Consider the following 66718-nt stretch of genomic DNA (forward strand, 5'->3'; position numbering starts at 1 on the left):
GTTCAGAATGGAGGCTTCTCTGCCTGTCCTCAGTGCATCCTAATGCCAGCGGAGCTCAGCAGTAAAGTTTACACAGACTCTGACAGTGAAGAATCATGGGCATCTTCTTTCATCTGGACCATGCCATCCCTAACTGTTCCCTCACATGACTAAGGCTCACAGTGTCACTGTGCAGGGAAAAGGTGCTTATTTAAAGGATTCTTCTGGTATTTCAAAAAGGCAAAATGACAGAGAGACAAAGACAGAAAGAGAGAATGAGGATGGAGATAGGGAGAAAGAGGAAGAGGGATGGGGCAAGGGAGATGAGCACAGAGGCCCAAATCACCTAAACCGTGTTGGGACAACTATGGGCTTTTGAAGGTCTTGGAGACGAAAATTTCCTGGATGTTGAAGATGATGACCAATCTATATGTAACATTAATGATGCTTTTACTGTTATGCTCTGGCTGTAATGATAGAAATACCATCATTATTCAGACTGGTATCTATAACTGGGGAGGTATAGAGGAATGACACATAAAGCAACACTTTCATCATACCTATTCATGTGCTGTGTACCATTTTCCCATGATATGTTTGTTCTCATAAACTCTGAGTACCTGTGCACTCACATTCACTAGTGTTGCTGTTTGTTATACAGCTCTAAATGAACAGATGTCCTCTAATGCACTGATTAAAAGTCATTCATTCAAAAGTGATCTGGGTATGTTTTGACTCTCAGTATTCACTAAAAATATAGCAGTGTACAAGAACTCCGAAGTAAATTCTCTATCTTTCACGTGTCTTCCATACCCCAATGACAATGTAAATCATCAGCTGGACAGGGCTGTATGTACACTCTGGGCACTGCACCAACAAATTCACACACCAAAAATGACAATGGTCATCACTGTTCTTTTTTCACTTGATCTTAACAAAAAGATGAAGAAGGGATTTGTAGATTCTTGCAAAGACAAGTGTAAGTGTCAATAGCATGGTGTGCTATTACACTGAATGCACACATTTGTATCACATAATTGATTCATTATATTTGTGACAAAATGTGAGATGAGCCGTGATAGTCTCCCTACTGTAACTGCTTGGGTGCTTGGGGAAGTCTGTCTTTACAGGAATCCACCTCCCCAGGTCTGAACTACAACTGTTCAGCTCTGTTGAACATGCCATGACGACTCTCCAAGACTCCCTCCACTGACTCTGCTCGTCTCCTTGAGCAGCTGGCCCTGCCTGGAGGCTCTCACATCCATGCATGATCTTGGAGCATCCATGGAACTGCCTGTTATTCAACCGGCTGCATTAGACAAGAGTCCAGTGAGCAGTGCCCAAGGCCCAGTGACCAGTCAACAATGGCCAGTGACCTCCATACTGGATACATGTGCTCTTTGGCACTAGCTACAAGACATCCTCTGGTATCATCTCCTCGTTATCCTTGGCTGCAGTTGATATTTGCTCTTCTCTACCGTGACAGGTAAGGGACAAAACCCTGAATGTTTTCCAGTCGATTTTTGCGGCCTGAAGTGAGCACTACGGGAGCAGCTCTGTACATAATTGGGACAAAGTACTGCACCAGGAGTCTGGAGACTTCATCTCACCTTTGGCTTTGCCATCAAGGGGCTATGTGACTTTGCCAAAATCATTACTCTCATGTAACATCTGTGGCTTCCTTAGAAACCTTAGGAGAATACATTGGCTGTTGTCTCTGATCCCTTTCCATTCTCACAGTGGACCTCAGAGGCTATTAACATAGGGAATAACATCAGACTCCTTGAGAGAGTTTCCTCATCATAAGAGAGAAAAAGCAAGGACCTGGCATTGAGCTACCCCATTCTGCAACCAGCTCAAGGCCATGGCATTTGCAACACTTCGGGGAGCAAATAAAAGGATAGAAGTGACTCACTGTCTCTTCCCACTGTTACACTCTTTGTCGCATTATCTTGCATAAATAAAATAAATATATATTTGAAAGGAGTTTAAAAAGGCTGATATGTGTTGTAGCCTGGAAACTGAAGACAAATGAAGCAAGAAACTAAAAAGGCAAAGTAAAAAAAATAGCACTTTGAGTAACAATCTACACACCACAAACTCACTCGTAGGCGACAGAAATGATGCTGGAAAACACACTAAAGTCATGCTCCTCGTGGAAAAGAACACATGACAGCTTCTAAACAGCCACTTTTTTCTTATTTTTAAAGGTGAGTTTCACAGGGAAACTAGTCATACACTATCAACTGTCTAAGGCTAACTACATTCTCCTTTCATTTAAAGGCATAGCAACACGCACATAGAGACATAGGGAGACAGGCAGAGAGGCAGAGGAAAAGAGAGAGACATGGAGAAGAATACAAGGGAGCTTCCATACACTGGTTTTCTCCACAAATGACAGCAAAGGCCATGAGTGGGCTAGGCTGACGCCAGGAGCACAAAATTCCTTCCAGGTCAGGTGTCCCATACGGGTGGCAGTGCACAGGTACTGTCATCATTACCTGCTGCATTACAGGAAGCAGAGGTGCTAGAACTTAAACCAATCCTCTGAGACGGAGGCACATCTTGTAGTCAGTGTCTTAACATACTCTATGACAGCCCTCCACTTGCAACATTATTTTTAAATGGTTGACTTCTCTGTTCTCCTAACACATCACACAACCAAGGTACATAAATGTACCACTTGCCACAAAAGAAAACAACAAACATGCCTAGATATCTTTTCCTCTTACTCTCTGAAGTGTGTGCTAATGCCATGAATATGGTGCTTCGCTAATAGTCTGCTATTCACGTTGTCTGGCTCTAACCCCTAGCACGGCTGATGTAGAGAATCTCAGAGTGCCACAAACTACAGAGACTGTTTACAAGAGGCAGAGACTAAAGTAACTGCCACACTGCACGAACCTGATGAGGGGAGGGAGAGTAGCCTAAATAACTCTATCACCGAAGAAGGATGGTGGCACGTCTGTACATCCCAGCATGTCAGCATTGACAAATGATGGGCAAAGGATCACCACCAACGGCTGGGAGAAGCTCGGCTGGCGGCCACCTGGATCTCTTTCCTCTCCACTGTGTACTTCCCAAAGAATATGTCTGCTTCCAGAAGGGGACAGCAGGGAACACCCTAGCGCAAGAAAGCAAGAGGAAGTGTTGTCCCCAAAGAAATGGCTAAGAGCAAAGGGACAGGGAGAGCAGAACAACAATGCCCCACCAGTTGGGCCCACCCAGCCCAAGCAAGCTAGGACTCAGGCAGAGAAACTACAACACAAGAGTGCCAGACCACATCACTCCGTACAAGGTGTACCCATCACACTTCACTCCTCGTTTCAACCACACGACAACAAGAATTCTTGGAGTCTTTCCTTTGGTCTTTACAAGCTGCACAGATTTCACTAGTCAGACAAACAAAATGATTGCTGAAGAGCTCCAATTGCTCCCTGTGCATGTCCACTTCCTCATTCCTCAGCTCTACCCACCTCCCTCCAGCCAATCTTCTCCTCTCCTGGGAATTTTGCCTTCCTATTGGCTATCTCTGACCTTTCACCTGCCTCTCCAGTGACATCATTCTACAGGCTAAACTGCCCCCCCCACCTCATGGAATCTTGGGGTTTCCATGGAGTTGTTGGTAAACAACTTTGGATCATCACCAGTGGCAAGTGACCAGTGGTCAGTTGCCAGTGACCAGTGACCCTCGTACTGGACACATGCGCTCTTCAGCACCTGCTACCCAGACGTCCTCTGGTATCGCCTCCTCAGCGGTTTTACCTACAGTCAACGTATCCTCTTCTCTGACCATGTCAGGTAAGGAAAGAAACTGCCAAGGATCTCACCAACATTTTTGGGTATTTTTGATAATTGGTCAAACTGAGTAGTAGAGTCAAAACAGGTTGGAATAATGAGGAATGTATCACAGTAAGGAATCAGGAGACTGGATCTCAGACTTGGTTTTGACATTGAATGGCTACCATGTGACTGAATATAGCCATACTCTTATGTGAATCCTCGGTCCCCATATGACACATTACAAGAGTAGACTGGTCATTCTCTGTGATGCCGTTATTCTCTGACATTGAATCCCAGAGGCTATTCACATTTAAAGGAACAGGAGAGACTCCTTGAGAAATAGCTTTTACAAACCCAGGCATTTACTCATGTGCCAGACATCATAGTTGTGATTAAATGCTATCTTAGCAGATCATGTAACCCAGGATCAGAAGTCAGGCTTGAAGAGGACACAGAAGGACCCTTGGACTGAGCAGCAGGGCTACTTTCTAGGTAGAATTCAAGCAAATATTGCCACGAGACCTGCACAAACAAGCTCACACACTAAAGATGAACTTGGTCAGTGCTGTGCTATTTTATAAGGGACTAAATGTAAAGGGACACAAGGATGCCAGATCCACCGTTGGACCTCTCTCTGCCTCTAGTGTCCATAGAGACCAGGGTCCTGGGAAGGGAGAATGCGCTGTCACCTGGTGGTGATGATCACAGCATCAAGTCCTTGAGCTAGTCAGCCTGACCTCTCTGAGACTCGTTTCCCTCACCTCTGTACTGAGAATGTCAGAAGCTCTGTAGAGCCCTTCCAGTTGTATAAGGCTTCAGCACCAGCAATCTTTATGAGCCAAGAGAAAGGCAGGCTCCAAGGAAAAACAAGGAAGGACCAGGTTTGCTTCTAGTCTACACGGTAAGGTGTGACTTGAGTGTCTTCCAAATTGTGTACAAGTCAAGCATCAAGCAAGCTCATCAGAAAGGTACCAAACAGCTGGCACACTTACAGCCAAACACAAACTGATTCTTGCAGCCTCAGGGAGTACTGGGCTTAGATGCTTTCCAATTGCAATACTGTGTGGATCATGGTAAGACTTCCTCCAGCTCATCCATGTTTTCTCTTCTGCCTCTTGCTTCCTACAGAGAATCCCCCAAATCCACCTTTCCTTGGGACTGCAACTGCCCTGCCGCTCTCCATCCCCTCAGGGAGCAGTGCAGCTCCCCTAACAGGAAGCCTCACCAACTTCTCCACAGTCTCTGCCCCAACGGTCGGCTCAGCATGGCTGCTGTCATCAGCTGCTGCCACCTCTTTCCAGCCACTCATGGGCAGTGCCTACCTCTACCAACAACATTCAGCCACAACAATGCCCTCTGCAGTGTCTGCCCAGAGCCAGACCTCCATGTCTGCTGCCTCCTACCCAGCTGCTCTACAATGGCAGCTCACAGCAGGCACTGCACAGAACCCCTCAGCACTCGGGGACTTCACTCAGGGCACTCGCACCAACCACAACACAGCTGGTCCTTGCACAATGATGACAGCCCCATATCACCAAAACGCAGGGGCCAATGCCCCGGTCCCTCTCTTTCCATCATTCATTCCGGGCACAGCAGCCCAGATTCCTAGTCAGGGACATGGCTTGTCACTTCCATACCTGCAAGCAAGCCAGATCCACGACCATCATCAAGCCACAGTAGGCTCTCTACTCTCGGCACAACCTGGCCCCTGCCTGCAAACCTATGGCCCTGTCACACACACAGCAACTGTGGCCTCTGCACCTTACCCAGAAATGGTGATGGTGCTAAGGCAGATTCAGCCAACTCATGACACACCACCAGCCTCAACCTCTGCAAGCTACTACTCTGGCTCTTCACAACCCATCACAGGAACAACATTTCAAGGTGAGTGGAAACAAAATGGTAGCAAAGGAAGAACATCCCAAGAGGATCAAATCTGCATTTCAGAGGGACAGCTCAGCAACCATCACCTAGCTCAGGCTCTGCTTTCTCTTTTTCTGTTGCTTTAAAACATGTACTTACTTTTAGTAGCAGCAGAACCACAGAGAGAAGGAGAGAGGGAGAGAGGGAGAGAGGGAGAGACAGAGAGAGAACAGAGAGAGAGAGAACAGAGAGAGAGAGAGAGATTTGTGATGCACTGCTTTATCACATTAAAAGGACATGACAGTTGGAGCTAGTTCAGTCCTTGAAATCAGGAGTCTGGGACTTCTTCTGAGGCTCACTTCAGAGTGTGGAGTCCAAGGACTGGGGACACTGGTGGCTGCTTTCCCAGGGCATTAGCAGGGAGCTGGATCCTCAGGGGAGCACATCCTGATGCTCATGTTGCCAGAGACCAGCCTTCAGGGCTCTCCAGTTCAACCTCTACAGAATAACACCTAATAGAAATGGGACTGATAACAAATAGCTACAAATAAATCCAAACAGGGCATTTTGACAGAACAAATTTCCACGGTCACAGCTCATCAACCTCCCAAATCATCCCAGGCCTTCCCAATCTGCCTTGCTTCAGCAAATCTTGTCAAGAACTTCAGAGTTCTTCATGTGGTAGTGACCATTTGTGTGTCCTTAACGGGAACCTGATGTAAGAGCTTGAGTTCAGAGAGCCTGTCCAAACAACACAGGTCCACACTCTGCCCTTGTTTAGGTAGTTCATGAGGAATAGCTCCAGCCTCTCTTAGCCAAAGTCAGGAGGTGTTCTACCCTCAGGAGGGAGGTGAGAAATGAAAACATACTTATGAGAATGGTAGATTCTAGAAAACATTTCAACCTTTGGCAAACATTTTCCAGGTACTTGTTATTAACCACAGTGTGGGGAGAACAATCAAGCCCACAATCACAACAGGGACAAATACAACACTGAATGCCCAGAGCTCAGTCCATGGTCCTTAGACAAGGTGAGCTGAAAAGCTTGACCTGTTTCTGGACGTTACCTGAATGCTGCATGGATGTCGGGTGGGAGCATGTCACATACCACACATTGATTTCTTGGTTCCCTTGCAGTGATACAAAACTCCCTGGGGACGCAGACTTCTCGGGGAGTGCAACCTTCAAGGCAAACCCTTTGTGTGCCCCAAACGGCAGAAGCTTCCAGGTCCTGCAGGAGCAGAAAGATCCACTTAGTGGACACTGACCCACCACCTGAGCTAGGACACATTTCCAACACAGCTCCCAGGCATAGCCCCACTCAGTTTTTGACGTTGACACCAGGCCTAAGCAAGGAGCAAACAGACAATGCTAATCTGCCACAGACTGAAACTCAGCTTCCACAGCCTCTGCATACTGTCCAGAGCCCAGGACCAATCCAAGCTCCTCCACTGCTGCCTTGGGAAATCCCACACAGTCATCATCTTCTGGCTTGCACTGATGCTCCTCCTGGCCGAGAGCAGCAGCCTGGCCCCACCATTGCTGACCTCCCACACAGCAGCCCAACTTGTGATGGCCAACACGGATCACAAGGTGACACTCCAGCTAGCAATGGCTTTGCAGACATTCCTGCGCTGCTGCTGAAGAACATCTGCCTGCCCAAAATCTTCAGTCCCTTGATAGATCTGGACCAACCCAAAGGTGAAATGGAAATCAATTCCACGGAGCCTGCTGCCACCAAAGCGAATGAGGTGCAGGACAGTATCACAGACATACAGGCTCCTTCCAATCAGCGCAGCAGGAAGAATAAGCACAAAGACACAGAGCCTGTCCACGGTGCACCCAGGGCCAAGATCCCGCCAAAGACCCCAGAGCACCTCATAGAGGAGGGAGAAGTGGTCGATTGCGGCAATGAAGCCAGTCACAGCAGTCCTGTCAAAGAGGCCCAGCAAGCTACCAACAAGCCTCAGAAACCTGCATCCAGCAGATCCAGGACAACCAAGAGCCAGCGGCACGTAAAGGACACGACCAACAAAGAACATAACACCAAAAGACCTGAGCACAGCAAGCACTCAGGCGACAAAGGCAAGGCTCAAGACAAACCAGCCATCCCCAAGACATCGAGGAAGAGAAACCCACCAGCACTTCCACAAGAGACCTTCCAAAAACCTCGCAGCCGCCTCGGCATGCACATGATGGAGTCTGTGCAGGTGTTTCACGCACTGGGCAAGAAGACAGAGAAGAAAACGGGCCACTCTCCAACCAGGATGCTGGCAAGTTCCAGCCACAACAAAGACCCCCGTAAATCCACAGCTACAAAGCCTTGGCTGAAAACTGCCCAGGAGGGCAAAGGTCCTGAGAAAGCTCCAGCCAAAGACCAGAACCTGGACGATGACGCTGAGAAAGGCCACACGTCCCCATCTGTCTATGAGCTGCCACCACCAGGAAAGGTCAAGTTGATTCCTCTGCCTTTCCCCACCATCGTCGAGAAGCCTCGGCCTAAGCCTAGGCCTCGACCCATTCAGCAAAAGCCACAGTCTCTTGACTCCCATAAGCCCACAGAGGCTACACATGACCATGCCCAGCCTGAGTCCACTAACCCAGCTCAACAGACTCCTGTCACTCAGGCGCCACCAACTGCTGCTGGCGCATCATCCGTAGCTTCTGTTACACCAGCTCAGCCCACTTCAACCAATGCAACCCAACCAGCTTTGAGAAACCCTTCCCAGCCTACTATCCTTCCATCAGTGGTGTCTAGGCCCGTGCCTCACCACGCAGCATCTTACACTTCAGTCAGGCAGCAGCCTAGTTCCACGGCTCTATTCAAGCCACCACCCATGCCTCAAAACCCTTTTCTCATCCACGATTTCAGCCAACAACCAAGACCATGGAGGAAACCTGAGCTGATTGGCCCTTTAGTGTCCACTCCAATCACTGCAGAGCAGAGGCCAGAGCGTGAAGCTATGAAGAGGAGGGCTCAACTAGAGCGTGAGGAAGCTGCCAAATACACCTCTTGTGGAAAGTTCCAATACTTCATTGAGAGGGAAAAAGAGATGGATATCTCTCTTTACTATGGTTATGTAACCAAGAGCTGTTTCGAATCCTAGGGCCACTTTGGTTCCACACACATGCATACCTATAGGTAGATACCAATTTCTCTATTTCTTTCTAACAGTTCAGTCATTCAACATTATTAAGGTAATACAATTAACTGAAAATAGAGTTGGCAGCATTTAGCATGACAGGATTAGACAATGGGACTAGGCAATGAGTAAGTGTTTTGCATTTTGTGATGCTGTTAATTGTGGGGTTTTTGTTTAGCTTTGGGTGGCTGTTGTTGTTTAGGTGGATGTCTTGGTGGCTAAACATCTGCATTAGAATGAACCAACTCAAAATTCACTGGACAAATAGGAGAAAACAGCTTGAGAACTGAGGAAGGAGCAGGGGTGGGGAACCTAATGAGAAATGCTAAGGGAGAGAGACTTTCTGGGCTTAAAGTTCAGCTATGAGGAAATGGCAGTAGTAAGAAACTGAATCCAATGCTAAGACTAAAAAGGGAAAAGTACAATCTGTGTTAACTTGACAATGGCAGAAGAAAGGTCAAGAGAGCTCTTAAGCAATGGGCTCTGGCCCATGCCCTCCTATCACACAGGTCATTCACAAGTTCAGGACACATCTCTAGCATACATGGGATGCCACATCATCACTTCAGGGAAAGGCATGTAAAAAATGCAGAGTCCCACATCAGGGCAGTGGCCAAAGTTCACAGCTCTCCTCAGGGAGTTGAGTGAAGTGCAGTGGAAGAGGCCTCCCAGACAGGGACTGGTATAGGTGAGAACTAAGTGCCCACAAGCCTACCACTGCCCCCACCCCAACACACACACTCAGATACACAATGATGCGCTCAGAAGCATCAGGGAAGCAGAATGTACTGACACCTGGACTCAAGTGCTGACCAGCAGGGGAAGTAGGCAACTCCCTCAGAGGTACTGCTCCTTCTGTCCCTGACACACAAAGGCCCTTCACCCCAATTTCTCAGTCACACTACAAACCCACAGGGCACCTAAGGCAGAAGCAGGGAAGGGAGCAGAGGTGGGTGGTGGTGTGCAGCTCTAGGACAGAGGAAGAGGAGTTTACAAGGTGGTATCATCAAAGGGCCAGAGCCGAGACCCTAGAGCCTTGTTGCACAGGCACACAGGGTTACACACGACAGATCTGCTGTTAGCTATCAAATGGGACATGCACACTCAACACTTGACCTACAGTGGAGGTTTACATGCCATCCTATCTACCACTGAAGCCGAGTATAGTATAGTGGCTGCACCAGTCCAAGCGAAGTCATTGATGAAAACACACAGCAGTCATTTCTCACCATATATGAGACACAAAGGACCAACTCCTATGTACCATGCTAACATGACACTCTACCTCAGACATTTCTGCAACACCACAAGGCGAGGCTTCTCATTCCACTGGATGTTTTCTATGGAGTCAGTGGAGAGGAGTCCCAGACCTCTGTATTCCATCTTCAGAGATAGAGTGGACAGCAAGGGGAGAGGTGGGAGAGAGATGGTCCTACTTCCATCTCGGGTGTGTGCAGTGAGGGAGCACCATTCCCTGGTGCTTGGGTTCTCAGCAGCCTGGAAAGGGGAGTGGGTCCACGATGCCAGCCTCAGGTCCAGGGAGTGTGGCACTCCATCTCCCTGTGTGGAAAGGTCATCTAATAGACACTTCGACAGACAGCAGTGCCTAGGCTGCAGGAGGACTGGCACTCCATGGGTGACACTAAGCTAGCTCCCTGCCAGTCCCATTTCCTGCCATCTGCAGAGCTTTCCTAGCCTTATGATCATGGATTACTGAACAATGTACATTCATTTCTTCTCATTTAGCTACATCCTGCTCATCAGGGAGATAGGTCATACATGTCCCCAGATTCAAAACCCCTCCCTAGCTCATCTAATGTGCCCATTACATAGGCTGGAGACATTGCGGTGGGGCCCAAAGCCTCTGTCCCCTGCAATTACATCACTATCTTTGGAAGTCTTTGTCCCCTGTTGGTTTCTTGAGGTGGCATCTGAGGTCTTTGAACAGTTCACAGGAGTAGGCTGATACCTAATTCATTTGCACCTGGGCTGGAATCTCTCCCTTAGAAAGACTCAGCACAGGGGGTGCTTCAACATATGCACTGTCAACAGAACACACAGCCCTGAGCTCTGATCTCTGAGATCACAGAGCCCTTTGCATCTAAGACCAACTGCACAGGAAATCACAGGCTCCATTTCCACACAAAAGGACATCACAGTGCCACAACCCCAAGCCACGACCCCAGTCTTAGTTTCCTGCCCTACCGTGGAGATGCCACATAGGTTTATTGGCACCAAATACCACCGTCCATCAGAACCCTGTGTTCCTGCTCCCTGTCCAGCATGGTGGCACACCATGGGTGAGGCCTGCCTAAAACACACCAGGTGGCATAGCCAGCTACCAAGGTGGTTCTGCCTGATATCTCTGCATCAGGGCCCTTGCCTGCCACAGCTCATGTGTGAGTGTGTCCCTAAGTCAGGACGCCAAGCTCAGCCCTGTGCTTGCAGAGTGGTATCCATGGGTGCCACCTCCCTAGCACATGTCAAGCCCCAGGCCCATTACCATTTTCTCATCCACAGCACTCTCCTCTCTGGAAATTACACTTTAGGTTTGGACACATTAATCTGCATTCCATACTCACTATGCACCACCACACATATCTTAAGAATTTGCCTTCAGTGTACAGAAATTGAACTAAAACGCTAGCATTATACCTAAGCTGGGTAGTCCTCACCCTGCAAGTGCTAGCAACCTGTCAGGGCACCAGTTCTTTTTTTGGTCCTCCACCTCTGATGTAAATACCAGGTCATGGCCTGGGAGAACATGGCCTGGGGACACCCAGAAGAAGTTCCTAGTTGCTGACTTAGCATCGCCTCAGTTATGGAGGGCCTGCCTATGTGGGGACTGAGCCAGCTGTTGGAACATCTCACTTTCAGTCTCTCTTTTTCTCTGCAAATCTATCTTCCAACAACAATCAATAAATCTTAAAACCTAGGAAATGAAACCATAGAGAATCTGGCCTCAAGTTTCTAAATGCTCTCACTTCACATAGCTTCACAGTTTCTCTTTATTATCATGTGCATACACTCTTCCAGGCCATCACTGCATAGCACTCTGCTGTGAAAACTGACAAAAGGCTGCAGCACCTAAGAAAGCAGAGGAAAAGAGAGAAAAACAAAGGACTTTGTGGTAGCCTGGAGTAAGTCAGTGTCTACAAAGACAGTCTCTCTTGCTTCAGGGCAAAGTCAAGTCCTGGCTGCCCCACTCCCTACCCAGCTTCACGCTCATGCACATCAACCACGGACATGGCCTAGTGTTTGTGCCTGCCATCCATGGGGCACCTGATCCACCTGACTCTTGTAGTCACTGCAAGGTGAACAAGAACATGGAAGCCTTTCTGGTCTTGCTCACTCTTTCCCTCTCTCCCTCTCTCACTCTCTCCCTCTCTCACTCTCTCACTCTCTCCCTCTCTCCCTCTCTCACTCTCTCCCTCCCTGCCTGCCTCACTCCAACCCCTCTCCCCAACACATTACTCCACCTTTAAATAATTATTAAAGGTAGAATAGAACATGGAATAGTCCTTACAACGTTCAATCATAACAGAACAAAAGGAAAAGTAGAAAACTCAGAGTATTTCCATGCCATTACACTGGGTGCCCTAATCAGATATTGACAGAAAGTGATATGGCAAAATGCGTCTAGGATTATCCCCTCAGAACAGAATTCATGACAGTTTCTCTAGAGTTACATTTTCTTCTTTCTTCAACACTGAGTTTATTAGTGCACAATGTTATACATGGTTATACACTCTTCAAGGTTCATTTTGTTTTCACTCAAAAGGTAGAACAAGAAAGAGAGACAGAAATACACAGAGAGAGCTTCCATCTGCTGGCTCACTCCCTAAATACCTACAACCACTAGGGCTGGGCCAGGCTCAAGCCAGCAGGACAGAACTCCTTCCAGGTCTCCCAGCCAAGGGGCAGGGATCCAAACAATTGGCTCAGAGCTGATACTCACCACAATGTGTTAGCAGGCAACAGGACTGGATCCAATTCTGATATTGGAGATAGCATTCTTCCATTGAGTGCCTTAGCCCAGAGCCCCGCAATGCAGGCATCGGTGGCCCAATGCAGGAAACACTTAATGAATTCTCTAGTCACCTAATACAAAATACAGACATAGTATGTCACATTACTTTCTACAGAAACCACGAAAAAATGCACAGGAATCTCTTTTCTTCTATTCCCTCCACCCAACTATACCCTACATTCACCACTGGCGTGTTATAATTATTTACTCCTTGCACACATGCGTGGCAGACAGAGAGTAGCCCGCAGGTCCCAGAGTCTCACGTGTTCACTCACCACTGTAACAGCCACAATGCATGACCCTGTTTGAGAAGGCAGAGTGTAGCTCAAATGCTTCTCACATGGGAATGAACGGGATGGAGGCAGATCTGCGTGGCCTAGGGAACCACAGGGGACAAACAGTGCACAAAACACTCACAACTAACGGCAAGGAGAAGGAAGGCTGGCAGTCTTCAGGGTCTTCTTGCTCTCCAGGGTTGGTTTCCAATTTCTGCTTCCAGCAGTGGACACCAGGTAAACACCTGTGAGTGCAAGAACACAAGAGCAAGTCCTTTCTCAGAAATTCTGGTCAGAGATAAGGGACAAACAGAAGTAATCCCAGCCCAGCCCAGCACAGCCCAGGCCAAGCAAGTTAGCACTCATGCAGAGACACTGCAAGACAAAAAGCATCAGACCACACCATTCCCTAGAAGGTACCCTCACTTCACTCAACTCTTCACTCTAGTTAACAACAACAAAAAAGAATGATTTCTTTCCTTTTTGAGTCTTTAAATGTTCCAGGGTGTTTCCTGGTCAGATCAACGGCACGGTTTCAGTAGAATTTTAATGGCTCAACCAGAAAGTCTCTCTCCTCCTTAGCCAAGACAAGTCAATGTGTGAATGTGTCAAGTAGGATGTGATATTGAATTATGCATGTGGGGTCCCGTAGAGTGGCCCAATGACTTCTTCCCCTGCTTGTAAGCATCTGCCTACCATATGGGTTCAGTTTGTAGCCTAGCTGATCCACTTCTTGTTTTTTAGAGATCCATTTATTTATTTTATTACATAGTCAGATATACAGAGAGGAGGAGAGTGAGAGGGGAAGATCTTCTGTCCAATGATTCACTCCCCAAGTGATCACCAATGGCTGGTGCTTTGCCGACCTGAAGCCGGGAACCAGGAACCTCTTCCAGGTCTCCTAGTCGGGTGCAGGGTCCCAAAGCTTTGGGCCATCCTCGACTGCTTTCCCAGGCCACAAGCAGGGAACGGGATGGGAAGTGGATCTGCCAGGATTAGAACTGGCGCCCATATGGGATCCCCGAGCATTCAAGGTGACGACTTTAGCTGCTAGGACATGGCACCAGGCCTCCTGATCCACTTCTCATCTTATGGCCCGGAATGCATGTCTCATCTTATGGCCTGGAAACTCTGCAGGCAAGTCCCTGGGACCCTGTACCCACATGGGAGATGCAGAAACTCCCAGCTGTGCATCTACAGCATGCAAACTATCTCACATTAATGCATTCTCCCTCCCTCCCTCTTTCACTTTCCAACTCTCTGTCCCTCTCACTTTCAAATAAATACTTAAAATATGACATTTTAAGTGTGATAGGATCAAGTAGAAAACAGTTAAATGCAGATGAGGTACATGGCAGGCAGACAATCATGCAAACTAGAAAAACCTAGAGTGAATGGACGGACAACGGAGCGTAGATCTTGAAATCTGACGGGGAGGAGCTGGCGTGGATTGGCTCATGCCTCGCTGGGTCGGACACAAGGATTGGTCACTCCTCACCATGGTGTTCAGCATTTTCCTGCACACCCCCCCCAAAAAAAATGTTCTGCACCTTAGTTGTCGACAGGTGTCTTGTTGGAGTTACAGGCCAGTCTGGATTGTCCTAAGATCTGCCAAGATCAGCAAAATTCTGCTTTGACACAACCAATGGCTAAATGCTAAAATGAAATAGACACGAAACAGCTGAATGGTACCTTGTAGCCATTTTAAGGTATATAGCAGCCGGTCCTGTATATAGACTAAAATTGAAATGTCAATGAGCTAATCATAGGTTATGGTTAAGAACTTGCTTTTTTTTTTCTTCTTTTTTTCTTTTTTTGGCAAACTGGTTGCTCGGAACCATGTCAATTCCATAATGTTGCAAATTGCTGTTGATGTTATATTGGGACTCTTAATTGACTGGGATGACGTTCTGCCAGTTCTAACTTCGGACCAGAGATGGTCTCCCCAAGAGACTGTTCAACCCATCTGGACAATGAGTGGCTGGACTCTATGCTTGGTGTACGTTTGCGGGGAAAGAATCTTGATTCAGTTTGAGCAGTAATGCTGCATCAAGGTGGAGGAATCCACCAGGGGGGAGGGGAGTGGGGAAGGGTGGAGGGGATTCCCGGAGCCTATGAAGCTGTCACATAATGCAGGATAATTAATAGAAAAGAAAAAAAAAAAAGAAAAAAATTGCAGATGAGGTAGATGACATAAAATAATATGGGTAAATCGTGTGCAGAATTCATGGCAGTTTCAATGTCCTGCAGCTATAATTTTGCTAATTTGTTTTAATTTGCCTATTCTTATTTGAAAGGCAGTCTCTACAGAGACAAGGAGAGACAGAGATCTCCCCTCCACTGGTACATCTGCCAAATAATCACAAAGATTCATGATGAATCCATTGAAGGCAGGAATAAGAAAGACTGAACTGATTGGGACGTTTTGTGAACTATGCCACTGTGTGCACCCACGTTCTGATTATTAATGGAGCTCTGATTTGTGCACTAGTTGTATCATGTAGAAATATCACTTGATTAAGTGTTTACTGGTTTTCAACTTGAACACAAGGCAGTGCAACAGAGAAAGGGAGAGACACAGAGGGGAAAATGCAAAGATTCTTCCATTCACTGGCTCACTCACAAAATGTCTGGCAAGAAACCTGGCTATGCAAGGCTGAGTGATTTTAGAAGGCCAAGACCTTGTAGTGACAATGTTATGGGGCTGGTGAGGGCAGGTTCCGGTAACTGCCACACTGGATGAGCGTGTCTGAAAGAGGGAAATGAATCCTAAATACCTCTTACACACGGAGGAACAGGATGCTAGCAAGTCAGCATGGCCCAGGGGAAGAGAGAGAACAGGTCAGGGCAATCTGTCACAGCTAATGGTGAGGAAAGGGGGCAGGCAGTCTCCTGAGCTTCCTGCTCTCTAGTGATGGCTTTTTTAAAATTTATTTTATTATTTTTAATTGATTAATTACATTGTATTATGTGACACAGTTTCATAGTAGTGATGGCTTCTTAAAGGAGATCCCTGCTTCCAGTAGTGGACAGCAGGGAACACCTGTGAGTGTAAGAACATCAGTGGCAAAAGCAGCATTGAAAGGCCTAAAGATCTCCTATTTTGCATAAAGGTTGCCTTGTATCAGAGACAAGACAGGATGTTTGTACTTTAGGGATTGGCTGATTTCATTGAGGATAATGGTCTCTAGTTGGGACCAGTTGCTTGCAAATGGTAGAATGTCATTGTGTTTCATGGCTGAATAGTTTTCCAAACAGTAGATGTACCACCCTTTCTTGATGCACTCCTCTTTGGACGGGCATCTGGTTTGTTTCCAGGTCTTTGCTCTTGTAGAGTGTGCTGCTGTATAGGGAGGGTTACAGCTCCCTTCCTCATGTGCAGATCTCATTTATTTTTGGATACATCCCCAGCAGTGGGATAACTCTGTCATACAGCAGGACTATATTCAATTCTGCTAACATTCTCCTTGTGGATCTCAATCATTGGTCTACCAGAACACACTCACTTCAGCAAAGGATGTCAACCATCTTCCCACAACCATGCCAGCAGGTGTTGTTAGTTGACTCCTAAATGTCAGCCACTCTCACTGGGTTAATGTGGAACCCCATTATGGTTTTCATTTCTATCTCTCTGACATTAGGGAGCCTGAGCATATCTTTCATAAATCATGTGAACTGCCATGTGAATCTGTTCTTGGCAGTTGGCTTCCTTTGCTGTAGAGCAGCGTCTTAGCTTGATGTAGTCCCATTGGTTTATTTTGGCTTTGACTCCCTCTGCTTTTGGTCTCTTTTCTTAATAGTCTTTCCCTATGCATATATCTTGCAGAGTCTTCCTATGCTTTCCTCTCATTGTGTGATGGTAGTTGGTGGTGGATTAAGGTCATTGACAATTTAGAGCTGATTTTGGTATATAAGGTGACAGGTGCAGCTCATGAGAAGTGCCTCTGCAGGCTGCCACCCAATTGTCCCCTAGAGCAATTGCAGAAGATGCTGGGATTTATCCCTGGATTGTCTTGACTTGCCTTCTCAATGTTTAGCTGGTTGTACACATGTGGACCCCATTCAAGTGTTTCTACTCTGTTCCATTCATCTTCTTTTCTGTGTCTGTACCAGTACCAGTACCAGAACCAGAACCAGATTGTATTGATGGCCACTATCCTGTAGTATGTTGGAGGTCTGGAATTGAGATTCCTTCAGCTTGATCTTTGTGATTCAGGATAGCTCTCACTATCTGTGGTATCTCTTGTGTTTCCAGATGAACCTTGGCATCTTTGTTTCTATTTCTGAGAAGAATGTTGCTGGGCTTTTGATTGGCATTGCCTAGAGGCCTGCCTGTGTGGGCCCTGGAGGAAGAGGTGATTGCAGGATTGCCTGGGTACCTGCAAGCCACATGTAAGACTGAAATTGAATTCCTACCTCCAAGTGTTGGGATCCAAGCCAATGTTGGCATTAGGGAATGAGCCAGTGGATGGAAGGTTAAGTCTCTCCCTCAAGTAAGAACATGATTTAATTTACTGAGTAATTTTTGAAAAGCATAGCAACAAAACCTGTGCATAATGCTTTAAAAAAATAAGTTGGCATGAAGACGATGTTTGTGCGTTTAAAGATATACTGTTGTTACACAGTTTAGCTCTTCACAGTGTTGCTAGTGCAACTCAATATAACTGCTGAATTCTCCAAATGCACATTGGTGTTTCCATATATAGAATCAGTAAAGCATTTCCAATTTTATATGTAACAATTAAAAACAACAAAATCCAACGATACAGGAAATAAACAAGGCAAAACACAAAAAACATCAGTGCAAGTCCTGTCCCAGGAACTATGACTACAAGAAATGGAAGAGAGAGCAAATGGAAGACGCAAAACACAGCTTGCTGCATCCCAGCCAAAGCAGCTAGGACACGTGGAGAGAAACTGCAAGGGAACAGCACCAGACCCCATTATTCCCTGCATGGGACACCCGACAAATGCAACTCTACTCTTCAATCCAGCTACAAAAACAACTATTAGTTTCCTTGTTGGGTCTTGAAAGGTCACAAGGCATTCTCTATGCAGATCAAATAAAAGTTTTTAGCAGAATTGTAACTGCTCCATCTGAAGTCTACATCATCCTTGCCAAGACAAGTAAAGGTGAAGTGTAAATAACAGGATGCGCTATTCAATAGAATGCACACATGCCCATGAAACTCTTAATTCATTACATTAGTGACAAGATGTGAGAGAAACTACCAAACTCTTCCTACTCTAACGACTGGCTGATTGAGGTCTGAACTACAACTGTTCAGCTCTGTTGAACATGCCATGACGACTCTCCAACACTCCCTCCACTGACTCTGCTCGTCTCCTTGAACAGCTGGCCCTCCCTGGAGGCTCTCACAGGCCTTGGAACTGCCTGCTTTGTCACATCACTCTGCCACCCAAACTGTTACATCCAAGCATGATCTTGGAGCATCCATGGAACTGCCTGTTATTCAACCTGCTGCATTAGACAAGAGTCCAGTGAGCAGTGCCCAAGGCCCAGTGACCAGTCAACAATGGCCAGTGACCTCCATACTGGATACATGTGCCCTTTGGCACTAGCTATCCAGGCATCCTCTGGTATCATCTCCCTATTATCCTTGGCTGCAGTTGATATTTGCTCTTCCTACCGTGACAGGTAAGGGACAAAACCCTGAATGTTTTCCAGTCGATATTTGCAGCCTGAAGTGAACACTATGGGAGCAACTCTGTACATGATTGGGACAAAGTACTGCACCAGGAGTCTGGAGACTCCATTTCACCTTTGGCTTTGCCATCAAGGGGCTACGTGACTTTGCCAAAACCATTACTCTCATGTAGCATCTGTGGCTTCCTTTGAAACCTTAGGAGAATACATTGGCTGTTGTCTTTGATCCCTTTCCATTCTCACAGTGAACCTTAGAGGCTATTAACATAGGAAATAAAATCAGACTCCTTGAGAGTATTTTCCTCATCAAAACATACAGAAAACCATCCAGATGTTATAGAAAACAAGCCAGAACTACCAAGACCTCTCAAGAATACTAGTGTCCCTCCACAAACATTGTACTTTGCTACTCTGATAACTTAGGCTATCAGTAGGGACCTAGCATCTGAGTATCATCACATTGAGTGTTGGCTTATTTTCTCCATTGTCTCTTTCCAACATGAGGAAATTTGACACTCTTGAACACAACACTAAAAATCGGTCTTAGATTCACAGCGTTGTGTTACAAAGGGTTAAACCTCTGGCTGCACTATTTGTAATGCAATAGCCTCATCCATATAGGTAAGCTCCTTCAAAGACCAGCTCCTTGTTAACAAACTGCAAAAAACAGATAATGTTCTGAACACTTCTGATATTGTGTCCATGTGGGAGATGTGAAGGAAGCTCCTGGGTTCTGGATTTCCCTGGCCCAATGCTGGCTGTGGTGGCCACATGGGGAGCCAAGGTATGGAGCAAAATTTGATAGCTCTCTGTCACCATACCTGCTTACCACCACTAATTTGAGTTTCAATTCAATCTATAATTGAGCAAGCAATCTTTGGAACAGGTGTATTCCCGTAAACATTATGCTCTCTCACATGACCAAAGATGACAAGCTCACTCTGCAGTGAGAGTTGCTTATTTCAGGATTTATTTAGGTATTTCAAGGAGTCAGAATTTCAGAGACACAAAGGGGTGGAGGGACTTGGATAGGAAGAAGAGAGATAGGGAGAAAGATGAAGAGAAAAAGGAGAAGGGTGATGAGCAGACTGGAGGGCTGGGAAATAGCTAGAGGGAGGATAGGTGGGTAGACAGAGGGACTGGGGAGTGAAGACACTTGATCAGTCATGGAGTTCCCAGGACACAAACCTGCACCCAGGCTGAGAGCCAGCATGCTGGCAGGAACTTCACCTTCTATGGCACATCTCCAACACCAAGTGATTTGTTTCATCATTCCTCTCAGATTCCCTTAGTAAACAGAACTTCTCCTTGGTTTCTGAAATAAAGATACTTGCTCTCCATTAGAAACACTTGATTTGAAATTAATATGTTTTTAGAAATGATGTCTTTTATTCTGCAACAAGAAGAGAAATTTCCTTGAGTGACTGATTTCAAGTAAAACACTTCTTGTCATTTTAGTACTGTTTTACTCCTGACAAAAGAGACTTATGGATTAAGAGTCCTTGACTGTCTTTAAAATAGGCAAAAAGGGAAAGACCTAACTAGAAACAAAGAGAAACAAGGCCCACATCTATAATAATGTACTCACAGAAATCCACGTTGGGACAGCTATGGCTACTGTAGGCCTTGGAGGTGGCATTTCCCTGGGTGTTGACGAAGATGATGATGTAGCTTCTGAGGATGAATATAAAAACCTTCATGATGCTTCTAGTGTTATGTTCTAGTTTGTATTATGTAAAATCATGTGTTATCACAGCTGTAGTTTTGTGTATGGCTTAGGCCTGACATTTTCCTGGAAGCTGAAGAGGATGATGATATATAAAAACACATATATGCATCAATCTTAATGAGGATTTTAGTATTATGCTCTGGATGTATTAATGAAAATATTATTCAAATTGGCAGCTATAATTACAGAGATTAAGATAATGGAATGACAGAATAAACGAATCCTTTCATCATACCTATTTATGTTTTTGTACCATCTTTGCATGAAGTGTGTGTTCTCACACATTGTGAGTACCTGTTCACTCACATTCACTGTGTCTTGCTGTTTGTGATACAGCTCTAAATGAATAGATTTCCTCTAAATGTACTGATGAAAAGTCCTTTATTCAAAAGTGTCCTGGCTATGCTTTGGCTCACACTACTCACTAACAATGTAGTAGGTAATAGTCACTAGCATAGTAAATCTGGCATGATAAGAGCACTCCAAAGTAAATCCACTGTTCCTCCAAGTGTCTTTCATACCCCAATGACAATCTGTCATCAGCTGGACTGGGTTATGTGTACACTCTGGGCAATGGCCTGTGGCCTGCACCTACAAAATCACACACCCCAAATCACACTCCTGGGCATCGATGGAGCTCTCATCACTAACATCCAACTGCTGCTGGGGTATCTGGTCATTGCAACACCGCTCCACTGTCTGCACTGCTTCCCCATGTCCATGGGGTCTCCAGGTGTTCCTCTGCCATCAGCCTGTCCTCTCTTCTTTCCTAAGAGTGTGCCCTCTCTGCCTCACCATGACTAATGAATGATTCTCCATCTGTTTAAACCTTCCTCATCCTATTCCACCACCTTTCCCTTGCTAATGTCCTTCTCTGTTCTCTATTTGGCTGTAATGATTTAAATATCTATTTTATTCAGATTTGTATCAGTTTCCAGGGAATATTCAGAGGAATGTGAACAAGCATAATAAAGGCATTTCTTTACACTTAATCTATCGTGATGTGCTGTAGAATTGTTTTGGTTGAAATGATTGTGGACATCAACTATCGGTACTTAAACAATCACTTTAGTCCATCTTGTGACTTCTTATACAATTTTCCCTGATACACTTTTCAAATAAACACTGATTAGTAATTTATTTTTAAACTATCCCTTATGGGATATTCAGGTGAAATAGCATTCATGAGAAATAGAGTGGATAATATTGCATCACAGAACAGGTGTGAAAATGAAGTTTCATACAACATTTACTATTCTTTGTTTATTATATACTCTGACTTTCATCAATATCTACATATGCATATACTTCAAAGAGTTCATACAAATGGAATGAGACACAAGTTTATTATGACTTAAAAATATATCATGCAAGGTTTAAATTAACTTTCTTGTTAGTTTTTGAAAACCCTGCATAAGCATAGCAATGGTCTTACCCACTTTCCTATAGCGTTTGACTCTTTATACCCTAATCGAATATACAAGATTACTTAAAAAAAAAGAAATAAATGCTGGCTGATTTTTATATTGCAGAGTAAGGAACATTGCATTTTATTTTTTTCTCCCACATTCAGAAATTAAGTCTTCTCTCAGGATGGGACATATATCATTGTCAAAGGGGTTACCTTGCTGGTGCACATACAAATACACCCTCCATGTTTCCATGAGGGCCAAGCTCTCTTCATTTCTGCCAGCCACACCACCAAGGACATCAAAGCAGCCTTCTCCTCAGCATCACAGGTCAAGATCACATCCTGTGTGTCCTTGTAAAACGCATTCTGAGCCTTCAGACAAAAAGGACAGATGCAGGAGGTGTAGGTTGTGTGGTTTTCTAAGAATGGGTATTGCAGTTCACTAGCTTAGCAAAGCCATTCTTTCCTAAGAATGATCACAGTAGTCACTGTATGGCATTGCATGCTGGTCTCTAGAGAACTTTTAGCAAGATGAGTAACCTAATAAAAAATAAATTAATTAGGATGAAAAGACTTATGGCTAGAAACAATGAGCTCCTCTCCCACCAATCCTCATCTCCAGTTCCACTCCCCATGGACAATCCATCAGCAAACTGTGAAAGAATAATCACATGAACTTCTTCTATGGAAGAATGAATAAAGTGGGAAAACGAGCAGAAAGAACCAACAGCACAGTTCGGGCCTTGGGATTCGGGGGCAACTGCCGCTCCTCACAGTGTGGCGGCTGTGGGGGGTGCCTCTGCCGGGTCGGACCCAATGCTGGGGGCTCACGCCAAAGACACTGCCGCAAGGCAGTGAACGAGTCCTCGGCCTCATCCAGGGCAGCCAGTGCACCATGTGGTGCCAGGCTTTGCCTGCTGGCCGCCCAGCCGGGAAGCTCTGGGGTAATGGATGTCCGAATTGCTGCTTAGATAGCTCTAGGGTGACCCCACTGTTTCTGGGTTCTGAGTCAATCCTAAAGATTCCCAACGCCAGTAACTCTTCTTTTGGAGAACTTCTAATCACTCAATAATGCTGAGCTTTGAACACCTATAATGCAAAAGATAAACCCCGGATTGTCTAGCAGGATATTTTTTTGCCTGACATGATGTTGGTTCAGGAGACTGGTCACATTAGGCAGGTCCATAATTTTAACTAGCACTCTAGGACCTTATACTGGGGTGGACTCTGTGCAGGATGTGTGGGCCACACCCTGTAGAAAGTTTGGCCCCACTGGTAAACCTAAATTTTAGGTGGTTATGGACTAAGCTAGGTGTGACCAAGGAGCCTGCCATCAATCACAGGTAAAGGGATCCACCATAGACTGGACTGGGCAAGGCAGCAGCACCCAAATGCACATCCTGAATAGGCTGTGGGGTGGGCCGGGCTGCAACATTCACCAGCTCATACAAGGCCAAATGGGAGGCCAGAGTACACCGGGCACTGGCCTAAAAACCAATGGCATGTATGTAAACTGGGTTTGGGAGTGGATCAAGTGGAGGTACTTGGGAAGCTCCCCTGGCGAGTCATAGCTCTCGCTGGTGAACATGCCGTCCAAATCTGGGGGTCAGACTAGCAGGGCATAGTAGCTCCAAAATGTGTAACTTGGTAATGGACCGTAATGTACTGGGCAGGACTGAACAAACCTTTGTTTACAAGCAAAACTAGAAACCAGCATGGAACACAGGTCATATCGAGCTAGGCTCTTGCACCTACTGGTCCCCAGAGCAACCACGGGCAGGTGCATGATTTACAGCTAGGAACAAGCCCAATCGGGGAGGTAACGGGACACCCTAACTAGGTTGAGGTTCCCACCAAGGGGTGTATGTGCTGGAATTGGGGCTGTGTTCTATCTAGGAAACAGTTGCAGTCACCTGAGGCACTAGTGTGGGCTGGGATTGGATGCACCAGGCCAGTTCAGACCCCAACACCATCTGGTGGCATGGAGAACCAGAGGGTAGATGTGGGACTGACTAGGCTGGGTCTCAACCCCCTACTGAGCCATGCGTGAGCTGTATGTGGGTATGGACGAGCCATGGCTGGGCTGAAACATCCAACAACAAGAACCAGAATGGGGTGAAAGCCAGCCAGGAAAAGCCACTGTTCCTGCTAGGGCAGGAGGTGAACTGAGTTGGGTTGGCTCAAGGACCCCCTGGCATGCGCAAAACCTGCCTTTGGGAGGAGATCTGATGGAGGAGCCTGGGCAACTCCTCTGGCAGGACACAGTCCCTGCAGGTAAGCGCAAGAAGCATGATAGGAAACAGTCCAGAATAGGCCATGGAAAGTTTCCCACTGGCACACATTCAGCATGGGTCAGGAGCAGACCAGGCTGAATCAGTCCGTATCACCCACTGGCAAATCCGATCACCAGATCAGAGTGTGGGATGAGCCGGGTTTGGTCGCGACAAAACCAGTACACATTATGGAATGCCAGGGCGTGGTTGCCTGTACTGGATATGAATGCAGCACCCAACCAGCACACATGAGATCCAGGAAGGAAGGGAGGGGCAGAACTGGCGGGGGGATTAAGGGGCTGGTTCCCTCGCTGGACAGCTACTCCCAATGGAGAGTGTGGGCTGGGATAGAGACAGATTAGACTATGCAAGGCTACAACACCTGTGCGCTCCATGTGGACTAGATCAGGGAAAAGCCAGGCTGGGCTGATTATTCCTGCTGGTGCAAGCATAAATTAGAGTGGGTGAGGGATGTTTGGGCATAGCCGCAGAAGCTGGCACTGGGGACTAATTCTGTCAAGTCAAATCACAGAACCACCTAAAGAGTGCATAAACCGGGACAGAGAGACCTGGGAGGGAAAAAGTGGGTTCCCCCTTCTTGGGTCACTATTCCCGAGGGAGGGCATGAAGACTGGGACGGGGGCTGGGATGGCTAGATAGAGAGGCACTCAACAACACCCGTGAGGGCTGGATGGTTGAGTTGGTTAGATAGAACTAAGCTTTAATACCCATTGACACGTACAAGAGCCAAATGGGATGGGGGACAGACTGGTCTTCTGCTACACATACTGGCAAACCAGGGTAGGGGGCCGGCCTGGTGGGGGTTATTGTGGGTCGCCCCGACTAGGCTGCAGCTCCCACTGGTTTGTGTGAGGACCGAGTACGTGCTGGGCAGAACCAGACTGGACTGCAACACCCATTGGTTCCAGTGCAACTCGGGACTGAAAACAGAACCAACCCAGCAATTGCAACCACCAGCTGATCGTGGTGATGGACTGTGCCGGGCCCTGTGCTTGCTAGAGCATACAAGAAACTAGACTGGGAATACCTCAAAGTTTCTTTGGAGATCTCCCTAATCGAACTGCTGGACTCAGAACTCTAATCAAGAAAAGACAGAAGACAGAGCAGATCAATCATTCATCTCAGCTATATGTTGGCAGCGATATATGGGGCAAACGGAGACTTTATGATGGACCATATCAATCAGTGGACGACCTCATCGAGCGAAACTGGCAGCGATTCATAACCGGAGAACTATTAACACCACTCGAGCACATATCTCAGAGCATGCCCCACATCCGGGACTCGGGGTGGGCGGGAAACCGGGTGGGGCTTCCCCCTCAATATCCCCCTTTACCTCAGATACAAGATGGAAACAATGTGGACATAATAGTATTACCCACTTCCCTATCCCCCTGAACCTTTTTTTTTTCTTTTCTTTTTCTTTCTTTAACTGTAATTAACTATGTAAAGATTGTCAACAACACAATAAAATAGACTATAAAAAAAAAAAAGAACCAACAGCACAGATGACGCAGGTGGCAGCAGTGGGGACAGCCACTCCCACACAGTTAGCACATTTGGGCACAGCTTCTTTGGCCCCTGTGTCTGCACACCATATGCCCAGCCCCACACTCAAAGCCTCAGTGGAACAGAGCACCAATGAGCACGGGCCCCGGGGTCACATGGATGTGGGCTCACACTTGCTCGTCGCGTGAGTGGGGCCACGTCAGTGACCTCTCTGCATCTCAGTTTCCCCACCTGGAAGGTGTGGACGACACAGCTCACCCCACAGGGTCACCATGAGGGGACTGAGCAGCGTAAGGAAGACAAAGCAGTTAGGGTGCTGTCTGGAAAACACTGAGTACCAGCCTTGTCTCCCTTTCTCCCCTGCCTTCACTCGCCACATGTCTTTGCTGTTTCTCTAGAAATGGTGACTCCCCTCTGGGATCTATTCAGAGTTCCAGGGAGCGGCAGCCGTGGAACACAGAGCATGGTAGCCTGGCAGAGGCCACAAGAGGCTGGGTGCAGGAGGGTGAGGAGCAGGCTTGATAGATGAGGGGGAGGGGCGTGACCACCACATCACCTGTCCTTTCACAAACAAATCCTGGCATCTGCTCAGACACACTGGGTCTGCTGTGTGCAGCCTCCTTCCTAAACACATCAGGCAGGGGCTTTCTGAAAATGGACAAGTTCAAATCTGGTTTTACTACAGAATCTTGATCCCTGGTTTCCTATGCTGTCAGAATCTTGATCCCTGGTTTCCTATGCTGTGACAAAAAAAAAAAAAAAAAAAGTCTAAGTAGATGTCTCAGTGATTCCTGACAATTCTGGACCAATCATTCTAGAGCTTTCTGACAGTAATCCTGGTGCACTTGCCATATCCAAAGTTTTTCCAAATGGGAAGTTAAGGGAATAAGGATTATTTCTTTAAGCAAACCAGCTTGTAGGCTGGAGAAAACCGTTAGTCACATGTTCCCAAGAGACCCCGAGCCTAAAGTGCACTGAGTGTCCCTGTGGTTACAGGCGGGCCTTTCCCCTCTCAGTCCTCCTGACATTTGCCCTGAGGTTGCTGTCTCACACACTCAGCGCTCTGCCCCGCCTCTGCAGAGATTTGGTGGCAGGTGAAACTCTGATGGAGGAGGCACCAATAACCAGAGGAAGCAGGGAGTTGGGAAGGGCTGTGGCTCCTTACCAGGTGTGTGCCAGGTTGCAACTTGGAGCTTAGAGGATGCTGATGGCTTTGCCTTGACAAAAAGGAGGGTTTAAGCACAACAGCAAATACTTGGGAGGAAAAAGTCAAGATTATCTCACGGAAGGGTAAGTTCAAAGAGTTTCTATTAAGCACACTTCTATTTTTAAAAGCTTTAAAAAATATATTGCAATTGTAGGTTGCCTCATGTGTACTGAAACACAGTAGCAGAAGCACTGTTTTTCACTGCTGAGAAAGAATCTGAAATGTTGAATTTGCCTCTCAACCCCATACTAGCAACTTAGAAACTGCCCAAAAGAATGCCAACAGCTCTGGCTGTGGCAGGAATAAAATGTGCTCTAATTGGTGAAGAGCAGACTCAGGAGCCCTGCAGAGGCTTCACTGCAGATGCGCAGAGTTGGCCCGTGTTGCTTCCTAAAACAGAGGGAGTCAAAGGAGCACAACCTCCATGAAGAAGCTACGGGTGTTGACTCCTCCACTCTGATGGACCAGCCCGCAACTCCACAAGACAGAGTCATCTGCACACTCACAGTGTGCTCCACTGGAAACTGCACTGGGTGTCATGTGCTCCCTGGGTCCCACCAGCCCACACACTTAAAAGTCATCGCCATCAGTTCCAGTGCTGCTCTGACCACCCAGACGAGGCACGGCTGGGCATGGAGAACTTCCAAGCACATCACTGCTGAAACTACACTAGTGAGTTCTTAACCCAGCCTGACTTGGCCCACCTCCTGTCCTGGCCAGGACAGTGGCCTTCCTAGATTGGTCCACACCCACTCCGGCTTTTGCTTTTGGGTACTACAGCCCATCCCTGCCTCACCCACCCCCATACTCAGCTCTCATGTGGTTCAGCAGGTGTTGAGACCTAGCCCAGCCTGCCGACAGCCACTTTGGCTCTTCTTGTGAGCACCAGTGGATGATGGACACTAGCCTAGTCTGGCACAACCCAGACCAGTACATACCCATGCTGAGGGATACTGCAGCCATATCTGGCCCAGTTTGCTGCCCCCATTCTTGCTCCATGCTCACCAGTGGAGCCTGTATCCCAGCTGGTACATCACCCTAGCTTGCTGGCGAGCTTTGCTCCCAGCCACAGATCTTGCATGTGTTGGTGCTTGCTCTGACTCAGCCTGGCGTGACCACTCCCTTTCTTGGCCTTTGCCATCAGATGCTACAGCCTGGACTCACCCAGCCAGCCCCCTGTCCCAACTCTTGCTGGTGGTTGCTACAGCCTACCCCTGTGGAGTGCCCCATCCCTGGTTTTCATGCAAACCAGGAGTTGTGAAAGCCCAGCCCAGCAGGGTCTGCACCCCTTCCTGACTCTTGCACATGCCAGTGTGCTGAGGTTTGGCTGGACATAACTGGTCCACCGCGCACCAAGCCAGGCTCCATGTGCCAATAAGTGAAGCAGCCTTGCCCAGCCTGGCCCACACCCAGCACTGAATCACATGCTCACTAACAGGAGCTAAAGTCTACCAGGGGAGAGCCTCACTAGCTTTAGTGTGTGGCAATGGTCAGTCATAGCCAATCATAACTAGCCCAGTCTAGGTTTCCTGTGTGGGCAGGTGCATGGTCAGACCCAAAAAGATCCTCCAGCTGCCCTCCTCCAAACTGCTTGTTCTCAGCCTCCTCACTTTCCTGCAAGTACAGTGACTTTGTTGGTGGAAGTCCCCCAGAAGTCATTCACCACCTGCAACACACTCCCTCAGTGGTTATCCCTCCCACACATCCCCATACCCACAATCCTGACTAATCCACAGTCCCCACACCCAAGAGCACTTATGTTCCCCAGCCAGGTCTTCCCGAGCCATCTTCTGGTGGGGTGTTATGCTGGCCTGGAGCTAGGCCCACCCACCCAGGGAAGCAAGTGCAATTAAGGGTCCTCCGATCCTGTCCTTTGCCATATATGCTGACCTGGGACCTTACCCCTACATCAACCTGGGACCCAAGAATGTGTGAGACCCCAGGCCTGGACCAACAGCATAGCATGCAAACAGGAGGCATTTCCCTTTGCCCTCCACACCCACCCATGGGAAGGAACACAAGTGCAAGTCCCCAGGCCCTAAGGTAAGCAGAAGAGCCACTCTAGGAAAAAATGAAAAAGCCCAAAGCAAGGAAAAGCAAAGAGAACAGCCATGAGACCCATCTGGGGACTACCAGGATGACAGCTTAAAGGGAGGGAACTGAGGGAGGTCGTTGTAAGGACAGCTGGGTCTCTAGCCCCCTGCTGTGAAGGAAGCCACATCACTGAGCTCTCTTAAGTCCAAGTGTGAATGTAATCACCCTCCCTCATGCTGGACTAAAGGATGACGTCTTCTGAGAGTCAAAGTGTCACACGAAGTGTCTAAAGCATTAGCAATGAAATCTCCCCTACTGAAGAGGGCAGCAGGATAGATCAATGGGTAGCGACTTTGTCTATGTCAAAAACAGAGTGTCACAGAGACAGAGAGGGATCTGTCTCTGGTTGAGGTGGACTCAACTGCCACTCCAGTATGGGACGCCAGTGTCAGAGCGGCGGCTGAATTTGATGTGACACAGACATGAATTACATTTGTCCACGTTTGCATACACTTTGGATACTGACTGTTTTAGGATCTTTTCCCAGAGCTGACAACATTAGAAACAAGTTTTTTCAAAAAGGCTTTCTTACCTCATAGAAGAAAGGATGTCTGGCCATGTCAAAGATGCTAACTTTGATTTCTCTGACTCTGACTTGTATCCTGAAATGCTGAAAGAGAAACAATGCCAGAAATCATCATGGTTTGTAAATCCGCATCAATATCATATATGCCACTTTCCCAATCCCAAATGGTTGTGTGTGGTGATTTAGAGCGCTCCTCCCACGTGCCATCTGTACAACACAGAACGACTGGACAGGTGATGTGCCTCCTCACTCGGACTGCTGAACCTACCCGAAGGGCTCACTTAAAGAACCCACCTTCACCTAGAGATACAATGGACCATGGGCCCCAGTCAGCAAGTGGCTGTTCCCACTAAGGTAACAGGAAAAATCAGCCTAGGGAAGTGGGAACCAGAGAAGCAAGGCTCCTATAAGAAGCCATGGGCCCCAGGTGGCAAGTGGCAGTTCCCACTAAGATAACAGGAAAAATCAGCTTAGGTAGGTGGGAACCAGAAAAGCAGGGCTCCTACCAGAAGCTTCCTTTCACCTAGGAAGGGATACCTTAATTCCCACTGGCTCTGCTTGGAGATCAGGCAGTAGAGAAACAATGATGTGCACTAAAGATGCTTTTATTTTCTTATCTTCTTTTGACAAAGGGCAATAGGCCATTTGTTTTCAGAAACAAATTTGAAAATTAGACCACAGGCAAAATGATCATTCGTACTAGATTAACTGTGGTTAATATCATGGCATATCTGGTTCTGGTCTTTCTTGAGAATGAAAACTTACCATTGAAAAATCATGAGTAAGCATTCAAATAATTCAGACATTAAAATACAAAGAAACAAGCTTATCAGTTGCCCCAAACCCTATCACCCAGAGTAATAATGTTCGTGAATGCAGATCACATCACTGAAGACTTCCTCTGATCAACACACACAGCCCATGGAAGTGGCATCATATAGATTCATTTTAAAACAAAATCTGCAATTGGCTTTTTATTGGGCCGAACAAAAGAAAAAGAAATTGAGGAGGAAGAAGTGAAGTATAAATCCACACCACACACAAGTGCTGTTTCCAATGAGTTCCCCCTGGGGTTAAAATCAACAACAAATTAGCTTCATGATGTTTTTCAGTCACATGTTTTAGCTGGAGAATGTATTGCCCTGACCGCCTGCTATGCATTACTGAGACCTCAGCACCTGCTCCTGCTGCCCTGTGTCACCTCCTGTTTGTTTATTATCCTCTTGTCCAGTTGTATAGCATTCATCTTCTGCTCTGAAACATACTGTTTATGCTATGTGTAGATTTAAATTAAACTAACTAGTAATAATATTCCATGATTTCTTCATTCCCAAGCTCTCTGCCATTTTTCATCAATTCTAAGGTGTCTATTTGCCATTTTAATAACTGTGAGATCAGGATCCATCTCATAAGACACAGTAGGAAAAAGCAACACAAAACAAAAAACAGGGCAAAGTATATTTCACAGCAAGTTAAGCTGCTGAGCTGCTGCTTGGGATAGCTGCGCCCCATATCAGAGTGCCAGTTCCAGTCCCAACTACGCCAGCTCCACCTTCCAACTAAAGCGCCTGGGAAGAACAGATGATGGCCCAAGTGCCCCTGTCACGTGGGAGATGCAAACTGAGTCCCTGGCTACTGGTCCTGGCCTGGTCCAGCCCCAGTGTTTGCAGGCACTTGTAAAGTACACCAATGGATGTACGATTTCTCTCTCTTTTGCCTTTCAAACAGATGAAAATAAATAAGTACCAAAAAAAAAAAAAACCCTACAAAACAAATCCCAAAACAGCTTGAGAGCATTTGAAGAACATCTGATGTAATTAATCTTCATCCTTTTTAACCTAGAGGGAGATACGAAGAGAGGGATGTATCATTATAGTCTTAGGACTATATGTATAAGATAAAACCTGGTTTTGTATTCTAAAAAACATACAAGTTTTTTTATCCTTAAAAAGATGGCAACTGAGAAGGAATGGAATTTGCAAAAAGGGGAAGGAAAAAATGCAAGTGTGATCACATACTGAATCTCAGAGGAAATCTGCTTCATTAGAAACCAAAGAGGAAATTAAGACAAAGTCATTCCTGCTCCCAAGGCGGAGCTTCTCCTAAGATAGGCTGAACACATCTACAACAGAGCGTGGATTCATTGTGACACCAGCAGGCCACTTCACAATGCCAGTTCAAGTACCAGCTTCCTGCTAATGTTCCAGGGAACTCTGCAAAGCTAAGTGAGTGGGCCCCTGCAAATCATGTAGGAGACCACATGGAGCTCATGGCTCCTGGCTTCGGGCTGAGCCCTGGCCTGGCCCCGACTGGATTGTTGTGGCTATTTGGGAAGTGACCCAATGGATGGAAGGTCTCTGTTTCTCTCTCTCTCTCTCTCTCTCTCTCTCTCTCTCTCTCTCTCTCTCCCTCTCTCTCTTTCTGTGTGTGTGTGTTTCTTTCACTCTCTTTGTAACCCTGACTTTCAAATAAAACAGATAAATCTTAAAAACAGAAAACTAGCATTTTAAGTAGGAATATATAGCAAAAATGTACAGGGACTTTACAGCATACCCAAACATTTAACTGCTTCCAAATAACATTTCAGGAAAGTTTTATTTCACATGAAAGTCAACAATCAAAGGGTCCCAATATTTCCCTTACTCCTCCGTTATCTTCACTTCCTTATTAATGTCCTAACCCTGAAGCTTGTTCTTTCTAATACGTCATAGTGAAAGGCAAATACGGTGCTTCACTGCCAAATATAATGGTGTAGTCATAAAGAGTAGCATTAGAATTAATTTTGTAAAAATTCTTAGTTATAATTTGGATATAAGTAGCAGTTTTCTTCCCTGATTAAAAAGTTTTTAAACTCCATCTCTACCATTCTAAACTGGTTTTTCATCCCCCAAATTATGGAAATAGAGTGGAATTTTAAATACCTCTCCCCAAATCTTGCTTGACTAGGTCACAACCTGAAACAGCCAAAGAAAACTCTCCAAAGTGATCGGAGAACTCAGATTCCACCAAACTTTCTGATAATTTTTTCGTCCCAGCAGAGCCCATTTCGCCAACACCTACACTCCTAAAATCCAAGGCAATCCTACTTTGAACCTCAAGCTTTCGCTCCCCCGTTCCCCAATTCCTCGTCCAGCCCTCCTCTGCACCCCAGGAGGGTGAATTTTCCCCTCCAAGGGACTGGCTCCCTGATTTCTTCAGCTTTGCTGGCCTTTCTCCAGCACTTCCCCTTCCCTTCCCCTGACCCTCCAGGGCCGCAGCACTCGGAACCTCTCTTTCCTCTGCCCAAGTCACACCTCAGCCTGCTCACGCCCTGAAAGAGCCTGAGAAAAGCCAAGGTATTTTTTTCCCTTTCAAACTCCATGCTGAGGGTCCGTTCACTTTCTTTGCCTGGGGACCTCCATCCTTTCCTGGGGTCAGGGGACGCCCCTGCTCGCTTCAGATCTGACACCCTGCGGGGCTCGCACCCCGAGACGGGGCGGGAGCGCGCGGCCTCCGGCGTCACAGCCAGAGGGAGAGAAAGGCGCCCAGCCCGCCTCCGGCCTGGTGGCGCTGTCCCCGCGCCCGGGAAGGGAACTCACCTCTCCGAGGGCAGGGAGGCTGTCTGCTGTGACAGGGCCGCGGGCAGCGAGTGGGCAGAGGGGCCGGTGGCGGAGGAGGTGGGCACACTCACAGCCGCGCCGCCCGTGGGAGAGAAGGCGGCTTCTTGAGGGGAGACTCAGCCGCCAGCGGCCTGGCCGTGTCCGGGGGCGGCGCGGCCGTCGGGGGGAGCCGCGGACAACGCCAGACAACGCAGCAGGAGGCTCCCTCCGGTTTGGGGGTCTGGCCCCGCCCCCGACGCCCCTCTCCTCCGGCCTCCTCAGGAGCCTGGTCCCTCGGTCTGTCCCCTGGAAGCGGTTTAGATCCTTGGCCGCTTCCCCATCCCGCACAGCTGAGTGGGGGCGCCGCATGCTCCTTACTCAGGAGACCTTGGCCAAGGGGAGGGGGAGAGAGTGCGGGAGGGAGAAGCAGGTGGGCACCACACTGTGAAGACGCTTCGCAGGAGTTCATCCAAAACCAGCTTAGGGGAGTCAAAACGAAATGATTCGAATCACATACTATCTTAAGACGCTCATATATCTACTTTCTCAGAACTGTTACTTAGGTAAAACAAAAATAAACACAATATTTAGTGTCTTGATGAGCCCTCAAAGGGCTCAATTTACCGGTCTGAATTTTGATAAACTCGTGAATTGGGTACCCAGTAGAGGAAATGGAATATTAAATGGATCATTTAGTCCCCCTTAGCATCTTTCCCCCAAGCTTCCTTCCAAAATGACATTCTTTCAGGTTCACATCTAGCACTCCTTTTTCTTTTAGCATATAGCCTCTTCAAATAGATGCATATCTACGCAGGCTTATTAAAATTTAACAACAACAAAAGAGGTATCTGTTATTAGGTAGTGATTTGAGACTTGTTTCATTCCACATTGATTTTCCAATGCTCACGTTGGTTGCAGCTGTCAGTGTTACGCAATATCCCACCCATTTCCTTGGGGATGGCCATGCCTCCTGGAGCAGCTGGGGATGTTTCTTGTCTGTGTGCCCTCCTCTCCTGTCTCAGTCCCCTCGCTGTCCTCTGAGTCCTCCTTATGTCTTGTCGGCTGTGCCATCGACCCCGCTGGTCACCTTTTCTCTGGTCCAAGTTCCTCCAATGTATTTCCATAATGTTATCCATCACTGGCTTACAGGTGCTTGTTGAAAGTCAAAGTAGAGTTTGACAGTACTAGTCTCTCCCTCACCGTTCTCACTTCTCACCTCTTTAATTTTATGATTTATCAATATCAAACCTTATTCACGTCTATGAACCATCTAATGATAGACAATGTTACTGTATGAGGACATTTTAACAAGTTCATGAGAAATAAAACTTAAAAGATGAGTTTATTTGGGTATAAAAAGTCAAAAGGTACAAATCATTTTGCTTAGTAAGACTTGGAAAGTGTGAATTTTGAAAAAAAAAATGGACTTTAAGATATTTTGCACCAAAAATAAACTCATTCTGTGGAGTTTTAAAAGTACTCTGGGAGATGCCCCTTCCCTCCTGTTGAAATGTTATTTCCCGCATTGGGCATCAGCCTAAGAGAATTCTTGCACCTCCCTGAAACTCAGAATACACTCCTATGTGTTGCTTCCCAGTGTAACCTATTCTGTTCCTGCTTAGAGGTCATTTTACCCTTTTCTGTGCTATACTTGGCTGCTGCATATTTTTATTGTACTAGGTTGTACTCTATGCCTCTCTTCTCAAAAGCCTGGAACTGTTTGGATGACTAATAGCTTTTACTTTTGACTGTCCAGTCAAGTCTTAGAATAGAGGTCCAAAAAAGCAGTGGCTCTCAAGCCCAGGTCACTGAGTTTCTAGGTCAGGCTCATAGGCAGGTTTTCTTTTACTCACAATTGTTTATATCCTCATCAACATTTGAAAGGGGGGCATTTCATGCACAAAGGAAGAGTCTCTTAGAAGCAGGTGAAGATTTGGCAGCACTGGCCCTCCATTCCTGACTGGCAATCAGTGGCTAAAGCTGAATAGCAGATTTGGCGTGCTGAGTTCTTAAGGACACATCTTGATGACTCGTGTCATTCAGCACTCTAGCTGGGTCAGTGTGTAGTTGCACTGGTCTTCTGTCTCGTCCTTTCATAAGTTAATGCACCTTTGGCTCCTCAAGATTACTGAATGGGCCAGAAAGGAGAAACGGTCTGCTGAAGCCATTATGCCAAGGTGAACATCCAAATGGACATGGTTTCATTTCCTCTCACGTAAGAGAGGAAACCTATTGTAAGCATTGATTCTCAAAGTAGGAATCACAGTCCATGTGCACAGGAAATATTCAATCAAAATCATCGGTGCAGTGTGTGTTAATCACCACTCAACCACTGAAAGAGAAGCTGCACTAATTACTAAGCACAGAAAGTATCAAGATAAGGAATTATGTATTTAATGAGCCAGAAGCATTGGGAAAAAAAATCGGGACACTTTCCCCAGATCTCTTCAGCTGTCACTTCGAAGCCATGTCATCCCCTTTCTATAAATCCCCTCTACTGTAGGAGCTGGATCCTCAGAAGGCACAGAGGGTGGGGAAAGGTGGGGAAAGGGGATGGATGATGTGTCTTCATATGACAATGAAAGAGTGAATCCACTCCCTCAAGCTCTTTTTAAACTAAAAAAAAAATTATTTGCTGGGATCGATACAGGTTAAGTCTCTGCCTGTAGTGCCAGCATCCTCCCACATGGGTGACCATTCATGTCCCAGCTTCTCTTCCTCTGATCCAGCCCCCTGCTTATGGCCTAGAAAACAGTGGAGGCTGGCACAAGTCCTTGGGACCCCTGCACACATGTAAGAGACCCAGAAGAAGCTCCAGGATTTAGACCAGCCCACACTGGCTATTGCAGCCATTTGGGGAATGAACCAGCAGATGGAAAATCTCTGTTTCTCCTTCTCTCTGTGACTCTGCCTTTCAAATACAAATAAATCTTTAAATATTTGTCAGTTTTTATTTATTTGAAAGGCACAGTGACACAGAGAGGTGTGGGGAGAAAGCAATATCTTTCATGTCCACAGCAAGAATCAGAAACTCCATCCCGGATCCCCCATGTGGATGACATGGGCGCGGGCACATTATCGGGAAGCTGGATCAGATGGAGGTGGGACTCAATCCCAGGCTGGGACAAGGGTGTCCCAAATGGTGACTCAAGCCACTGTACCACAGTGCTAGCCCTCCTCAAGCTGTGTCATAGAGTCCTAACTCTGTCCACATAAGCCCTCATGTCTTACATAACTCCTATGGGTACCACCTCTTAAAACCTTAGTAGAATTGAACCATATCTTTGTAGACATGAGAAGTGGTTGTAAAGATTAAATATGCATAAAAGTTGAGTTAAACATTCCGTTGGGGAGGCATCTGGCCTAGCAGGTAAGATGCCCTGACTCCACATCAGAGTCCTCTGGTTCAATCATTAGTTCAGCCTTCTTGCTCCAGCTGCTTGCTGATGCAGACTCTGGAAAGTAGTGGCAATAGGTCCAGTGATGGGATTTGTACCACACATGTGGGAGACCTGGGTTTTGCTCCTATTTCTCCACTTTGGATCTGGCCTAGATCTGACCACTGTGGACATTTCAGTAGTACATCAATGAATAGGAGCTCTCTGTCTTTCCCTACCACTCTCACCTTGTCCATTTCTCTACCTCTCCAAAGAGTATTTTAAAAGCTTTGTAAAATGTGTCTACTTTGGTGGGAAACATTTTTGAACTGAAATCTATGCTTAGTTGTTCATATTATGTATTTTGAATTTTTCACATCTGTGCATATTATGGGAACACTGCACCCCAATTTTAAATTTTTGTTTAAAAAAGTTCAACTTTTAATTCTATTGCTTGTGGAATTTAAAAATTTGAAAGGGAATCCCCCATCTGTTGTTGGCCCACTTCCTTCATGCCTACAATACTTGGGCCTTTGCCAAGATAAAGGCAGAAACTAGATATAAAGTCTGGTTCTCCCATGTGGGAGACAGGGACTCAAGTACTCAAACCACCATCTGCTTACCTCCAAGTATACATTATCAGAAAGCTGAGATAGAAATGAGGCTGGGGCTCTAACCCATGCACTCCAATTTGAGATGGGGACATTCCAAATTGTGTCTTAACCCCTGCACGAAATACACATTTTACCATTAACTATTTTTTTTTTAAGATTTATTTTATTTTTATTACAAAGTCAGATATACTGAGAGGAGGAGAGATAGAGAGGAAGTGGAGCTGCCGGGATTAGAACCAGCGGCCATATGGGATCAAGGCAAGGACCTTAGCCACTAAGCCACACTGCCGAGCCCTACCATTAACTATTTTTAGTCCATTTAGAACACCATAATTTGTGTCCTGGCCCAGAATGAGTACAGAACCCTTGGATGTGTGGTTTGGTTTTTTGGTTATTGTTGCTAGCATGCACCCTTCTGCTTCCCTCTCTCCTTCCTCTTATCTGCCCTCACTTTTTACTTGGGATTGCTTTGCTATTGTTTTTCTAGCCCCTTCAAATGTATGATTAGCTCAATTACTTGATGCTTCTCTAATGTCTTGACATAATCATTGATTGAGATGAAATTTCGACCTTTTAATAGTGTCCATTAATTCCTGAATACTTCTCTTGGCTTGTCTCAGTTCCTCTTCCAGTTTTTTGATTGTTTCCCAGTTGTTGAAGGAAATGTCTGTAAGTTCTGAGATTTTTTTTTCTTCTGCCTCACTCGTTCTCGTATTGAGGCTCTCCATTTAATTTTTAATTCGCTCCATTGCATTTTTAATGTTTAATATATAAGCTTTCATTTGGTTCATTGCTGTTATTTCCTGTGTGATATATTCCTTAAATTCCTTAAACTCCTGCATGTGCCTCTCATTGTTGTTTATTTATTTATTTTTTAAGATTTATTTATTTTTATTACAAAGTCACTTTACAGAGAGGAGGAGAGACAGAGAGGAAGATCTTCCATCCGATGGGTCACTCCCCAAGTGAGCTGCAATGGCCAGAGCTGTGCAGATAAAAGCCAGGAGCCAGGAATCTCTTCCAGGTCTCCCATGGGGGTGCAGGATGCCAAAGCATTGGGCCGTCCTCGACTGCCCTCCCAGGCCACAAGCAGGGAGCAGGATGGGAAGTGGAGCTGTCGGGCTTTGAACCTGCACCCATATGGGATCCTGGCGTGTTCAAGGTGAGGACTCTAGCCGCTAGGCCACACCGCCGGGCCCTCTCATTGTTGTTTAAAAAATTTATAACAAAATTTTAAAATTCTTTTTTTAAAGATTTATTTATTTTTACTGCAAAGTCAGATATATAGAGAGAGGAAGAGACAGAGAGCAAGATCTTCCATCCGATGTTTCACTCCCCAAGTGATCACAACGGCCAGAGCTGTGCCAATCCGAAACCAAGAGCCAGGAGCTCTTCCTGGTCTCCCACGTGGGTGCAGGGTCCCAAGGCTTTGGGCCATCCTCGACTGCTTTCCCAGGCCACAAGCAGGGTGTTGGATGGGAAGTGGAGCTGCCGGGATTAGAATCGGCGCCCATATGGGATCCCGGCGTGTTCGAGGCAAGGACTTTAGCCACTATGCCACACCGCCGGGCCCTACTAGGTCACTTTTGAATGAATTAATTTTAATCAATAAATACAGAAAAAATTAATTAATTTACAGCTATATAACAGCAAGACACAGTGAATGTGAATGCACAGGTACTCATAATTTACATGAATAAATATTTCATCAAGAGTTGACACAAACTAGGTAAATATATATCATGGCAAGATTCCTTTACTACATCAGTCTGGTGTGTTTTAATACCCTCAATAATAGATACCAATGTGAATAAAAATAACATCTCAACTAATACAGTCATGTTAAAAAACAGAATGCAAAAAGCATTTCATTAACATTTTTATGTCTATACTAAAAACATAGATCATCATCTTGTTCAACATCCAGGAAAACATTACCTCCAAAGCCAACAAAAAACAGTAACTGCCCCAATGTAGTTTTTTTTTTTTTTTTTTACTTTTTTTCTCTGATAACTTTTTTTTAAATTTATTACATTGCATTATGTGACACAGTTTCATAGGCTCTGGGATTCCCCCATCCCCTCCACACACCCTCCCCCCGTGGTGGATTCCTCCACCTTGTTGCCGTATTACAGTTCAAATTAAGTCGAGATTCTTTCGTTGCAACCATATACCAAGCAGGGATTCCAGCATCTTATTGTCCAGATAAATTCAACAGTTTCTTGGGGAGACCATCTCTGGCAGAGCTGGCAGAATATCAACCCAATCAATTAGAAGCCCCAGCACAACAGCAACAACAATTTACAATATTATGGAATTAATTGACATGGTATTGGGTAATCAATCCTGTCCTCATGTAAGAGATCTAGAAGAAACTCCTGGCTCCTGGTTTCGGATTGGTTCAGCTCTGGCCGCTGCCACCACTGGTGAGTGAGCCAGCTGATAGAAGACGTCTCTCTCCATCTCCTTCACTAACGCTTCCTTTCTAACAAAAAATATTTTTGAAAAAAAAAATCGATTCAAAGATTACATAAGTTGCAGTGTTTTCACAAAATATAAAATCTCAATGATTAAAGCCGTGTGTAGATACACACACAAACATGTAAGGGTGTATCAGAAACAAATTTTCAGATGGTAAAGGACAAGGTCAGAAGAAGCAGAGGAGGAGCTCAGATTGATACGACTGTGTTAGTCACGCTGAGGCTCATGCACAGAATGAAGCTGATGTAATGTGCTTGTCTCATGCATGTCCAATAAGTGTTATTTTTAAAAGTGCTAATGATCCAAAATGTGGATTGCCGCACCTGCAGACGCTAAGTCCCAATGTTTTTCTCTCGTACCAGAACACCTCTCCTAACTTTAAGAGGCAGCATTGCAATCAGAGAAATATTGTAAAACACAAAACACAATTCCATGGCCAGCGCCTGGGAGGAGGTAAGAGGCGTACAGGAAAGCCAACTGAGCAAATAAAAGGACAGTACCCAGTAGGTCCTTTCTGCCACTAGCGTGTAGCAAGGAGGGGTCCCGTGGGCAGTCTGGGACAGTCGTGGGACAGCCTGCTCACATGAGGGAATGATTTGCAGTTCTGCTGGTCAACACTGCCTGGATAAACGGTCATTGGGATTGCTCCTTGCCACAGTTCACTTCTGTCAGGGTCTCTTTAAAGGGCACTGAGACAGAGTAATGATAAAGTTAATTTATACCAGCTAGGGGATCACAAAGACCTAACATCCTTCAAGAGCGGGTGATTTTGTACACTGCACAAAAATAAACGGGTCAGCGCCCATCCAGCACGTTTGAGAACCAGGAAGGGAAGGGGCAGAGCCAGCAGGGGAATAAGGGGTGGTTCCTTTGCTGGACAGCTACTCCCACTAGAGAGCGTGAGCTGGGATGGGAGCAGACCAGATAAGCAGGGCTACAACACCTGTGTGCCTCATGTGGACTAGATCAAGGAAAAGCCAGGCTGGGCAGGTTATTCCTACTGTGCAAACAAAATTAGAGTGGGGAGGCTTTTTTGGGCTTAGCCGCAGCATGAGCTGGCAGAAGCTGGCACTGGGGGCTAATTCTGTCAAGTCAAACCACAGAACCACCTGGAGAGAGCATAATCCAGGAGAGAGAGAAACCTGGGAGGGAAATAGTGGGCTTCTCCCTCTTGGGTTACCACTCCCACTGGAGGGCACCAAAACTAGAACAGGAGCTGGGGTGGCTAGACAGAGAGGCACTCACAACACCCGTGAGGGCTTGATTGTTGAGCTGGTTAGATGGATCTAAGCTTCAATACCCATCGACATGTACGAGAGCCAAATGGGATGTGGGACAGACTGGACTAGTCTGCTACACATTCTGGCAAACCAGGGTAGGGGGCAGGCCTGATGAGGGTTATTGTGGGTCGCTCTGACTGGGCTGCAGCTCCCACTGGTTTATGCAAGGGCCGAGTATGTGCTGGGCAGGACCAGGCTGGACTGCAACACCCATTGGTGTGGAAGACAAGGCTGGAAACAGAACCAGCCCAACAATTGCAACCACCAGCTGATCAGGGCGATGGACTGTGCCGGGCCCTGTGCTTGCTAGTACATACAAAAATCTGGTCTGGGAACACCTCAGACAAAGTTCCTTTTGGGATCTCCCCAAACGAACTGCCAGACTCAGAACCCTAACCAAGAAAAGACAGAAGACAGAACAGGTCAATAAACCACCTCAGCTATATGTTGGCAGTGAAATACCGGGCAAATGGAAACTCTATGATGGACTATGTCAATCAGTGGGTTCTTTAACGACCTCATCATGTTTGGAGTGGCAAGACTGGCAGCAAAACCCTCGGAGCATGCCCCACATCCGGGACTTCGGGTGGGTGGGAAACTGGGTGGGGCTTCTTCCTCAATATCCCCCTTTACCTCAGATACATGAAGGAAACAATATGGAAATAATAGTCTTACCCACTTTCCTATAGCCCTTGAGCCTTTTTACCCAAACTAACTATGTAAAGATTGTCAAAATAAAATAAAAAATGGAAGAAAAAAAATAAACGGGTACCTTTCCAAACAGGCAAAGAGAAGTCTCAGCCTGAAAACAAGCCAAAGGAGCAGAAGAAATACGCCATTGCAGGCCCCGGCCTGAGTGAAGAAGCAGCAGAAATCCTGGGGCCCAGGTGAGGGCGAGCTGTGTGCACGGTTTCCTAGGAGACCGCCAACACTGACGGGATAAAGGCAAGGCGAAAGGCGTCGGGGCGCTCTGGAGCGCGTTGCGTCACGCCGCAGAGGGTGGGGCTGAGGACACGGTTTCCTAGGCGACCGCAGGCCCTAGCCCGGAAGAAGGCGTGGCTAAGGGCCATTCTGCTTTCCGGAGCGCGTTGCGTCACGCCGCAGGGACGGGGTGGGTGTTTCGGTGTCCTGAGCGACAACCTGGCGCTGCCCCTCGGTGGACAGGCTGCTCTGGAGCCATGGGCACTCCGCCGGGCCTGCAGACCGACTACGAGACTCTGCTGAGCCGCTTCCAGGAGCTGGACGGCGTGCGCTTCGCGGGCTTCGCGGAGCTCTGGAGGAACATGAAGTTCGGGACCATCTTCTCGTGAGTGCGTGGGGGGCGCCGCACGCAGCTCGCCGTCCCGGTCTCTGCGCCCTCGGGCAGTGTCCTCCGGACGTGCGCTGTCTCGCCCCGTCTCTGCTGTGGTCCTCCCGGCTTTCCCCAGCCTGGAGCTCCCGGTCCACCTCCCTGCGTGCGCCCTCGCCTCAGGGTCCTCCTCCTCGCCAGGCCCGCGCTCAGCGTCCACCCGTGTGGACTGAGGTGTCCCGTCCCATCTGCTCTCGCCTCCCGAGTTTCAGTGGGGTTGCGGGGTGAGGAGGACCGTAAGAGCCCAGATGCGGAGTCCGAGGGATGGTCCGCTGACTTGTGCCCTCCCACAGGTCACCTGCCTGGACTGACCGGTCCAAGGGAAACAGTGACAGCGCGCAGTGGCGGTGCCGCTTAGTGGAGGTACCTGCCTTAGTGCCCATCACCGTGCGGGCTTGTGTCCTTATTGTCCCTCATCTAGACTGAGCCTTGTAGGGGTAAGGGACTGTTACTTGCGTTAGTGCAGCGTGTATAACTTGAGAAGTCTGAATGAATGAATGAATGAATAAGACTTTGTAGTTGAAACTGTCATGCTAAGTAGAATAGGAAAGTTTTTTCCGGTCATTGTGCAGTGTGCTAGGTGAGTTAGATATCGGAAGGTACCAGTCAAAGACATAAAAAACATTGTATCTTCTGTCTCAGTACCACTTGTAGTGAAAAGCAGTGTGTCGGCAAATTGCTTCTAGTGCTACATTGATTTTTTCCTAATAGGGAAAACCTACAATGAGAAAATAGTGGGGCCACGGGGTGAGTAGCCAAGTGTCTGTAGACATTGTTTTCAAGGTCACCACAACTGCAGTGTAGGTATTTTGGAGTTTGGGAGTATGGTTACAATCTGGGGACCAAATGGCCAGGCCTCTCGGCCCGGTCTCCCCCACCCAGGTGTGCTAGCGCCTATATTTCCCAGCTGCCAGGCTGATCACCTCATTGGTTAGGCTGCTGTTAGGAAATGAACGTCTTGATTGCTTGTGTTTTTATAATATATGAGTAACAATCAGTTTTGCTTGATAAATACTTGGAGAAATCTTAGCCAAGGTTTCATTTTAAATGTAGATTTTTTTTTTTCTGTACTAATATCCAATCCTGCGTAGAAACTGCCAGTACCATGTAATAGTTGTGCAGTCACTTTAAAAAAAAATGCAGTTTTGAGAAAGATATTTACTTTCTCTGTTTTTCAAATTTTTTTATTAATTTAAGACAGCAACAGTGTTAAATTATTATGTCCACAAAAGTACATTTCCTCCTTATTTGGTTGGTTGAGAGTGCGATGGTTTCTGTCCTTCCGCCCTGCCCTCCGTCCTGGGTAGAGATGAGTTTTGCAGGATGTTCCAGTCCTCTGGCTCCCAAGAACAGAGAGGATTTGGTCCAAATCCCTGGGTCCTGGGGAGGATGACATCATAGAGTAAAGGCCATGTTTGTAGTGTAATCACGGCTGTTTAAGTAGGTGCTTTGAAATAGCTTACTTTCTACTGTCCAGTCTGCCCAGTAAAAATAATGTTTTGGAAAGCTACAAGATATTTACCTGATAAACGTATGTGCCTCCGTGTAAAAAGTACAGCAGAAAATGAGCTGTTAGTGCTTCAATCATGAGTGGATCAGGGATGGAGTGTTCGCCAAATTAATGTTATTTACATAAATCCAAAAGATCTTCAGGGAACTCAAGTGGGGAAAAACTGTAGATTTCCTTTTTTTTTTTTTTTGCAAAGATTTATTTATTTTTATTGCAAAGTTAGATAAGATATACAGAGAGGAGAAGAGACAGAGAGGAAGATCTTCCATCCAATGATTCACTCCCCAAGTGGCCACAGTGGTGCTGTGCCGATCCGAAGCCAGGAGCCAGGAACTTTTTCCAGGTCTCCCACATGGGTGCAGGGACCCAAGGCCTTGGGCCGTCCTTGACTGCTTTCCCAGGCCTCAAGCAGGGAGCTAGATGGGAAGCAGGGCTGTCTGGATTAGAACCGGTGCCCATATGGGATCCTGGTGCATTCAAGGCAGGGTCTTCAGCCGTTAGGCCACCGCGCCGGGCACAAGACTTGTAGATTCCACAGTTGCTTTTGCATCCAAGTATCTTTTTGTTCCATTTATCCATGGAATTTTTTTTAATACCTGTTTTTTTTTAATACCTGTTCTGACTGTAATTCATGACTTAACTAATCATACCACATTTTCTTTTTCTTTTCTAGTGGCAAAATGAGAAATTTAGAGAAGAACACATTTACAAAGGAAGCTTTGGCATTGGCTTGGCGATTCTTTTTACCTCCACACACTTTCCAGATCCGGGTTGGTGGCTTATATCTGCTCTACGGACTCTATAACACCCAACTGTGCCAGCCAAAACAAAAGGTCGTTATTTCTTCAGGTGTTTTTCCCAGCAGTAGTGTGAAATACCGTATTTTCAGTTTAAGTTGATTTTAAAAATGCTAACATTTTATATTACGTTTGTGGGAAAACATTTACATTTCCTGTATTTTTTATTGTTGTTTTTGTTAACTTCTTCCTGCTTGCAGATCAGAGTTGCCCTGAAGGATTGGGATGAAGTTTTAAAGTTTCAGCAAGATTTGATAAATGCACAACATCTTGATGCTGCCTACATTTTTCAGAAACTACGACTAGAGAAAGCATTTCACTTTACGGCAATGCCCAAATTGGTATGTTGCCTGAAATAATTGTACATTCAGAATGAGCAGCTTTGTTTCATTTCCCATTAAACAGGTCACTCTCCAGAAAAATACAAACTAGATTGTGGTGTTCACTGCTCACAGCCTCAAGATGCGAGGAGAAAGGTTTTGTGGTTGGGCTTTTTCCTGTATGCAAAATGCAGTATCTACATTCAAAGCAGTGTGTTTTTTGGCTGTCAAATACTAAGCAAATAGCTGTGAGAGATTAGATTTGGCATCTTCTGTATTTACTCAAGCCTTTATCCCAACATCAGAGAAGCCCTGAGGTGGGACCAGGGAGTTCAAAGTGTCAGTTGATGGGAGGTTGGAAGTATTAATGAAATCTGTTATTTCTTCAGTCTTGTGATCATTGACACTGGACAGGAAGAGCCCTAGTTCTGGTTCTGCCATTGGCTGGCTGAGCCTGGAACTCCTTGGAAACTTACCTGAATTTGTTAGTTGTGGCCTGGCATCTAGAGGAGTAGTTAAAAGTTTCATAGTGTTTGGGAAATGTATAAAACTGTTTATGTTTTATCTGTGTTTGCTAACAGTTTTTATGGTTTAGTTGTAATTTACTACTTAAAAAAAAATATCCTTTGAAGCATGCATTTTGAAAGTATTGTCCCATAGCTGTCATACAGAATGAAAAAAAAAATTCAGCGAACGGAAGTTACAGAAGAATTTAAGGATACAGCTGACCGTGTAATGAAACTTATCACTTCTGATGTGCTAGAGGTAAATTTCTTTTGTGCTCTTGAGATTTTTACAGAAATATCTGAATGCCCACTGTGTATTGAGAGGTTCTGCAGTATGCTGATGATTTGTCTAATATAACAAATTACAGAGTGGTTTTCCTTTACAGTATTAGAGCATCCTGATTGTATTAAAAGATCCTAAATGTATAAATCTTGAAACAGAAACAGTAAGTTGTAAAAAACTAAATTTAGACTTATAGGTACTTCAAATACTAAAAGCAATATTGACATTTGATGAGAGAGGTCGTAGAATAGGAGTTTTTTAGCATGGCTTTGAGTTTTTAAATAGTATGCATTTATTTCTTGAGTGTAAAATAAACATCTAAAATCAGGAGTAGATTTTAAAAGAGTTTTACATCTAATATTTTTTGGTCCTTACTTGGGTCTTGTTTACTATTGAGAACAGTCTTCCTTGCACAGATGAGCAGTGTAAGACTTTTGAGTGGGGAAGCATCGTGCTGAAATTAGAACAAAAACCCCACTGCAGGAGAACAGCCTGACCCTGCGCGGTGACACTGCAGTGGCCTGCATCGGGCAGGTGGAGGAGGAGGACCTAGTGCTTTTTCAGCTCCTTGGGGCTTAGTTTTTCTTTCATTAGTATTAACATTCTAATCTTTATTTTGACCAGTTGTCATGAGAATTGAAAGAGGTGATGTATGAATCATGAGTATGACATATGGCACACAGCAAACCCTTATAAATATTACTACTTTTTAATCCCCAACCATAAGTAGTTTTTTTCCCATGTCATCTTTGATCATGTTTGAGTACTAACTGGTCAGTTGTATCGATGATGCTTTTAATTCAGGTGGCAAAATGATTTTTTTTTTTAAAGATTTAATTATTTTTATTGGAAAGTCAGATATACAGAGAGGAAAAGAGACAGATAGGAAGATCTTCTGTCCACTGATCACTCCCCAAGTGGCTGCAACAGCCAAAGTTAAACTGATTGGAGGCCAGGAACCTCTTCCAGGTCTCCCACATGGGTGCAGGGTCCCAAGGCTTTGGGCCATCCACAGCTGCTTTCCCAGGCCACCAGCAGGGAGCTGGAAGGGAAGTGGAGCTGCCAGGATTGGAACCGGCGCCCATATGGAATCCCGGTGCATTCAAGGCCAGGACTTTAGCCTCTAGGCCATCGCGCTGGGCCCTGAGCAAAGATTTTTTTTCCCTTTTTTTTTCTTTATTTTTGACAATCTTTACGTTAATTAGGGCACAAAGATTCAAGGGCTACAGGAAAGTGGGTAAGACTATTTCACATTTTTTTCCTGTATTTGCCTCTTTGGTTGGATGTCTCTGACAGGGGAAGACCTGTTTAATAATAGATGACACCATGAATAGTGTTAGTATCATCAACCATCTTCTATTTCTTTTGCTCCTGAATATTATTATTCAAATAGTGCTGGAACTTGTGGGACAGGCATATTGACTTTGGACATCTGTGGAGGACTGGATGACAGTATTTTGTAAGAATTTCCTGCGAAGTATAGAAAGCTATGCAAATGTTTATAATGTGACAATATTTATTGTAATAATAGTTTTCAGTAGTGATAAGCACTGGTATATTATAGTACAATGACTTTCCTTTTACCTAGAATATAGTTGTTACCCTCACTCCAGGATTTCCCCATAGTAACATACCTTTTCATATCTGTTGGGTTGAATTAGACTCTAGCTCTGAAAAGGAGTCCTCTCCCTACACCGTTGCACTTCTTTGCTTGCAGGGCTGTGCTGGTTTCAGTATACTGTAGAGTCGCGATCCTTATCAGCTCATAGTCACCTAGGGAGCTGGTTGTAGTTTGTGCTGATTTTAACCTTTTTCTCTCTAAGAATTGAAATAAAAGACTGCTCTTTCAACAATAGGAAATGCTGAATGTTCACGATCATTATCAAAAGATGAAGCAGAAAATTTCAGCTGATAAGTCCAAGCCCGACAAAGCCCTGAGCTTGATAAAAGATGATTTTTTTGACTCGATTAAGAACATAGTTTTGGAGCATCAGCAGTGGCAAGAAGACAGAAAGGTAAGGCCCTGCTGTATTCCATGCCTCCTCTCATATTCCAATAACGTGTGGATGTGAGCGACGGGGTTGTGGGCCGTATTGCTGCGTGGCTGCTCTTCTAGCTCTGTGATGCCTGGTAACTTTAAAGTTGGAATTCACATGGACTGTTTAAGGAATGCATGAGAGAGCGAGAGCGAATGCTTCTGCCCACTGGCCCACTCCCCTAAACGCCTGCAGTGGCAGGACCGGGCCAGGCTCGTCCATGTGGAGTGGAGGCAGCTAACCTGCTAAGTAAAATGCCTGTCCCTGTGTTTTTATAGAGAACTAAATCATTCAGTCTGTTATGCCACAAGTTGATTAGCACCTTTATAATTCGTCTTCCTGAGGTTGTGTTCTGGCAGTCCTTAGACCAGTTCTTATAATCGCACAGTGTTGTTCTTAACATCGTTTTAAAATTTTGAATTAGTTACCAATATTTAAATATTTCTGAACTTCACCTAAAATTGTAGACAACCAACTTTTTCTGCAAATCAGAAGGAGCTGGACCTGTAGTATTGATCGGTTTCCTGTCTGTGGTCACTCCCTCACAGACAGGGCACACACTTCTGTTTCCCAGAGTCCCTGTCTTCCATGGTTTGTCCATTTGCATCAACATGAATTTTCAGTTTAGTTTTCTGATTCACGTGTGTTGAGGAGGACCGTCTGTACTCCACGCTAGCCTTTTAAGCTGGAGACATTTTCACTCTGGAAACCTGAATTTCTTACATCTTATGTTGGTGTGTACTTGCTGGAAGAAATGAAAGTGAAGGATATCATTTTTCAGTGTTCATCCTGTCTGATACTGTGTCAGTTTCCACATTACTCAGTTGATAGTATATATTTCAGGAAGCTTTGCTGCCACTTTTGGCTCTCTTACAGCTGACTCATTGTTTCAGAAAGAGAAACAAGGAAATTGACAGGTGATGAGAGTTTTAGGCACTAGGAAATAATTTGATTCTGCTACATTTAAATAAGAGCATATTTTAAATGATCAAATTCCTCTAAGTGGTACAAATAGGCATTTAATGTAAAAACATGTATTTCTTTAGCAAAGTGTTCATTAGACATGATTAAAACTGTTAAAAACTTTAGGAAAGTAAAATAACCAACTTTTTAGTACAAATGTATTACAAACTAGTCTTCATTAGTTAGGAGGCTTTATATATTGTGTTCCTGGATTTTAGGTCTGATCTGAATGTGGATGGGGACCCTTGCTGCATAGGCATGGTGCATGCTTTTCAGTATTAAAAGAAATTCTCACTTTTCTAAAATTGATTTGCAATGACTTGAAAAGTATCTGTGTGGTATGTGTATGTATAAAACATTTTTGCTCTTTCAGAATCCTCCCCTAAAAACAAAAGATGGAGAAGAAAAGAGGCAGGAGCATTCGCAAGAATCAGAGGTCAGCAAACCCTGCTGTGGTTGCTTGTGGGGCACATGCTTGTGTAACTTCTTGTCACTTTATATGTACCAGGGAGGCTACATAGTAAATATTACGGCCCTAGCTAGCATCATAATGAATCTCATGGGAAATTCAGAGCCCTGGGCTCTTCAAAAGCTCACGTGTTCTTTCCTGGAAGCCCATGAAGGATCACATCCGGGATGGGTTGGGGTGCGAATGTCAATGTTTTCCAGCCAGAAAAGGTAAAGGTGATGCTGCCAGGTCCCCTCTGGTCTTTGAGAAGCAAGATCAGGCTCTTGTGATACGCGCATCTTTGACCATCGTGGACCCCAGGCTTCTGTGTATGCTCCCTGCCTCCAGTCTGCAACGCCTTGGTGGGTGGGAACGGGAGCATCTTTGGGCAAAGGCAGATAAGAGTGACAATCAAGGCGTCTGCCAGATCACAAGATTTCATCCCTGTTATCCTTTTTAGTCTTGAATGAAAATCAGCAGGAGCTGGGAGGATGATGTCATTGGCAGCTGCTCTATCTGCCAGAAAATGTCGTGTCTGGAACCAGTCACTGTTCCCCTGCCTTCTGGTGCGGATTGCACTGTTGCTAACAGATCCTTAGCTGTTGCTGATTTCACCTGAGGGTTGTGTGACTTACCTTCTCCCCCTCCTGTTTCTTTTACTTCCAGGGATGTGAAAGGGCAAAATCATTAGCAAAAATCAAGTCCAGGGCCTTTTCATTTGTTGTTCAGGTAAGTTATCTCTGCAGTAAGGTAACTTGGAAATTCTCTGGGTGCTTGTTCAGTAATATTTTAGTTTTTCAACAAAGTAATGTGTGTATAAAGCTTAAAAAAAAAAACAAAACCCAAATACCCTAGAGCTTCTGACGGCCAGCCCCATCCCTGCTCTGCTGCTTGCCTTCCTGTGTCCTGAACATCATGATGCACCCACTTCCAGCTTTTCTCTTTTAGCTATTGTTGTTGGTACTTATCTGACGTTTTGACACCATTTTCATTGTTTTCTTCTTACTTCTGTTAGTCCTCGTTTTGGAATGTTTTGATGTTTCTCATTATAGCTCGGGTTCTGAAATTTCATGGTAATGTAACTTGGTGTAAGTTTGTTTTTGTTCAACTGGCTTGGCATTCCTGACAAATTTCCTAATATCTCATCCTAGGCAATTTTTTGTTGTTTATTCTTTCCTGCATTTTTTTAAAAGACTCAGGTGGTTTTATTGGAGAGGCAGATACACAGAGAAAGGGAAATACAGAGAGAAAGATCTTCCATCTGCCGGTTCCCTCCCTACGTGACCACAGTGGCCAGAGCTGAGCCAGTCAAACCAGGAGCTTCTTCCAGGTCTCCCGCATGGGTGCAGGGTCCCAAGGCTTTGGGCCGTCCTCAGCTGCTTTCCCAGGCCACAAGCAGGGAGCAGGATGGGAAGTGGAGCAGCCAGGACTTGAACCAGTGCCCGTATAGGATCCCAGCATGTGCAAGGCGAGAACTTTAGCCACTAGGCTACTGTGCTGGGCCCCTTCCCTGCATTTTTTTGTTGTTGTTGCCTTGAACTTTGTTTATTTTTCCTTTCATTTTCCTTTTTTTTTTTATTGTATTTTTAATTGATGTCTGTTTTCCTCTTTTCATGGGGGTTGCTTAAACTTAACCTTCTATGAACAATTATATTTTAAAACTTCTAGTAACATTTTTCATTTCTAAGAGTTTCTTCTTCTCTAAATGTTTCCCTTCTTTATTCAAAGAAATGTATTCTCCTGCTGCCCCTTGCAGGAAAACAGTATCATTTCTCTTAAATATATTAATGACAGTTTTCTAAAATTTTCTCTCGTTTCTTTAGAGTTCCTTTCCTTCTGTTTCTTTGGATCTCTAATTTTACTGTCTTTTTCCCAAAAGGATTAAAAAGCGTCAGATGTCTTTCCTTATTTAAAAGTAGCCTCAAGAAGACACAGCTGTTGGAACCCCACATTCTGTGTTCTTGGCTGTTCGTGTTGCCAGGGAGCAGCTTGGTGCTCCCGTGTCTGGGAGAGGAGGGTGCGGGGAAAGCTGGTCCGCAGGTGCTGTGGGAGCCTGCAGAGGGTGCCAGCGGGAGGTTCTGGGTCACCACACACCCCACCGCCCAGCCTTCCTGCCAGGCTTCCTCTGTGCAGGTGGCTAGGTTTTAGCCACCTCCATCCTGTGCTATGCTCACTGGGCCACCTCCTGACCTCCAGAATTTTGTGGTGTTTACACTTGTGCTGTATCCTCTTATCTCTGCCTTTCTGGGTTTATGCATTTTTTTTCTTCTCCAGTTTTTTTTGTGGAGTTCAGAAAAGAAAAAAACACACAGATTAATGTGTGATCACATTTTTTCTGTTTTTCACAAATCTCAGAATGTTTATTCTGTGTTGTAGAAATAAAAATTAATAAATTAAGAAGTAACTAGATTTGTTGAGGGTTTTTTACTGTACCCCAATAAACTGAGTTACAAAATACTGTTGAATGAACAGTAAATGATCAGTAAATTATCCCAAAGTCATTTAAGCAAGAACTTCTTTCATACATACAATGTGATGTAAATTGATGCTCAATATGGTAGTCTTCATATTATGAAACATTTCAGTCATTAAATCATTATAAGTTACAAATGCCTATAAATTGTTATGTATGCCTTTTTGCATGGTTATGGGTTTCCCTTTTATTGAGGCAGAGGTGGTACTGGATGACTGCTTATTAACAATTCTGAACACTGTTCTGCCTGCGTGGCGTTAACTGAAAACTTGGCTTCAGGAAATGAATTCACTGATGCAGCTAAACTGTCCTTCCTGCCTTAGCTCAGACAGCAACCTCGTGAGGACTGACCTCGTTTGTCACCATTCATGAGACTTTCACCACCTTCAAGTGCTGCTCATTTCCGGGTTTAGCCTTCCATGGAAAGAGCATTTCTCCTTTCTAATCTGAGAGATTCTCAAAAAAGTTCATGAAAAATGTGTGTGAAAACCTGCCTGTAATTCCAGTGTACAAAATTTTTTAAAGGTTTATTTATTTGTAAGAGAGGTTTTTTCATCTGCTGGATCACTACCCAAATCTGCGTTATGTACAATGCTGGGAGCCTGGAACTCCATCCAGGTTACTCGTGTGTGGCAGGGACCTAAGCTCTTCGGACGTTTTCCACTGCTTTCCCAAGCGTACGGCAGGGCACTGGATCAGAAGTGGAGCAGCTGGTATTTGAACCAGCACCCATATGGGATGCCAATGTTGCCGCTGTTGGCTTAGCCAGCTAAACCACAATGATAGCCCGTAAACTTCTCTCAATTCTATTTTCCACAGATTTCTTTTGAAGGACCCTCATGTTTAAGCAATTCTAAAGTAGATTCCATCTTTAGTAACAATACAAATTTACCAAAATATTGTATTTCCTCATCTTTATGTAGTTTGCTTTTTTCTGTCTTACCTGTTGGGTTCATTTATAATTCATGTGGCTAATTGGATTTTAACTCTAAGGCTTCCAAATCAAGAAGGCATCGACAAGTCAGGCTTGACTCTTCTGACTCTGATTCTGCATCTAATAAAGGACAAAACGAAGCAGTTAAGAGAAAAAGAAGGAAAGAAACCTTGAAGTCAGCAGGAAGGAAGAAGGTGTCCTCTAGGAGCAAAGGTAAGTCCTGAAGGTCTTCCCGTGACTCAGCACAGGATGGCGGGGACTCAGCCCAGGACGGCGGGTCTTGTTCTCTCTACCCTGCATCTGGGTTGCTTAATTAGCAATGACAGACTTGTTTTAGGACATTGAGATACTTGTCCAGGAGAGCTGTCTAATTCATTCTGCCCTCCATGGTACTTGATGTCTGCTGTAGGCCTCAATGAACTGGTTGCCATGTCCCCCATGAGCATCTGGGTATACTGTCCTTCACACAGGCCTCAGCACCCAAGGAGACACGATTCTTGGCAGATGCACTCCACGGTCAGACTACATAGCCTGTGATTTTCACCATGGTTGGAGTTTGGAGTCCAGTGATCCAGTTGGGGAACGGGGTTCCCAAAGAAACTTCACCAAAGGCTACCCCAACCTGGCTCCTGTGTGAGCCTAAAAGTGTGGAGTCTGGCTCAGTCCATCACCCATACGCATTCACTGGTGGCTGCAGTCACCTGGTCAGTTCTGTCCCCAGCCTTAGCTCATATGCAAACCAATGGATGCTGCAGCCCAGCCTAACCTTGGCCACCATACCTGGCCCTCACACATACCAGTGGGAACTGCAGCCTAGTCAGAGCAACCCCCAACAGCCCCCACTAGGCCTGCCCCCAGCCCTGGTTCCTGTGTGTGCCGGTATGTGTAGCAAACTGAACCAGTCTGTCCCACATCTCATTCAGCTCTCATACATGTAATGGGCATTGAAGCCTGGCTCAACTCAACTGACCACACTATCCGGCCCATACTCATGCTGGCGGGTGCCACTGTCTGTCCAGCCAGGCCCACCCCCTAGCCCTGGTTCTCATGCTTATGGTAGGATCTGCAGCCCATCTGAAGAGGTGCCCACTGTTTTCCCTGCTAGGCCCACTTCCAGCTCAGTATCTTTGCACTTTCCAAGTGGTTCTGGAGTCTAGCCTGACAGGGCTTGCCTCCATTCCCAGTACTTGCCAGCTGATGCTGCAGCGAAGCCTAGCCAGCCTGTACTTACTCTGGCTCATGCATGCACCAGTGGGTATCATTGCTTAGCCTAGCCTGGCTGTCCCCCTAACTCAGCTCACATGCAGGCCAAAAGGTGGTGTAGCCCTACCCAGCCTGGTCTGCACCCAGTCCCAACTCTCATGCTCACCAGCAGGAGTCCCCACAGCTCCCTTGCTGGGCTCTGCCTGTATCTCAGGTCTCACATGTGCTGGTGGGAGCTCCCCAGTCTGGCATGGCTAGTCTCACCTCAGCATCCATCCACCAGTGCTGCAGCCTGGGTCAGCCCAACCTGCCCTCAGTTCCAGCTCATGCTAGCAGGTACTACAGCCTAGCTCAGCCCTGCCAGCGCCCAGCCCCCCAGACTGTGTTGTGACAGAGGAGTTCCCTAAGCTGCTGTATCAGGACACCTCCCAGTGGCAGATCTTGTACACACCAGTGGGTCCTTGGCGCAGCCTGACCCGGCCTACCTCATGTCCTGACAGGAACAGCAGCCTTGCCCAACCTACCCACCCCCATTTCTGGCTCTTACTGTTAGATGCTACAGCCCAGCCACCCCTGGCCAACCCCCAAACCCAGCTCTCGTGGTTCAGTGGGTGCTGGAAACCTAGCCCAGCCTGTCCTACACTTACCATGGCTCTTGTAAGCATAAGTGGGTGCTGGAGACTAGCCCAGTCTGGCATACCCTAGACCCAGTCCACACCCATGTCAAAGGATGCTACAGCCATGTCCAGCCCAGTTTGCTAGCCACTTTCTGGCTGGCTGTTGCATTCACCATCAGGGCCGTCCCCTTAGTTCCCCACCCAAGCATTCTCCCAGCCACAGATCTTGCACATGCCCATTGTAGTTCTGACCCAGCCCAGCGTAACCAATCACCCAGTGTGCCCTTTGCCATTAGATGCTACAGCCTGGCTTGGCCTGGCCTGCCAGCAATCCCAACTCGCTAATGAGTGCTGCAGCTTAGCCCTGCCTAGCCTGCTCCCATCCTGGCTTCCACACATGTCAGTATGCTATGGTTGGCCTGACCCTTCATGGTCTACCCCCTAAAGAGCCAACCCACACACCTGCCGACAAGTGAAGTAGCCCTTCCCAGGCTGACCGACACCAAGTCCTGACTCACATGCTTACCACAGAGAGCTATGGGCCACTAGTGGAGTTCCTCAAGTTTCTCCCGCAGGCGTACTCGCAGACCCAGATCTCACATGTGCCAGTGGCTGCTAGGCCCTTACCCAGCAGTCTGCCTTCCAGTGTTAGTTTTTTGTGTGCTGGTGGATGTTGCGGCCCAACCCACCCCACACACAGTTCTTGGATGGTGCCTGCTAGTGCTACATACAGCCTGGACCAGCTTGGCCTCTTCTCAACCCAATACCCATGAGTGTTGTTGAATTGCCTGGTCATGCCTAGCTCAGCCTGTCACCAGTCCAGCCCTCAAGCAAACCAGCTGGTATGGCAGTCCCACAGGGGTGAGCCCCCGGTCCCCCACAGAATCTGCTTCCAGACCCAGTTCTGTTGTGAGCTGGTTAGTGTCTTATCCCAGCCTAACATGGTCAGCCCCCTACCCCAACACTCACTGGATATACTGTGGTGGAGTCCTGCCAGGCAGGCCCCCTAGCTGTGACTTTTGTGTGTGTCAGTAGGTGGTGGTTGATTGCAGCAATCCCAGCTCAGGTCTCCCATGTGGATGGGTGTATTGGTTTGGCCCCAAAATGTCCTCCAGTTTCCTCCTCTAAACCACTGGATCTCAGTCCCCTCATTTACTTGTAAGTGCTGTAGCCAGGTTGGTGGAAGTCCCCTGGAAGTACTTCTCACCTGTCACATACTCCCTCAACGGTCTTCCCTCCCACACATCTCCAGACCACTTCCCTGAGCAATCTACAGTCCTCCCCTTTCCTGGTTCTCTGTTGGTGTGCTGTGCCAGCCTGGTACCTGCCCGTCTACCCAGGCCCATGCACACATATGGATGAGTCCCCAGACCCTGTTTGTTGGTGTGCTGACATCTGCCCCGCAATGTATCTTTAAAAAAGAAAATAGCATAGGCTAGGCAACTATGCCAGGACACAGATTTGGCATTAACCAGGTCCAGGATGCCCGCCAGCTGTTTAGCTGCTTCTCTCCCAGCACTGTAACATTTGCCTAGGTACAGAGCAACCCTAGGCCGTTGCCCACAGCTGGGCAATGTCCCTAACAATTGCCTAGGTACAGAGCAACCCTAGGCCGTTGCCCACAGCTGGGCAATGTCCGTTTCAATACTGTTTTTGCTACATCTCATGGGTTTTGATATTTTTGTTTTTATTTTCATTTCTTTACAAGTTTTTTTCTTATTTCTTCAGTGACACATAGGACATACAAAATTTACTTTTTTAAAAAATGTTCTAATTCTGCTTAGTAAAATACATTATGTTCTTTATGTATCTTACTTCCTACAGTGTATTTTTAATCTCTATAACTAGAAAAATAATCAAATGTATTCTGTTTAACTTTCAAGAATACTTTATTCTGCAAATAATTTAATTTCATCTGATCCACCGGTAGATAAGTTCTGTAAGATTGTTCATAGGGATTTTGAAAGTCACCAGCATTAATATAGCTGGACATGGTTGTAAGATTGTGAAAAAATATGAATACTTTTTAATAGATTATACTAATAATAGTTTGTCTTCAATAAATATAACTATGTAGGTTGAAAGTTTTAGAAAGCTACATGGCTAGCTTACAGATCACATGAAAAACACCAAACTTAGGCCAAAGGGGGCTGCAAATAAGGCAGGCTCCTTCTCTCATGACGTAATGGGAAATCTGTGACTTTTTGAATTTAAGTATATAGTTACTGTTTATTTTTTTTTTTAAGATTTATTTATTTTTATTGCAAAGTCAAATTTACAGAGAGAAGGAGAGACAGAACTTCCATCCGCTGGTTCACTCCCCAAGTAGCCATAATGGTTGGTGCTGAGCCAGTCTGAAACCAGGTACCAGGAGCTTCTTCTAGGTCTCCCAGGCGGTCTAAGGTCTCAAGGCTTTGGCCATCCCTGACTGCTTTCCCAGGCCACAAGCAGGGAGTTGGATGGGAAGCAGAGCTACGGGACATGAACCAGCACCCACATGGGATCCCTGAATGTGCAAGGCAAGGACTTTAGCCACTAGGCTTACTGTTTCTTTTTTCTCGCCTCTGTGTTTGGAATGTTATTCCAAATGTTATGAAATGAAAATCTGTTACTCTGTGAAGTGTCCAGCATCTGTGTGTTCAGATAGAAAGCATAAATGTAAGAAAAACCTAACTCTCTTAATGTTGACTGGTACATATTAGCCTTGTTTACTCTAAGAAAGACTGTGTGATAAAATAGTTGAACTCTTATATAGTCATTTGGTAAGTTTTTGTTGAGACTCCACTATATGCCAGGCCATTTTACATGCCATGATACTGAGCTGAATCATCAAAACAAACAGAAGTATGTCCTTGTAGCACATACATTCTAGCATTCAGAAGAAGACCAGAAAGACACAAATGAATGAACATGTCAGGTGGCAGACATGTTGTGCAGAAGCTGCCGCACAAGGAGTCGTGGGTGGAGCTTTAGGGTTGCTCTGGGGATACTGTGTGCTACATAGCACCTGATGAGTCAGGGCGTTTGGTCCGTATGACAGGATGTTTCTCCATAGAACAGAAATAGGTACAGAAAACCTTGTGTTTTGGAAACAAAATCAGTGGCAAATTTGGACTAGAGAAATAAAATAGATTTCATGGCCAAAAAAAAGTGTTATCTCTAATTCAACTTTAAAATTTACAGATCGTGATTAATTCATTTGATATAGTTGAAATCACACACATACTATTTTCTGTTGTCTACATATGCACCCGTTGTGTGTGATAAAGACTGCATTTATCTCCTGTATTTAGCTAATTTTGTGTCCTCTTTTTTCTGCTTATTTAATATTCTGAGATTGTGTTCAAGCTGAGATAGAATATTTAATGTTTTGAAAATATGTGTATTCTAGAATGCATATTTTGGTTTACCATTACAATTTGAATTATCAGTTTAAATTTCCAATTTTTGTGTTGCAACGATGACATCATTTGTCTAAAGGCTTCTCAAAGGTATATACTGTGTTTTCATATAAAATCATCTTCCAAATATCTTGTAATATTTTCAGGTAACGAACGGAGTGTACGTAAGGAAGATAAATCTTTACGTCTGAGCATGCCTGTCATTGAAGAAGAGGAGGAGAATGAAACTTGTAATGAGCAAGGTACAGAGGGAGTTTTTGAGAAAACATACACCATCAGGCATGCTGGCCAAGGCCCTGCTCTGATCCTGGTCGCTGCCCTGGGTCCCAGCGCTCCTTTGAGTTTAGCTCACTGGAGACTTCCTGGGTGGATGGTGCCGTTAGTCACGATGCTCACACATTAACAGTGTGAATGACAGGTGTGGATTCCCCTGAGGGGTTGTGCAGTTTTCGCTGCGAGGAAATGCACCCCCACGCACACCCTGCCGACTGGCTTGCCCTGCTTCCGGTCCTAGCTGCCACTCTCTTCCCAGGAATCCTTTCTTCTGAGTTGTTCCCTTTTCCTGCCGTCCGCCTGTTGTTTTTCGCTGGTGGGTCTGTTCGTGTTTCTGTGCTTGTGTTTCTCTGTGATGATCGGTGACCTTCAGGTTCAGGCTGTTTCTGGAATGTTGGATTTGCTCTACTCTGGTAACCAGACAGATGTGTGGTACTCATGCTTGGGCTAACATTTCAGGTTTCATGGAAATGCACTTTCCACATTTTAGCTGTGGTCTGGTGCTTTTCAGGTGTGGCACAGTTGGTCATTGCCAGTTGCAGGGAAGTCAGACACAGTAAAAAAGCAGCATCGTAAGTTAGAAAGATGCAGGGAGTCTGAGATCCTGCTCAGTCGATTTCCCACCATGTCTGTGAGATTAAGATCTTACCATTGCAGTGGAGGCAGCAAGGTTTTTAAACTGCACCGTCATTTTTAAGGAAAAAGCTAATTTGTGTGAGGATTTTAAAATATTCGCTGAAAATTAGAGTTAAAACTTGGCTCAAGCAGTTAGGTGCCTGCCTGCCTTGTGGGAAATGTGAATTGAGTTGCTAGGTCCTGGCTTCAGCCTGGCCTGTGCTTACCTTGTGTGGGTATTTAGAGAGAGAAACACATGGCAACACTTGGTTGTGTCCTCTCTCTTTCCCTCCCTCCCTCTCTTTCTTTGTCCCCTAAGTAAATAAATGTTCTCTAAGGTATCCATTTTGATTCCAAAATATTTGGAATCCATGCATATAGTTTTAATTCATGTTTTTATTAATTTATTAAAGATACTTCATGTATGATATGTCAGACTGAAGAATTCTTATTGAAACTTTACTGTGAGAGCATTCTAGTGTATTTTATAAGGTAAACTTTTATGTAGTTTAAATGCATAATATCAAATATTATTTAAATGTCACTTTTTATATAATCATGTCATGCTCTTTATGTCTTTAGAGTTCCGCGTGCCCAAGAGGAAAAGAAAACACTGAGTAAACCGTCAGATGTGTGGGAGCTGGTGTTGGCACACTCTGCCACACTTGGGACCCCCAGATACCATCAGTGGACTGCTGATCCGAGTCCTGGTTACCCCTGCTGATGTGTCTGGGAAACAGCAGATTATGGATGAAGAACTTGAAGAACTTGATCTCCCACCATGCACCTGGGGGACGGATAGATCTCGTAATCCATGGTTCACTCACCCAGCCCTGAGTGTGACCATTTGGGAATGAACAAGCTGATACAAGGTCAGTCTCTTTCTCTCTGTCTGTCTCTCACTCTGTCACTGTGCCTTTCAGATAATAAACAGGTCTTTAATTTATAAAAACAGCCTGGTGTGGAATTTTGAGTTTGAGCTTTCTGACAGAAAAAGACTATTTTTTGCCAGTGTTAAAGTATTCCAGGAAACTGCAGATTATTTTTTGAAATGGGAAATTAAATAAAAGACTTATTTATTTTTATTGGAAAATCATATTTACAGAGAAGGAGAGACAAAGATCTTCCATTCGCTGGATCACTCCCAAACTGGCCACAACAGCCAGAGCTGAATAATCCGAAGCCAGGAGCTGGAAGCTTCTTCTGGGTCTCCCATGCAGGTGCAGGGTCTCGAGGCTTTGGGTTGTCCTCAACTGCTTCCCCAGGCCACGAGTAGGAAGCTAGATGGGAAGTAGAGCAGCTAGGATACAAACCGGCGCCCATACGGGATCCTAGCGCATGCAAGGTGAGGACTTGAGCCACTAGGTTATTGCACCAGGCCCCATGGCATGCTTCGTCAAGAAGTACAGGAGCCGGGCCCAGCGGCGTGGCCTAGTGGCTAAAGTCCTTGCCTTGAACGCCCCGGGATCCCATATGGGTGCCGGTTCTAATCCCGACAGCTCCACTTCCCATCCATCTCCCTGCTTGTGGCCTGGGAAAGCAGTTGAGGACAGCCCAAAGCTTTGGGACCCTGCACCCGCATGGGAGACCTGGAAAGAGGTTCCTGGTTCCCGGCTTCGGATCGGCGCGCACCATCCATTGCGGCTCACACCATCCATTGCGGCTCACTTGGGGAGTGAATCATTGGACGGAAGATCTTCCTCTCTGTCTCTCCTACTCTCTGTATATCTGACTTTTCCCACCCATGGGAACTAAGAAAGGACTGATGTTTTTCCTCCAGCATTTTTGTCATCAGTGTTACTGTCTTGACCGGTACCACAGTTGCTCAGTCCAAGCCATTTCAGACCCAAAAGCACATAATTGCTTCACTGTGTGTGAGGTACATCCAGACTTGTGCCAGTGGCAATGAGGTAATCAGTTATGGAGCAAGGAAACCTCAACACCCTGACAAGCTGATATTTTGAACTTGAAAAATCCAGACTTCTCCCAAGAAGGTTTTGAATCAGAGAGAGAAGAGAAGAGAAATGATTTGAGTGCCTGTATGGTGTTGGGATTCACAATGGATGCCTTTTTTTACATAAAGGATTATGGAATTCTCCCTCCACTTTAGGTATTATTGACTTCGCATTGCAGACTGAGAATACTGGAATACTCAGAGAGGAAGTGAGTGTACGTGGCTTTGATGCCAAAGCTGACGATTGTCTGACTCTCAAGCCAGCTAATGACTTAGGTGTGTGGGGGCGTTTTCTTTTGAAACTATGTTGTTAGAAACCTAATATCATACTTCTCTACATGCTTACATTTTTTCACTTCATTGGTTTCCTCTAATAGTCTCCATTATGACAAAGGGATCAGAAGGAGTCATTAACACTGGGCCAGACTATCCCATAAATGATGCGTCTCTTAGCTGTATTCTTTTCTCAAGAATCCTGTTGGAGACCTAGTGGGTGAGAAAAGAGAACTGGGTGCACCGTATGACATGCTCAACTTTTGGGATTTTCCTGAAAGTTTCATACTTAAGGTCAAATGAGGACTGTATTCTCCAAATACGCCTGGTAGTCAGCGATTGCCTTGATTTGAGGGTGCGATGCAATGAGGCACCAGCATTACGGAGGTAGGTTGGAGCCAAACATAACGTTTTTGCACTACATACAAATACGCAAACCTTGCTGTAGGGGCTTGCACCCTTGTAGCTCAATGCAGATCGTTCGTGGATATCTACCAACCTTCCAATTTATGGAACATTTTTTTGAACCATGTTTCTAAATGCTTGCATATTTTATGTCATACAATGAATGTAATAGCTAATCAACTAATTACATTTAGGTATTTACAAATCGAATTGTTCTATTACCAAATCTAAAACTCTATTACCATTCACCAAGAAAAAGTTGCAAAAACATCACAGTAATGAAAAGGGCTTTTGTAGAGCTTTATAAAATCTTTTCAAGCGATGAAAATGTAGTATAAATAATTTCACATCTCTTTGGTTAAAAACTTAGATGAAATTCACAAATTCCCAGGAGAATCAGCAGACAAAACTATCCAAATAATAAATGAGAAAATCTCCAGGGTCCTGGGTCAGTTAAATAAATTACATTCATAATTGAAAAGGTGCTTAAAGTTTATTGCGATCAACATCTTCACTAGTCAAGTTTGTTAACAAACTGAATGGGAAAATACCTATTTTCCGAATTCATTCAGAGATAAGAAAAATAAAGAACATTTTTTTCAGGACAGCTGAGCAATGTCATTACAAAAAGAGAAATCACTAGGGTATTTACCTTTTGGAACTGTTAATATATTCTATTTCCAAATCTGATGTATAAAATATAAATTGATACAAGAGTTTCTGAAAAAAAGAAATAATAGTCTTAATTACTGAGGACAACAAATAAGAAAATTCAGGAGTCATGCATGACTTTTAAGTAATGCATAAATAAGTCGTATCATATTAGAAGTGGTCCTGGGTCTGGTACGGTAGCCTAGGGAATAAGTCCTCACCTTGCATGTACTGGGATCCCATATGGGTGCCGGTTCTAATCCCGGCAGCTCCACTTCCCATCCAACTCCCTGCTTGTGGCCTGGGAAAGCAGTTGAGGACGGCCCAAGGCCTTGGGACCCTGCCCCCATGTAGCAGACCTGGAAGAGGCTCCTGGCTCCTGGCTCCTGGCTCCTGGCTCCTGGCTCCTGGCTCCTGGCTCCTGGCTTTGGATTGGCTCAGTTTCAGCTATTGCAGCTTCTTGGGGTGTGAATCAATGGACAGAAGATCTTCATCTCTGTCTCTCCTCCTCTCTGTATATCTGACTTTACAATAAAATATAATAAATCTTCAACAAAGTGGTCCTAATACCCAAATGAATACTTGAGAGTATCTTTAATCACAAACTGAATCTAAATTACAAGCATCACCCTTTGTGGTGTAACGCTGAAGTCAAGAATGGGACAGAGGCCTGGCATTGTCACTCAGTGGTTAAATCCTCACCTTACATGCACCGGAACCTCGTATGTGCACCAGTTCATGTCCCAGCTGCCCACTTCCCACCCAGCTCCCTGCTTGTGACCTGAGAATGCAGTAGAGGATGGTCCAATGTGTGGGACCCTGTACCTACCTTGGAGACTGGAAGAAACTTCTGGCTCCTGGTTTTGGACTGGCTCAGCTCCAGTCATTTAGACCACTTAGGGAGTGTACCAGCAGTTGGAAGATTTCTCTGTCTCTCCCCTCTGTATATCTATCAATAAAAATAAATATTTTAAAGAGAGAGAGAGAGAGCATTATGCTCAGTAAAATAAGCAAATCCCAAAAGGACAAATTTCATGTTCTCTCTGGTATAAGGCAACCTTCACACAAAATATAAGATTGATAGCCCATTCCATACTGTTTGAACAGTATTACATTTCACAGGTTTTGATGTTTTTGTGTTTATTTCTTCAAAATAGTGTCTGTTATTAAATTCTTCACTGACTCATAGGTCATACAGTAGCATCATTTTCTCCAACAAGGTTTTTCCTCTTTTTCATTTCTTCAGTAACATATTGGTCATTCAGTAACATGTTATTTAACTACATGGCATTGTAACATTTTTAACTTTATTGCTGTAGTTCATTTTGTTTTATGGCTTTTCATGTAAGGGGATGTATAGTAACTGTGTAATAGAGATGATCACTTCCAGATGTGAAGATACAATGTAGTATGCATCTCTACTTTCAAATCAAAGATGGACTTCCAATGAAACTGCTAAATACATCTTGACAATAGGATGCTGGACTCTGCCAGTGTCCATGCCTGTAATGTCAGGACACACTTAAATAGCACATTAATGGACTTATGGCTGCTTATGAAGGACTGAACTATTGTAATAATAGAGGGGAAATCAGTGAGGGGGGACTTTAGGAAGGGCACTATTTTAAAAAAATTTTTTTTCAAAAATTTTATTTATTTTTGTTGGAAAGGCAGATTTACAGAAAGAAGGGGATACAGAGAGAAACACCTTCCATCTGCTGGCTCACTCCCCAAGTGGCCACAACAGCCAGAGCTGAGCTGGTCTGAAGCCAGGAACCTCTTGCTGGTCTCCCACGTGGGTGCAGGTCCCAAGGCTTTGGGACAACTTCTGCTGCTTTCCCAGGCCACAAGCCGGGAGCTGGATGGGAAGTAGAGCAGCTGGGATACAAACCGGTACCATATGGGATCCTAGTGCATGCAAGGTCAGGACTTTAGCCACTAGGCTATTGTGCCAGGCCCTAGCACATTTTTTTTTTTTTGAAGATACATATTTATTTGAGTGGTGGAAAGGCAGAGAAAGAGATCTTTTATCTTCTGGTTCACTCCCTAGTGGTTTTGCAAGAACCATGCCTGGGCCAGGCCAAAACCAGGAACCAGGAATTCCATCCTGTTCTCCCACATAAATGGAGGGGTTTCACTTGGGTCATCCACTTTCCCAGGCACTTTAGTAGAGATCTGGACTGGATGGGGAGGAGTGGGATCCAAACCAATTGTCCTGTACAAGAGACAACATTGGCCCCTCATTACCATTTTCATTACTTACCACCGGGTGAAGTGTTCATGATCTATTGTCCTCTTATTAGTTTGTTGGGAGCGTACTGGCCCTTATATATTGGCCTATGTGATAGGCGCTATAGTTCATTGGCAATATCATCCTTGCTGGATTTTGAATTCTTATATCAAAAACTTAATGAAATTATTGGGAGAGTAAATGAGTGTATATGTGGAGTGATAGTGTTTACAGATGGTAGGAGCTGACAAGCAAGGCAACAACTGGAGAGATGGAAAAGGAGCGCATATTGGAACAAAACAGAGATACAGGATAAGTGGGGAGACTTAGCAGAAAAATAGATAGTGACACAGAAAGTGCTTGACAGGACTATGGTGCTGCAGAGGTCAGATAACGCATCACTGCTCACGGAATACAAAGACAAAGCCAGTGGTGTTCTCATAACTTTTTTTTTAAGATTCATTTATTTTATTGGAAAGGCAGATGTGCAGAGAGGAGGAGAGACAGGAAGATCTTCCGTCCAATGATTCACTCCCCAAGTGACCGCAACGGCCGGTGCTGAGCTGATCCGAAGCCGGGAACCTGGAACCTCTTCTGGGTCTCCCACGTGGGCGCAGGGTCCCAAGGCCTTGGGCCATCCTCGACTGCTTTCCCAGGCCACAAGCAGGGAGCTGGATGGGAAGTGGGGCTGCCGGGATTAGAACCGGCACCCATATGGGATCCCAGCATGTTCAAGGCAAGGACCTTAACCATTATGCTATCATGCTGGGCCCCATCTCATAACTTCTAAAATAACATTTTAAATGACTATACAGCTTAAGTTTACATGGATTAAAAACAGGAAACCAAAAAATGACACTTGAATATTTTTGAAGGATGATATACAATTAGCAATAAATACGTGAATACTAATCATCTTCAAAATCACAGGCCTCTTCTTAATCTGGGGATATGGCCACTAGGGAAAGGCAGACAACACTGTGTGCTGTTGAGAAGGTGGGAGAAATGAGCCTTTGGTCGGTTTCAGAAAGCAGAAACTATGACAGCTCTCTTGAAGCTGATTAGCAACTTAGCTTGTGATTCAGCACTTCTGCCTGTTATTCAGCAGGCATTTGCCAAATCAAAATGAAAGAGTGTAACCACAGAATCACTTTTATGAGAATGCTCACTGCCACTTTATTTCTAAGAGCAGAAACTGGAAAAAAAAAAGGTGTGCATGCAACAGAATTAGGGATTCAACATGGTGAATTCCCTAGCACAACACGGTGAGCTACTGCTCAGCCGCAGAAGGTAAAGCTCCGTCACTACATGTGCAGAGGATCACACATTTGCAGAGCCCGTTGAACTGGACACTTCGGATCTGTGCCCTGGTGTGTGACATGCGCCATTTAAGGCAGGTACGGTTGTTACAGCAGCAAGGCGCAAACCGGCCCCCATGCAAACCAGTAGGAGCTGCAGCCTAGCCAGAGCGACCCACAGTAACCCCCATCGGGCCTGCCCCCTACCCTGGTTCTCATGCTTGCCAGTATGTACAGCAGACTGGTCCAGTGTGTTCTACATCCATTCAGCTCTCACATATGTCAGTGAGCATTGAAGCCTAGTTAAATCCAACCAGCCCAATTATCCAGCCCACCCATGTTCTGTCTAGCCTGGTTCTCATGCTCTCCAGTGAGAGTGGTAAAATAGTGGTGCCCATTATTTTCTTACTGGGCCCATTCCCACTCCCGGATCATGCAATCTCCAGGTGGTTCTGCAGTTTAACTTGACAGAATTAGACCCCAGCACAGCCTCTGCCAGCTGATGTTGTGGCAAAGCCCAACCAACCCTCACCCACTCTGGTTTATGTTTGCACCAGTAGGAACATTCAACCCAGCCTGGCTTTTCCCGGATCTAGCTCACATGAGGCCCACAGGTGTTGTAACCCTGCCTGGTCTGGTCTGCTCCCATACCAACTCACGCTCTCCAGTGGGAGTGGTAATCGAGCAGGGGAGCCCTCCACATTGCCCCTACAGGGTTTGCCCCCTCCCTCCCTGGTTCTCACATGTGTTGGTTGGGTTCTGAGGCCCAGTCTGACATGGCCAGCCTCACCTCAGCATTTGCCAGTGGGTGCTGTAGCCTGGCCGGGCCTGACTCACCCCCAATTCCAGCTCACACTGGTGAGGGTTACAGCCTAGCTCAGCCCAGCTGGCACTCAGTCCCAGCTCTAATGTGTATTGGTATGTGTTCAATCCAACCCAGTCCAACTCACACTCTATTCTGGTGCTTGGATTCACCAGCTGGTGGTATGATCTCTCCCAACCTGGTCCGCCCGAGGCCTGCACCAAAGGTAAGCTGGTGGGTACCATTCCCTGGCCCGGTCTGGGCTGCTCCCTGTCGTGGTTCTTGCACTCACCTGAAAGACTGTGTCCTGCCAGAGGAGTTGCCCAACCTCTCCCAATGCCAGATCTCACATACACTGGTGGACCCGTGAGCCATCCCTGCATAGTCCACCTCCTGTCCTAGCAGGAACAGTGGCCTTTCCTGATTGTCCTTCAACCCAATCCAGTTCTTACTGTTGGATGTTTCAGCCCAGTCAAACCTGGTTCACACCCAGACACAGCTCACACATGGCTCAGTAGGGACAGAGACCTAGCCTAG

The 66718-nt window shown here is 45.7% G+C and overlaps 1 protein-coding gene and 1 long non-coding RNA gene across 2 annotated transcripts; one reads left to right on the forward strand and one right to left on the reverse strand.

Annotated features, from left to right (window-relative positions):
- Positions 1-13200: 13200 nt before the first annotated feature.
- Positions 13201-41673, reverse strand: LOC131478042 (uncharacterized). The gene is made up of 3 exons (XR_009244276.1): positions 41614-41673; positions 22095-22253; positions 13201-13318 (listed from the first exon to the last, which is right to left on the reverse strand). It is a non-coding gene; the product is annotated as an uncharacterized LOC131478042 (long non-coding RNA).
- Positions 41674-41814: 141 nt separating this feature from the next.
- SNAPC1 (small nuclear RNA activating complex polypeptide 1) lies at positions 41815-59405 on the forward strand. The gene is made up of 10 exons (XM_004597649.3): positions 41815-42147; positions 44373-44532; positions 44697-44837; positions 45477-45581; positions 47462-47620; positions 48978-49040; positions 49719-49781; positions 52519-52672; positions 57827-57922; positions 59151-59405. The coding sequence occupies exons 1-10, from the start codon at positions 42020-42022 to the stop codon at positions 59183-59185; spliced, it is 1104 nt and encodes a 367-aa protein (XP_004597706.2). The 5' UTR covers positions 41815-42019; the 3' UTR covers positions 59186-59405.
- The last annotated feature ends 7313 nt before the right edge of the window (positions 59406-66718 follow it).

This window comes from Ochotona princeps, chromosome 26, assembly GCF_030435755.1.
Source record: "Ochotona princeps isolate mOchPri1 chromosome 26, mOchPri1.hap1, whole genome shotgun sequence".
NCBI classification, from domain to species: Eukaryota; Metazoa; Chordata; class Mammalia; order Lagomorpha; family Ochotonidae; genus Ochotona; species Ochotona princeps.

What these genes read in the sequence shown, in the direction of transcription:
- SNAPC1 (XM_004597649.3), top strand. Translation starts at nt 42,020, where the DNA reads ATGGGCACTCCGCCGGGCCTGCAGACCGACTACGAGACTCTGCTGAGC. An exon ending in TGTGCCAGCCAAAACAAAAG is followed by an intron (nt 44,533 to 44,696) that starts GTCGTTATTTCT and finishes TCCTGCTTGCAG; the next exon opens with ATCAGAGTTGCCCTGAAGGA. An exon ending in AGTGGCAAGAAGACAGAAAG is followed by an intron (nt 47,621 to 48,977) that starts GTAAGGCCCTGC and finishes TTGCTCTTTCAG; the next exon opens with AATCCTCCCCTAAAAACAAA.